Raw genomic sequence first — 72,089 nt, 5'->3', positions numbered from 1 at the left:
TATTTTCATAAATAAAAATATAGAGGAAAAAAAAAGAAAGGACAAAAAGAAAATATATTAATGGATTAAATTTTCTAGCAAATAGTATATAAAGAATATGTTAAATCTCTAGTCAGGGTGGAGTGACTTAGAGGAGCGATGATCCTTCACCATTTTTTTTAAATGTACCAAAATTATTATAAAAAAAATTATCTTCTTAAAATTTATATAAAAAAATATTATAAATTGATAAACAAAAATTATCACATTAATTTATTCTTAAAAAAATTATATATATATATATATATATATATGTAAAATTAATATATAATATGATAGAAAGATAAATAAAAAATATAAATAATAATAAATTGTTTATTATGTTAAAATATTTATAAATGTGTTAAACAAAATTTGACCTCTTCAAGTAAATCTTTTAACTTCGCCCCGTCTCGAGCTATGCATATCTAATTGAGGTATTCTCTATATTATTGAATAATGTTGCATTCTATCTTTTCTCAATATATATATATATAGAGAGAGAGGAGGGATCATTAATATTTATTCCAGGAATAAGTTTACTTAAACTTACTCTATTTAATAGTTTATGTTCTACATCAAATTTTAATGATCTAACAATTCAATTTAAAGTTCTTAATGCATATATCAAATCTACAAAATTTTAAAAAATTTGAAATTATTTGATACTTCATTTCATTAATTCAAATTGACGGATAACCATAAAATCCTTTTATACATTGATTTAAATTAATGAAATAAAGTATCAAATGATTTTCAAATTTTCTAAAAATTTGCAGATTTGATCTATGCATTAAGTACTTTAAATTGAACGGTTGGATCGTTGAAATTTGATGTAGAACATGAGTTATTGAACGGAGTAAGTCTAGATAGACTTACTCTTAGAATAAAAGGATCTTTCCTCATATATATATATATATATATATATATATATATATATATATATATATATATAAAGAGTGTTATAATAATAATGGTGTAACTTTTATTAAGTATTAAACTATTCAATAATTTTATATTAAATATAAATTTTATAAATTCAACCGTTAGATTATAAGTTCTTTACTCTTAGATTTTATATACAAAATTTTATATTAATCTAAGATGATTTGATATTTCATTCTTATAAAACAAAATTAACGTAATATATTCATTTCAAAATATAATAAAATATAAACATTTTTATTACCTTCAAGTTGTTGTTCAATTTTAACAAAATTTGATATAAACATATAAAGTGGTATGAACTTTTAATCTAACGGTTAGATTTACAAAATTCACATTTAATATAAAGTTATTGAGCGATATAATACTTAGTAAAAGTTACACCAGTATTATTATAACTCTTCTCTCTTTATATATATATATATATATATATATATATATATATATATATATATATATATATATATATATATATATATATATATATATATATATATATATATATATATACCAAACATGCATGACAAAATAATTTGGATCATACGATCCTCGAGTAAAAAGCATTGGGCTATACTTACTTGGAGTTTGAAGTTAAATAAACAGAATGTAAAATAGTGCAATTATGGGACTAAAACGTAAAGCACAAACGCGAGTGTTGTTAGTAACATTTACTAGTGCCATGTTATCCACCATTTAACATGTTATTTTTTTTTAATTAAAGAATTTAAGATTTAGGGTAACTAAAATAATTATTTTTAAAGTGTACAGTTGAGGTAAATTTATTTAATTAATAAAGCAGACTATTTAACCTACTTTGAGTCATATGTTATGATGAGTTGGGTCAAAAAGATTCGAATTGAATTCAATTTTTAAAATTGATGTTCTTTAGAGTGACTTGTTTCTTTAAATTATTTTTTTATTTTTCTCCAATATTGAAAATGGATAATTATTTTTATTAAAATAATTTTATAATAAAAAATGATTATTGTATATAATTATAAAGCAATCACATCTACCATTTTTATAAAATCACGTAATCAACTAGGTATAAAATTATTATATATTATATTCTTGTTCAAAATTTGAGAGACTATACTAAAAGTGGATTATAACACTACACTATTTATTGGAATACTTAGTCAATTACAAGCTACCTTCAAATTCTTATAAAATAAATAATCAGCTTAGCTTAATAATAATATAAATATATAAAATAATACTAATAATAAAATTAATTATATAAAAATTATAAAATCAACTTACTTCATACACGTTATGGTGTTTGTGGGCTTACTTTTTCTCTTCTAAATAAATATGGATCTTGTACTTATTGTAATTGACTCACATTTGAATGAATACCACTCTTAACCTATTTTTCACTCTTATATTTTTCAAAAAAATATATATATATATATATGTATATATATATATATATATATATGTATATATACCCAAACTTAATTAATTAATATACATATTTATAAAGTAATGATAACAATAGAATTATTTGCACGTACAAAATTTATAAAATCTATTTAATTTGTACAAATTAAATGGTGTTGGTGTGTTTCTTTTTTTTCTCTCCAAATAAACATGAATCTTATACTTGTGACAATCTTACATTTGAATGAACATCATTCTTTATATACTTCTCATTCTTAAACTTTTAATTTTCTCTTTTTTATTTGTCAACAAGTAAGAGACAATTCATAATTCGATAAATTAACCCAATTAATCCAGATTTATTTATGATACAAACAAAATAAACTAAAAGCGCCTGCATTTAATTTAAACATTTAAAAATTAAAATCTAAAGCCTGTCAATTATCAGACAAATTTGGATTAATCCAAGCTATTTTGTCAACTCAAAATATATTGAAGGTGGAGTTAAAGTTTAGGATTGGTGCTGTTTTTCCACCACATATACCCAATGTAACAGGAGGGACAAGAATAAACTTTTGGCGAGAAAATTAAACTATTTTTGTAGTTGCTATTCACTGTTCTCATGCATACAGGCTGTCTTCATAAAAATATTTAATTTAATATAATGATGAGAAACTAACAAAAGAAAAAGTGGGGATGGTACTGTATTGTCATCTAGTGTTAGTTTATATGTGTAATCCTTTTCATTTTCCAAACTTTTTCATGCCATGTAATTGTAAAGTATAACCTTGTGCGCATGCGGATCTACCCACCAAAGCCCAACGGTAGAGAACAAGCCAAATGCCACACCATGTTTTAATTTAATGAAATTTTAAATAACCCAACAACTAATTCATATCATAAGAAATATTTTGAGTGATTAAGACAAATTATATTGCACAAAAAAAAGAGACAAACATTATATTAGGTTTGGTTTTATGTCATTCAGAACTTTTAAACCGCTTTAAACTTGGCTATAAAATTAATTTTAAGCTTCTTTGTCGTAATAATAACTATTACTATTCCTTCGATTCTTAATTGTTATTCATAAGAGTTTATACCATGTTTCTTTACAAAAGCTGTTATAGCTAAACAATGTAACTTGTGTTTCTTTAATTGGAACTACTTGTGCGATATGTATTGTAAAAATTTTAATTTTTACATCAATTAAAAATAAAATAATTAAATAACATATAAATAAGATAATTAAATAATATATAAATAAGAGATAATTCTTATTTTATAAGTTGGTTTACATGATTGAATTAAACTCTAAAATATACTCTAAAACACTTATCATTAATACATATATCAAGTTCAATAATATTATACATGAAAAAATGTATTAAGAAAAAAATTATTTATTTTAAATCATTAAAAATAGTTACTCACCATTAATTTATATCAAATTCAATAATCTTAAATGTAAGAAGGTATATAAAAAAAAAAAACTAAACTTACACATGAATATATATATATATATATATATATATATATATATATATATATATATATATATATATATATATATATATATATACTTCTAGAAGTTTTCCTTTCCAAAGCGATAAGTTATGCAATGTATATCATAAAATTGTACAGAGATCTTTATCTAACTTAACAGCGGAAAATGGAGTTGCACATTGGTGAAGAAAATGCATTTCTTTCCAACGATTTCTTTTTTTATTTTTTATTTTTATTTTTAGAATCTGTATCTGCATCTAATTAATCGTTGGAAAAGAAATATATATATATATATATATATATATATATATATATATTAAAAATAAGTTTACTTAAATTTATTATATTTAATAATTAATATTTTTATATTAAGTTTTAATGATCTAATTATTAAATTTAATATTTTTAATACATCAATTAAATTTATGAATTTTTAAAAAATTTAAAAATTATTTTATATTTCATTTTATTAATTTATTATCATATAAAATAATTTATAATTATTCATCAATTTAAATATAATTATCTTTGTCTATTAAAAGAAATTGATATTTGCATATATAAAAAATAAAGAGTGAGAGAATGAAAGACAGAGCAAGAGATTAAATAGTGTGGGGCAAGTGGATAATTGAAAGATGGATGGATCATGGGAGAAGACTCGGAGCTACCGGTTGACTATTTTCTCATACTAATCAACATAAGAGAAAAGTCAAATGCCTTTTAAATTTCTCCATCAATAATTCAATGTGCGTGCTCTCTTGTTTTCTACACTGCTTTAATTTACAAATATACTTAAATATACTTTTAACATCTAAATTTTAGGTTTATTTTTAGTTTCTCAAATTTAAGTTAACTTTTTATACTCTTATTATTTAACAAAAAAAAAATTGGTTTAGTACTAGAGAATCACCCTTATAGCATCACTAACTTCGATAAATTAGGTTTGTTGTACACTATTAGTTAAATTTAGTGTAATATGTTTTCTAAGAGATACTACTAACTCTAGTAAATAAATTTTGCATGACAAATATAGTAAATGGTGAATTATTTTATTGATTCATTAAAAAAATTTGATATGGGAAAAAGACAAAAATATTAATTTTTAAATTTTTAAAAAAATAAATTTACTTCATATTTAAAATATTAAAATTCAATAAAAAAAATTAAATACAAATAATTAATGTATTGAATCTAAGGTTGAATTGATCAGATAGTGTCTGAATTTTTAATTTTTGATAAAAATAATCTTTGACCAAATTTTATTTATACCTTTCAACTGAATTATATTAGTTATGATAAAATCTTAACACACTTGTGTAAAAGAAATATATATATAAAAAAATCTATTTAAGCTAATTTTAATGACATGTAAGTAAGAATTCATGTACCAAGTTAACCACTGGCAGTATAAAATGTTTTCTTTAGCGGCTGAAAATAATGAATTAATTAGTTTTTTTTTTCTTAAAAAAATGTACGTAGCTGGTGTGAATATTTATTGCTGCTAAGTTTTTCGAACTTCCCATGTCACCTCCTCCCGTTATTTCTGAACTGTGTATGCATGCTCACGTGAAGGCTAAGACCACGCCCAAATTATACTCAATACTTATATATATAATTAATTCCATCACTATGTAATAATTATTTCAAAAAAAATAAAATACCACATTGTTAAAAAAAATTATGTATCGTATCGTATTACAATGATAAATATAACGATAAACTTAATTTTGATTTATGTAAAAACTTAAAAAATTCTCCTATCATCCCAATACACCTTATTAATTATATGTTAGCAACTAATAATAATTAACCTGCAAGATAATATGAAAATAAAATGCTACTTATTTAACCATACATATGATTAAATATATGTGTGTGCCAAAGAAGAACATATCGAAATAATATAGTTCTTTGTTCGGTGGCTGTGTTGTGATTGTGAATAAACGTGCATATGAACTAGTGGCTCGTGAATTAATGATCGAGTTTCGGGTGTACATTCTCTTTTGCTTTAATACTAATGGAAAGATGCATATATTGGGTTTTCTGAATCTGTGGAATAATATTGTACATTTGTCTATGCATGCACTCTGCAAAATACAAAGGGAAAAAAGAAAGTGAATCTGCTATCATCCTTATCTCTGCTCAATTCTCCTCTTACGTGGCTTTCATTGTCACATATATTTCAACAGCATGCATTTAACGATGTCAGCAAGAGCTCAGAGCAGCCTCCATCGTGTCTTCACACTAGTCTCCTCTGCATGTGGGAAGGTGAGAGAGAGAGAGAGAGAATATGAACCAAATAAATAAATAAAAACAACCACAAAATGACATCTAATATAACATCAAAGCCTATCTCAATAATTAGTATAAACCTATTACATGTCATTCGTTATCATGTTATTATCAAATTATCTATTGATGTTTAATTCTATGAATTAAACTTAATGAATATTTAGGGTTACATTTCTTCATGTGTAACCGTTAGGAGCTCACTTGTAATCGTCAGATATTATTGGTGGACGTATATAAGAGATTCTACGATAATTAATATTAACTTAATTATTCAAAGTCAAACGATCAATGATAAGATCAATCGAAGAATTTCCTCCTCATGCTCTTGAGTTTGTTAATATATAGCATCATGTGACGTTCAAGTAATTTATACCAACAGAGACACAATTTAAAAAAATTATTAAAAAAAAAAAAAAACCAGTTCTTACGCACTGAATTCAAATTATTTTGCTTAAACTTCCAAGTATTGCCATAAGTTAAGAGTTGACATATTGGGTTAGTTTGTTATTTTAATGTTGAGATTATCATGCCTATGATTAGACGCAAAACTAAAATTTTGGAATTCCTAATTACTCTTGGTTTGTGATTCTATATATTAATTTGAGATTGACACGTAGTGGGTGATCAACTCCTCCACATGCATGTATCATGTGCTGCATGCAAACGTGTCAAAAATCCATCTGTAATACATATGTTTTCAAAATCTATGTGGGGGACATGCTATAACTGCTTGACATAATATGATTATGTTATAAGGTTTTTCTGATAATTAATTCTCCAAATAACAGTCAACGAATCAACAAATGAAAGATTAATTTTAAGTACAAAATATAAAACTTAATATATTAAAAACTAAAAAAAAATTAAAATCCTTTTTTTCAAGAATTTCCTCATAGCATATAAATAGTTAAATACTAAAATATCGTTTAAGTGCAATCTAAAAAGGGGAAATCTTGAAATAGGAACTAGTTTAATTACAGTCTTTGTAATGATATTTTTCAAAAAGCTATATATTTTGATTTATAGCTACGCTACGACTTCTTCACATCACTCCCCGTATATATTTATTTAATAAAACTAAGTCAAAATTATTTAATGGGATGCATAAGTTGGGTTCACTTATGGTCTAAATAATTTTTTTTTCTTTAAATGTTGCAGACTAGGCCAAAATGCGCCTTAAGAGCAAGCACGAGACATGTGATGGGAAAGACAAAAAAAATATCATTAATTATCTACATATATGGAATTTATATATATATATTATGAGTTTAATTCTGTTCAATATGCAAATATAAAATATTTAACATAAAAATTTATTCCATCATTTTTAAAACTATTGTCCCGTAATGCTGATAAAGAGAAAAAGTCCAAATAAAAAAAGCTATAATTTTATATAATCATATCTGCCTGTCTGAATTAGTTCGATTGTCATCAAAATTTATAAATTTTATTAAAATAGTTTCCTACGTTTACTGTTTTTCCTATATTTCATTATTATAATGAGATCCTTAATTTCTTGAAGATTCAAATATGTTACACCCTTTTTTCAATTTTCATTTTTAATTGAATAATGATAACTCAGGGGGAAACAACTCATTTTAATTTTTAATTATTACTTTTAAATCGGAATAACGAGTAATAAAAACAAAAAATTATCACAAGATACTTGCACGCAAAAATAAAATAAAATAAATTATTATCTTTTTATAATTCATTATTTTCCTTTCTTGCTTGCAAGGAGACATTAGTTCCTTTCATTATCATTAACTTCCTCTCAAAGGAAGTGATTAATGAACAAAGCAAAATAAGGGCTTTTACCATCCTAGCATGCCACGACAATGTATATTCAACGTTTGAAATGCAATATAAAACGTGGAAATATCTTAATTACTTGACGATTGAATCTTTTAGGATAATTAATTAATTCATATTATAGTAAAAGAATAAATTATCAAGGGACTCATCTAATCCTTATTACTCTCGTTCTTCTCTTGAAACGTGATTGTAGCATTAAAAAAAAGTACTAAATAATATACTAAAGAAAATAGAAATTTATTACTATTTTTTAAAAGATTACATATATATCTTTATCAAAGACAAATCTATTTGAATCATGTAACACTATTATGAATAACAAAATTCTTTTTTCAGTATATAAAATTGTATTTTTAAGATTCAAACTTGAAATTTATAGCTAAATTAGAATAATTTGGTATTAATTGAGAATTTTGATAGTATAAAGATTTATGATTTGGGGACCATTAGAGTTGAAGACTTTTTTTTCAACATCCTCTCCATTTTGAATGCATGGACAAGTTAGTTTAAGTTGGGTGGCAGCCTCATAAATGTAAAGACTCAACTTACACCATCAAACCTACTCACTCACACATAGTTGAAATGTCCAAACAATACATTTTCCAATTCCCAGAAAATTCTATATCTTTTGTATGAATTTGTCATCAACTGTCCTCGTTGACCCGAACCTCAGACTAACCACGACACAGAAATGGACCTTGCTGTTTGTGTCCCAAATCGAGATGCTCCCTCTACTTTAGTGTCAGCAAGAAAGTTTAGGCAAAAAGTTTATTAAGGGTAGTCAAAAATAAAAAAGAAAAATTGGCAAGATCGGGAATTGTCCTAAACAATTGCATTATTAAAGAAATTAACAGAATCCACTTAGTACGGAAATGGAAGTAACACAAAAAAGGTTTGCCACTTCTTCACTTTTGGCTTTTGTCATGCCTAAGGGTCGCTTGTGTGGTCATATTTATCTATGTAATTAATTAACTAATCAAATAAGAACCTTTTGTTTTTCTTTTTCTCCAATTCCATGATACATGTACGGTCAACTAAACTCTAACTCTTATGTTATATGTATCCGTATGCACTCTTGTGACACGTGCTCTCTCTTTCTCTCTCAGAGTGATAGAATTAAATTAAACCAAAAACTTGTATGAGCTGGAGGGAGATTCCGTGTGTGGGAATCGAGCTGTAATTGAAAGCCTCCCTTCTTTTTTCCCTCCTTCCAACCCTCTTCCTATTTTTCATCTACCATTTAACAGCCTATAAATACCTCAAATCTTCAACTTCTTTTCTCACACACCCTCTTGTTCTTCTTCTTCTTTGTTATCATCCTTCACCTATTACAAGCCACTTCATCCACACTATAACACAAACATGGAACTAAGCACCATGTTTTGCTTGTGTGCTTCTTTTCTCTTCATTGTCCTCTTCAGAACACTCATCAAATCCAAACGCCGTGGTGACTTGCCACTCCCTCCTGGCTCCATGGGTTGGCCTTACATAGGAGAAACCTTTCAAATGTACTCTCAAGACCCAAATGTCTTCTTCACCTCAAAAATTAAAAGGTTCAAAATTTATCAATGACAATTCCTCATGCCATGAAAACTCTCTCACTTTCTTCAACCAATTCATGGACAAATTTCACTTACAAGCTTCAATTTTTTGTTATCTAGGTATGGCTCCATGTTCAAGTCCCACATTCTAGGTTGTCCCTGCGTGATGATTTCCAGCCCTGAGGCTGCCAAGTTTGTGCTCAACAAAGCTCAACTCTTCAAGCCAACATTCCCAGCAAGCAAAGAGAGGATGTTGGGAAAACAAGCCATTTTCTTTCACCAAGGAGAGTACCATGCTAACTTGAGAAGGCTCGTTCTTCGCACCTTCATGCCAGAGGCCATAAGAAACATCGTACCCGACATTGAATCCATTGCCCAAGCTTGCCTCAAATCATGGGAGGGTCGTTTGATCACCACTTTCCTTGAAATGAAAACGGTGAGCCCCTAAAACAGAGCACAAAACAGAGCAAAACAGAGTAAAACAGAGCTCCTCTGTTAGAAGAAAAAAAAAACTACCCATTTCTAATTCCTAGTCAATTAATGAAATTTTAAAAAAATTTTAATAAATAAATAATGGGAGTTTTGGGTTTTCAATTCTGGGTCTGTGCAGTTCACTTTCAACGTTGCTCTGCTTTCGATTTTCGGGAAAGAGGAAATTCTGTACAGAGAGGCTCTGAAACGGTGCTACTACACTCTGGAGCAAGGGTACAATTCAATGCCGATTAACGTGCCGGGAACGCTGTTCCACAAGGCGATGAAGGCAAGAAAGGAGCTTGCGCAGATCGTGGCCCAAATAATCTCTAGCAGGAGGCAGAGGAAGCAAGATTACAAGGACTTGTTGGGTTCGTTCATGGGTGAGAAAGCAGGGCTCACCGACGAGCAGATAGCAGATAATGTAATTGGAGTCATATTTGCAGCTCGTGACACCACGGCCAGTGTGCTGACGTGGATAGTCAAGTACCTTGGCGAAAACCCTAGTGTCCTAGAAGCTGTTACTGTAAGTGTCTGGGTCCTACCACGTTTTATTTTTGTCAATTCCTGAGGGCACAGAAAAAATGACAGTATGTTTAAATACAAATTTATAAAAAAAATTTGAGAATTTTTCTACCATAAGTAAATACTTTGACATATAGAAATTTTTTAAGTTTGTATCCGAGCATACATGAAGTGGTTTGGTTTCTAAGACTTAATTTTGGAACTTCACAGGAAGAACAAGAGTGCATATTGAAGAGCAAGGAAGAAAGTGGAGAAGATAAGGGTCTTAATTGGGAGGATGCCAAAAAGATGCCAATAACTTCAAGGGTTATTCAGGAGACTCTCAGAGTGGCTTCAATTTTGTCTTTTACCTTCAGAGAGGCAATAGAGGATGTTGAATATCAAGGTCAATAACCAAATCTGATATGATACCTTTTTCATTTAATTTTTAAGCCAAGATCTCCTTTCCTTTTCCCACTCAGGCTCACAGATTCTATGTTGGTAATTGTTTTTGTTTAGGGTATCTTATACCAAAAGGGTGGAAAGTGCTCCCTCTCTTTAGGAACATACACCACAGCCCTGAAAATTTCAAGGAGCCAGAAAAGTTTGATCCCTCAAGATTTGAGGTAATTATTGTGTGCTGAAACCATGGTTTTGCTGCTATTCAGTCATGTTTGATACCAAGTCAAGACCTTAACAGATTCTGTTTAATTATTTGTCATGCCAGGCTGCTCCAAAGCCCAATACTTTCATGCCATTTGGCAGTGGGACCCACGCTTGTCCTGGAAATGAATTAGCCAAGTTGGAGATTTTGGTCCTCCTACATCATCTGACCACAAAGTACAGGTTGGTAAACTTAATAATCCCCAGTAACAGTCTCTCATATTGCTAACTTTTTTTAGCCCTATGCTTTGAATGGAGACATATTCCAATCCAAATTAAGAGGTTTAGAATGTTTCTAAAGTGTTGTTTCTATTTTTTCTGGTGCAGGTGGTCTGTTATGGGTGCAAAAAATGGGATTCAATATGGTCCTTTTGCTCTTCCCCAAAATGGCTTACCCATCACATTATATCCCAAGAAGTAGATATATCATCACTCAAACAAATCACACATCCAATCCAATTAATTATCCAACCCTGGTTTTATAGTAGCTTTCTAAATATGGAAAGAATGACTTCAACTCTAAGCTCTCAAAATTGGTTTCCACATTCTCCCAAGATAATGATAAATACCAACAGAACCATATTGCAATTGGATAACCAAACAAGGGAGATCATCAATCAACTCTTCCTTTCTTTTTGGCCAAGAGAAACCCAAAGGGGTAGTCTTGACAAATAGCAGCATACAAACAGGGATGTCAAGTGTATATAGGAGGTTTCATAGCCAAGAGCAGATAGTATTTAAGTTCTTTTCATTTTCTTCACTTTTTCTTATTTTTAATTATTCCTTCCAATATGAGGAAAAGTCCTCAAAAGATTGTATTGATAAATTCAACTAATTAGTTCTGTATCCATAAGAATGCCGCAAGGCCAAAATAAAGGGAAATATTGCTACCGATATGAGTTAATCCAATGCATAAATATAAAATACCCTTCATAATCTTTTGTTTGTAAAGAATAATAGGGAGAAAATAACAGTGGAAAAATGAAAAAATATAATGAGGGAATGCCAATGAATCACGGCACCATAAAACGAAAAAAGAATACGTGCGTCCCATTTTGCAAGCATGCATTCAATTATTCAAATCTTGAATAACACGGATTTCTTTCATGTATGGCATTTCAATCAAAGTCAGGTCCCCTATGATCCTAACACATGTCGTTTTAAGCATGTAATGTAACCATTATCCACTTCGTAAGTCGTTTTTCTTCAATAAAATTCAAAAGGGTTGATTCAAGTATCTACTATTAATATTACTTGCAGAAATATCCATACTCAGAATAACAATATAGAAATGTGTTTTCTTATTACTTTGCTTCAAATTCTGATTCTGATTTTGATATTTAACGTGTACGCCGGTGGTTTCCAGAGATGAAACTAACCTTGAAGTTGCTAATTGTCTATAATTGTAACAAGACAAACAAGGCTTTATGGCTTCAGAACTGATGCAGTTAGTGTTTCCAAAGTTGGTGACGAGTCATGAGCATGTCATAGTTATCTAATCTCACACTGCTCTTGGAGAAATATCTAAAATGTGGGAAAGCTAATACAAATGCTGTTTCCAACCATAACACATGTATTGATTTTAGTGACATTATTATTATTATTATTATTACATGGGTGTTTGATAAGATTATTTGGTAAAATAACAATGGTAGGTTGTGTGGGCCTTTGTTGAACTTGCACAGCTGAGTTGTTAATGAATGGTTTGAAAATCAAGAATCGCGAGTTTCTGTATGATCAAACCACGGCACTGCAAGAAAGACACTTGCTCATCTTATAATATACCTTGATTCAATGTCATGACTATATGGCAATCAGTGACAGAATCCCAATATTTCTGAGACACCACCAATCACACAATATAAAACTCATTTTTAGAACATCATGTAAAATATCTTTCAACTGAAAAATAGAAATACTCCCTAAAAAAATAGAAATTAATTTAAATGCACTTGCTTTATGACCCAATTATAAATGTTTATTGGGATACAAATTAAATCTCACATTATTAAAATAAAAAAAAAATTATAAAATACTTACATATTTTATTAAAAAAAAATTATTAATCCATCAACATAATTCACACAATATCTTAAAACTGACAATAAGAATTAATCTATGTTTATAGAATATAACTTTTATTGATCAAAAATAAAATTATAAAAATAAAATTCGGACAATATGTTATAATTATAGAGATGTGTATATAAATAATCAATAAAATAATATTTTCTCTTCTTGATAAATATATCGCTCAAAAATAAATATGATAATATAATCTTAATAATACTTGTATATAATAAAATTATTAATCTTTATAATAATTATTTTTGAATTCATATTTTTGACATTTTTAATATGCCGGTGGTATAAGGTTTCTGCATTAAGAGTGTATAAATATTAAATCTCTACTCTAATACTAATTATAAAAGGACTTGTAAATTTAGATGGTATTTGACCAGTTTTTTCCTTCAAAATTCATAATTATTTTAAATTTAAAAATTAAAAATAAGTTATAATTTAAAGTTAAAATTATTTGATAATTAAAGTTACTTTTAATTTGAATATTTAAAAAGTACTAGCAACATGCTTATTTTAATGCACATTTTTTAATTATTAATTAAAATATAAAAAAAAACTATCAAATAAAGAGAGATTTATTAAATAGAGCAGAAACCCACCAAATTTTATGATTTTTAATAAATATTGAGTAATCCAAAGATCAGTTTTCAAGACAGTTTTTCTAAAAATTTAATAGGTTAGTGTTTTCTCAGATCCTGATATCTAAAATAAAATAAAAATAAAAGGAAAGGGAGAAATAAAACCTAACAGTTTCTAAAATTAACTCTTTTCAAGAAAAACCTTTCTTTTTAAAATTTTCTTCTTTAAAAGATAACTATTTTATAATTCATTTAATTTAATTTCTCTTTTAAAAAGAAAAAAAATCTAAAAATAAGTTAGAGAAAACTCAAATCAGACCAACCACTTCAGCTGGTAAAAGTAAAACAGTCAGGTAAAATTGACTTTAATAAGTAAATGGATCAAATCAGTTTTGTTCAGAAAACGATGTTTTAATTTGACTTCATCGATTTTTGTGAACAATAATGACTCAACCCAGTCGACAGAAATTAGTTTGGTAGTGCATTTAAAACAAATAAAACTAATATATTAATATACTCTTAATTATTTTTAGGGATATATTAATGTTATCATTTACTAACATACATCGTCTCAGCAAAACAAATTAAATGGGGGGTATATATAACAAAATTAATGACTGAGGTGCTTTTGTGTATGTATGTATTATACACTATAATGGCTCTCTAGTTCAACCATTGATTCGATTATGTGACTGAGTCGAGTAAAATAACACAGAATTACATTAAGTTCATAATTGTTATATATGTAATTAGATGACAAACGACAAATTTTAAATAAGAAAATAATCAAAATATACTACTCCACAGCAAAGGTTGTGACACCAACATGTTTCGGTATAATTAAGTTGAAGAATCTTAAGATTTTTTAAACATGTGATGTTGAATTCAATTTCAAAATTTGTGTATATGAAACAAGTTTGTTGATGGAAAAAGTCTAGTTTCAATGCATTAATTTCGCAAATAAAGCTACCTAACAAATAAAAAAAAATGATTGCAAAATACGTAGTCAATGAGACAGTTTTTAGAAAAAGCAGAAGAAGAAAAAAACTTAATAAGTTACGTAGTAAATAAAGGTATAGTATCTATATGCATAAAAAAGAAAGCATTAAAAAGTTGAATATTATTTACACGTTAGGTGGCTGGAAAAAAAACTGATCAATGAGGTGAAAAATAAGCAAGAGCCAAAACAAAGAATAGCTTCAAATGTTGTTAGAACTATGTTTTATTTTTGTTGAGAATGAAAAATGACATGTAAAATAATCCATAATATACAGTCCATATATATATATATATTATTTGTATGAAATATCTACTCAATTTTATTGATAATTATTATCTGATTATTTTTAGGAGAATCTCTCTTTTTAATTATATTTTTTATATAAGATTCAAATATCAAACTTTATTTAAAGAGATCTAATTTAATATCACAAAAATTAAATATACCTCTAATAACTTTAAGTTTTAATAGTAGCAAAACAAAAATAGAAAATAAACTAGGGCATATAATCCCCATGCTTTATAGTCGGATCATAGTCTCAAGTAAATTTTTCTTTATATTGGAGAAGAAGACAATGTAAGACACTAATTTTCTCAATGCGAGATTTTTAAATGAGGTTTAGAAAAAAGTTTATTTTAACTTTTTAAGATAAACTATAACATATGTTTGAGCTTCTTTTTTTTCTTATTAAGATGACTTTTTTTTTTTTAGAGTTAATCATCTATACACCGCCAGTATAAAGTTTTTTTTACACTAACAGTCAATCAGAGCTATTAATAGTACTTTTTTTATTTTAATTTAATTAAATGAGCTGATGAAAAAATACTGTTAACGGCTCTGATCGATTATCAGTGTAAAAAACTTTACACTGATCGTATATCTCTTTTTTTTATCCATCCAAGTTTCAATAAAAATTCTGTACATTTTATTTTAAATTTCTTACTGCTAAACTGACTCTATTGATTATTAAAATATAGATTGATTCTGATTTACGTAAAAATATGTTAATTTCAATTTTTTTAATAACGTTAATAACATCTCAATCGAATAAGTATAGCACATGATGCTGTCTTATTATATTGTTCGAGGTAAAAAAAGATAACCATAAAAATTGTATCCATTACCATTTCTGTTCTTCAAAAATCTCTTTCTTTATTTATATTTCATTTCTAGTTATCTGGGGGAAAAATCGAATGTCATATGACTTTTATTTTTCTTTTAAGGATAAATATATATTTGTTTTTGTGCAATATTAGTTCAAATTTGACTTTTGGAAATCCTATATTTATTTTCTTCTCACTATTGGAAAGACACGCATATTGCTGCTTATCTGTTTTTTTTTTTTTTTTTGAAAAATGTTAAATTTATTTTTTAATATTATTATTTTAAATAATTTAATATGATTAATTTGATATAAATTTTGAAAAAGATTAATGGATAATTTGAAAAACAGTTAAAAACTAAAGTGTAAATTGAATGAGGTATTTTCTTTTATTAATTTTTTTATTCATCAAAATTGAATTTGGTATCAAAGGTTTATGGTTTACAACAACAAAGACATTTTAATTAATTAGTTGATTTAGACTTCATTGCTCCTTTATAATCAAGAATTAACTAGTAAAAGGATTGAAACTTAAAAAAAATATTTATCAACAAAATCTTATAGTTTAAAATATAAAATTTATAAAGCGATTGAAGTTGAGCAAAAAATTAACTCGGGCGAGTTATTAAACTAACTCGTTCCTGGTTTATATTTTTAATCTTCAGTTTTGCTCCTAACAAAATATATCATATTTTAATTGAACAGTCTGTCAAAAACTCTTCTTTTTAGTTTTTCTTTCAAGCTTGTCGATTGAGAATAATAAGTTCCAAACAATGCAAAAGATTTATAAATTAAAATGTGTCATTTTAACTTGTATTGGAGTAAGATATATTAATTTTCCTTTCGAAATTAATAAATTGTTCCATTTTTCCTTTATTTTTTTGTTATACAACAGATTTTAAAAATCCTCAGCATAAAGTTTAATTTTACAGTTTCCTCGACAAAGATCAAAGTCAAATCCTTGATGTTAAAGAAGACAATGAAAATAATAAAATAGTAAATCGTAAATAAAATATTTTTAAAAGAAAATAAAACATAAAAACCACGTTGCAACAGAATTTAACAGATTAACGAATAAAACATCAAACCCGTCAGATTTCGGAATCTTCCACGAATTCACTTTTGACTGCGCCTCTATTCTTGTAAATTAAGTAGATCTTTTTCATCCCTACTGTCTGCAGAAAACAAAAAAACAAGAGATGATAAAGAAAAATGATCGAGAGAAAATAATTTTCTTTTAGAGAGGATGAAGAGGAATGTAGAGAAAAATTGTTGGAGGGAATTTTTTTATCTATAAAAATCAAACTCAATGCTAAAGAGTTACAACAATTCAAACACATTATCTAACAACCTAGCTAAATTTTTATTTTATTGATAGTTGGAGAGAATCTAAGTTGGTATTCTTGAATTATTTTACTTCATTCTTAAACTATTTATTGGTCTCTTTATTTCTCACTCTCTCCTTTAGTTGATATCTCCATCTTATCCAATTGTTTATTGAAAGTGTAGATTTTCAGTAAGTATAGAGATTATAAAACACAAAGAAAGAAATCAAAGTTTCATTTTAACCTTTAACAAAAAGGTACGTTCTTTACAATATTCACCCATTTTTTCACATTGTCTCAACCAAACCAGAATTCCAATAAAAGTGCTTTGATCTCTAACTATGAAGTACACCACCACTTCTTGAGAGCTCAACACCCTAAGTGTATGTTTGGAAATGGATTTCAAGTAACAAATCATGTTTCATAATTGGCATGAAAAATTGGATCACAAATGCATGATCAAAAACATGCACTTGTTTGGTTTACACTTGAAAAATTAAAAAGTAACTTTTCATAAAAAAGATAAATAAAAAAAAACTATTTCTTATTTTAATGCAGTGAAAAGTGTGAACTCTCATTTGCAAAAGTGTTAGAATCATAGTTGCAAAAGTGTTTTTTAAAAATTCAATGCACAAATGAAAAAGGAAAAAAAACGTTACTTGAAGTAAAAGGACTTTTAAGCTTTCTCAACTAAAATCCAAACATGAACTCACTCATCCTATTGAAACACATCATCATTCACATTCATGTATCAAAATTATGTTTTAGCATGAATGTAATGGATCCACACAACTAACTCACAAACAAAATGATAAAGAGGAGAAAGAGAAACGATTAGCTATTGTTTTATACCAGGAATTCACATACAAATATTTTTGCATTGATATGATATTATTCATTTTAAACTTAAATCCTTATAGATTTATTTTTTTTCATCATTCAAAAAGTTTTATACCAATAAAAATATTTATGTGTATATTAACTAATGTTATTTCTCTTGTTTTAAAGATATAAAACTTTGATGGTATCTCAACTACAAATTCACAAAGTGATCGAATGCCAATCATTTGTCCTTTTCAATAGGTAATCATAATCTTTTCAAGGACTGAACAAGAGGTTGCGCATTATGACTTTGCCATGAGCTTCAAGATCTTAGCCAAAATTGCTGACTCACAGCTATGCACCCCTCATAACAATAGCCCAAGTGTCCAACATGTGTTTTTTCATTTTGTTGTGAATTTAATTAAAAGATGTCGATAGATATGCCCTAGGTACATTTCAAATCTATGACAGCTATACAAAAATGATTCTATATATACTTTGTCCAAATCTTAGTTCTGTGCCATATCTGGGATGGATATGTATAGCAGTATGTATTTAGTTATTTAGTATATAGTTTCAAACCATAGCCAATGTATCAATATTTTCTTCTTTTTAATTTTGTGGATTGAATGATTTCAAGTATCTAACTGTTGTTAGAGACCATAGTTCTTATAGTTTAGGTAAGACACTGTAGGAAGCCAATTCTAAAAGTAAACAAGTTCCGCGTTAAGGAAAAATTCAAGAATGGAGGTTGAAGATTTTTATCAATTATGTATGTACTTGTCTTTGATTTTAGAAGTTGTCAGATTTTATGTATTAACTAGCTAGTAAGACTTTTTTAGAAAAAGAAAAAGTCAAATGAAATTAAGGAAACTACTACTTTACCCCATTGTCCTTTTTTAACTTAGGTTAGGTTCAATTGTGGTGGAACTGTAAAACAAATTTGTTTCATTACAAATATTAGAAAATCATAGACATAACATAAACCTAAATACTAAAAAAATATGTTAGTTGAAACTTGGAAGAACAAATAGCACGAGGCTCAAGAGGGAAAGGACGAAAATAAGTTACGCAACATATATCTACAAGTTTGAACGCAGAACATTGAGAATGCTAACACTCTTGGCTTTGAACTGAAGTGAAAGTCCGTATCCACCACATGGGGCAAGCTTATTGGATTAAGAAGTCCTTGTTACCAAGTTCAAGTTGTTTGAAATTTCAATTATTTGAATATAAGCGAATAAGTTAAGGTTGAAGAGTCTTACATGATTAAGATTCACTAATAATAATGTTTCTAAATTAATTCTATAGTAGAAGTGTCCACTCTGTGACCAGTTCTAGACACAATTGCTCTGAAATTTCTATGTGAATAGCCAAGAAGCATGCCCAAGTATGAGGTTGAAGTTAGTGATTACAAATTACAACCGTCTCGAAATTAATTTTATCAATTACTTGGAGAATGCTACATATTCACTGTTAAATGACTTACCCGTTTGAAATAAAATTGTTTCAAACAACAGCGTGACAATTAAATCGACATATTTTTTGTAATCTAGTTTTTTGAATGTGAACCTAAACCAGGGGTGTAAATTAGAAAATTTGTATCTTATCTTGGATAAAACAAACTAGCATATACAATGGGATGAAATGATATCCAAGAGAGAAATCTTTATCCTCATTTTGTTTTTGTTGTTGTCGTCTTCTTAAAAGCTCTTTGCTCCTCTGGCTCTGGATTACAACAATGACAAGAGGTATAAGGAAAAGGTTAAAAAAAGCATATATAGATGAAAACGTTGCAAAGATGGTCCTAAGCTATGTGGTGGTGGACTCTGAAATGAGTAGTGGGTCGTTCGTACTCTGTACTGAGGCAATAATGCTAATATGACGTGGTGTAACCGCAACAGTAATATTTGCAAATTCGCATGCAGTTTGGCGCACGAGAACCAAAAGCGGTGGGAGAAACAAGGGACGCATATACTATTTAGGTTTCCACTTCAGTTATTTCATAATGTACTTCTTTTTGTGTTAGGTTCCTTTCACCACGGAGCTATTTTTCTAGTTATAGAAAACATTGGTAAAGAAAAATCGTAACCTTAGGTTCCCATTATACGCCGTTGATGTTGAATGAGTGACATGTGCATGTCGAGAGCACAAATATCTAGCTAGCAATGTTGTTCAAGAATTATTGATTAGAATTTTGGTGACATGCTCGACTCAGGATTGTCAATATAACCAGCATCAACATCTACATCAGCATGTTGGCAATGTATGGAAAAGTAGGTGTAGGATAACATATATTTGTATGGTGGTCGATGTATAAGAAAAAGCAACGAGGTACAACGTTTTTTTTTTGTGTTTCTAATGTTAGGAATCCATCATATATCAGAATTGGGACGTTCACATGATACCAGTGCCACATAAGTAGAGGTTTACAATTACAATACTCAAGTAATTTGGGCTGCATTTTAAACCACAGAAAGTGTTGGAGAAATGAGAGTGATCCTATGCAGAGGTAGGTAGTCCTTTGTTAAGATTGCCTAGTGAGTATCGAAATTTGTAACACAATGAAAGCATGGAAATGTCCACGGGAGGATTAACTTTGTAACAACAAGAAAGCGTGCTAGACAGGGTTATATTATATACATCATGGATGAAGTCACCACTTTTTGCCCCGTAATCTAAATCCATGCATCATAGAGGAAGTTTAAGAAGATGTTCACTTTCTCAACAGTATCTGATGCGGCAGACAAGACTTGCTTGTCTTCCTTAAGGAGTCACAATCGAGTGCGAATCATGTGATTATTTCTCTCTTTAACTAATGAAGAGAAAAAAGTTCAGCTATTCCCAACCTACATGTTTGAGCTGTGTTATCAAAATTTTCGATAAACAGATTTCTAATTTTATTTAATATTACATTCAAGTATTTAAAGATATTTTGAAATATTTCATAGATTATGTTCATTAAAAAAAAAAAGTTGGGTGAAGATTTGATATTCTCCCTACCTTTCACTTCCCCCCAAAAAAAAAAAAACAAAGTCATTTATCAACACATGCAAAAGGCACAAAGTGTTAGTTAATAAATTGAACAAACATTTATGTGGTCATTACCATCGCGTCATCATTTCATATGGTCGCTGATGTTTTGAAGTTCCAGAATGCCTGATAGTTGTTATAATTTGGATAAACTTCTATATAAAGAATTAAATATCTAAAAGATAAAATGAATTAAGCTCTTCTTTTTAAGTCAAAATCAACTTATATATTTCAGTTTTATAAAAGCTTTTAAAGAAGTTAAATAAAATAACTTCTATAAAAATTATGTGTAAAATTAATTTTAACAAAAAAATTCAATTTTTTTACCATCTCATTTTATTCTTCATCAAGTACTTATGGACAGGATAACATAAACAATACCCAACGGGACAAGAGGCAAACGCAACAAACTAAGGGTGTGTTTGGATATCCCTTTCAAAGCATGGGAATGTGTGTTTTTACTTTCCAATGCATGAAATCTAAAAGCAACAAGGTTATATTACTTTGAAGTAAAAGGGGTTGAGTTGAACTCAATTTTTATCCAAACACACTAAATAGGTGAAGCAAACATCCTTATTACTCTAAAAATTATCACAAATATAGATGTCATTCACATCAACAAACTAATATTATTAACCGCAATATCAAACCTCTCATTGTTGAAAAACCATCTTATTGACATGGAAAACTGCACATAAATGTTTAAAAAAAAAAAAAAATACAACTTTGGTACAACAAAGATGACCAGGAACCTCCTACGTGTAAATAAGGATATGACCGTGCATGCAAGGAAACTCGTGCATTCTATAGCTACAAAAGCTATTCTGCAATGAGTTCAACCTTTTACCTGGTTCTGCCACCATTCCTGGACGTTGAATCATCCGTTCTAAGAGGCTGCAATTATCCATGCCTGATATTAACTTGTATAATTCACTTGTCCGAATAAATCAGACAGCAAACTGTTTCAGGCAACCCGACAAAGCAGCAAGTCGCTAAGCAATCTATCTTCAAGCATCATGATCTTAAATTGGCATGGTACACAGATTAGCCAAGCAAGTCCCTGAACAAGTTAGGATTCTGACTTGAGGGGTTCACACCCATCTGCCTCACTAGTGCATCCTTCTGCAAAGAGTCTTTAGCATTTGAACCCTTACTAGATTGGGGCAAAGGCGTCACAGTTGTGTTTCCACTATTAGCTTTCACAGCTGCATTTGACAATTCAGATAAAAGATTTACATTATTCCCACTCACAGGTATAGAGTTGCCGCCACTGGCAGTAGTCTCCGCATAGAATGTCATAATATCAGGGGCGTTTGTAGCAGCACCTACATTATGATCTGTTGCAGAATTAATGCTTGAGTCAAGAAGCCCTTCCAATTGCTGGAATGGGTCCACAGGGGGAGGAGCTGTAGTGACAGCTGGTTCGCCCAAGTCAAGCAAATCAGGAGGAGGTGGTTGATGAATTGTTTTTTCCATGGCTGCTTCATTGGGTACAGTAGCACTTGCATTAGATTTTGGAACCTTGTGACTAGTAGATGATCTTTTCTCAGGTTTAGTTGAACCACCAAACAATGAAGCAGCAAGCTTCTGCTTTTCCGGAGAAATCTCAACAGGTGTCTTTCTTGAATCATAACTATCACGTACTTTTGAATTGACAGCTGTAGTACCATTCTTTGGTTTTTGGGAAGAAAAATTTAAGGCAGGGGCAGATGATGCTGCAGATGAATACGTTGAATTACCCCATTTCTTCTGAACGCCATCAAGTTGTAGCTTAAGCTCTGATGTTGATCCCACTGATGAAATATGGTGGATCTCCCTGGAAGACGATGCCTCAGGTACTGGATTAATGACTGCTGAAGATGCAAATGAATCTGGAGTAACTTTTGGTTGCATTGGAGGCTTTGGAATTTCATATGCCTCAAATCTTAGACCATGCTGCAAGGATTCCTGATGATCTTGACTTCTGAAATTGTTCATATTACCCATTCCAGTGCGCACATCCTCAGGAATATAGGGTTGAGCACCCTTCTCTAGAGACTGCTGAACATACCCATTGAGGAAAGAAAGATTTTTATCAACCTGCGTAATAGATTCAGTATGTCAATACTCATGCAGCAGAAAAACATGCATTATTCCCAAGCACAACACTTGCTAGTTGCTATCATTTAGCAAAATGAATTTGTAAACTAGAAACGAAATTGCTATGCAGTGCATATACATCAAAAACAAAATAGCTGAAAATTTTTGTTTTTGACACAAACTAATCAAGAGAATAACCAACAATCATAAACAAACCAGGATAAAGATCCGGAAAGAACAGAAGCTCAAATCTCAATTTTTGCTAAAAAGAAAACAACATTGCATTTTTTCTTGTGAACAAGATAAATGTCACCAAGCAAAGCAATGATAAAGCAGCCATGAGAAATTTGCATACAATGTATTCCAATCCCAACAACCTTCATGCATTTTGTTCCCCACAATATATGGTATACAAAAAATCCAAACTGATCCGATATTAGATTATGAAAACCAATTTTAGAAAAGAAAAAAAAAATCAATTCACTTTGCAAAGACATTTGTTTAACCGATTCAATTTTATGAAGTGGATTGACCTGATTCAGTTTTTTGAAAAAACCAAATCATATATGCGTATAAAGTGAATAATCCAACTGCACCAAACTGTTCCAAATTAAAAAAAAAAATCCAATTCATTTTTTTCAAAAATAGAACCAACCCTCTTTATAAAAATGGTTCAATTAATTGGTCTGTTTTTATAAAATGAATCAATTCGGTTTGTATTTTTCAAAAATCCGATCCATGAACTGCCCTAACAAAAATATTTTGGATAATCAAGTAGCATTTCAATTTCATATCAGTTATTATGCAAACACAAGGCAGAGCTAACCACAATATCATCCTTCCCCATTAAAAAGAAAGAATAACACATCAAATTAGGAGACTTAAAAATACTAGATGAACTCCTTTAATACTTACAGTGAAAAAAAAAAATATAATGTTATTGCAAAGCTGTTTTTCCTAAAATTGAAGTCTTGTAGTTATTGTGTTGTTTTCATTAAACACCTCTTGATGTCAGAGGTCCACTACTTACTTTGGTTATGTTGTGTATATGGGTTGGAGTACCCCTTGTATTCCTCTTATTTAATTCAATTTTGCTTAGCAAAAAAAAAAACAAAAATCAGGGGCTTATCAAATAACTCAAATTTCAAATCAGATGTTAAATATGCTATCTATCTATCTATGTAAATTAGGATCTGTCTATAGACATTGATTAATTGCAACAGAAATATATAAGAGCACAGTGAAAATGACCAAGACATTATAAAATGAGAACAATTCAGACACTGTTCCAGAAACTAAGTGTTGAGTTGTAGAAAGTTACATTTTATAAACTTGATTTGATTTTATTATGGTGTTTGCAGAGGGGAAGTATTTAATTAATGAATTAAGAATAAACTAGGCATTTCAAGTCACAAAGGAAACCATGGCACCTATCAATCATATAATATCCATAAAATTGTTGGAGTTGTTGCAGTAACTGAAAAACAGGACGTAGAAGAAAGCAAGAAAATCTTATCAAAAAACACCACACTAATGGATGCTGAAATTTGGTTCATTTAAAAGGCTTTCCTTGACAAGTTTTGTCTCATGCACTAAACACAAAATAAAAAGTGTGCAAATTTGGTTCATTTAAAAGGTTTTCCTTGATCACTTCTGTTTATTGCATTAAAGACCAAAAAGTGTGCAAATAACCTCAATATCTTCACAACTTGCATCTCTTGGCATTATTGTTTCAACAGCTTGTGCATCCAAACCTATAAGGACTTGCAATTCATAAGCACGTTGCTGCAAATCTGTAGAGTGGGATGCCAATAATTCTTCAATCAAATATTGACACTGCAAGTAGACAAGAAAGAGTTACTACTCGTACCAATAAAGGCATCAATCAAATTTAGCATAAACTTGTGGTAAACTATAACAAGATTTTATTTTTATGGAAATCCTACCCTTATGCAAAAAGGCTTTTGAAATTAATCTATCAATTACTAATTTACAATAGTGAAAATGGTAATATTAAATGCTGACTCAATAATCCTATTTATATTAATAATTTGATCAAGTACTAGTGTATCATTACAACTATAAGTTTGAGCACACTAATACAATAAGACAACTAACTCTAATTAAATAAGTTAATACAATAAAATTAGGAAATAACTCCTACTATTGCTTTCTTAATTAGATGGTTAATTGATTCCACAATGCACTCGACATATTACAAAATAATTCAAAAAAGTATTCTAAAATATTTTCAAGATAGTCTGTCTGATATATTCTAACATTTTTTATCAGAGTCATCAGTTGAGCCTGAGAATCTAACACTGGCTACTTCATAGAATCAGAGAATCATGTGCTTGGAATTCATATATAACTAAAGAAAATATTTAAAGGTAATTTATACCAAAAATAAAAAAATTATGATCTAATGTTCATATTCCTCAATGTCAACTTTATTATGCAAGATTATCAATCCAAAAAAATTACAAATCAAAGAAAACAAAATTTTATGGGTCAAAATAGATATGTGAATGACACCAACATCATTCATGCAATTGACAATACCATTTGTACAATTGGAAAACACCTGAGAAAGACTTCTAGAAGACTATCGTATTGGGGTGAAATTCTTTTGTATGACAAAGATGGGGGCATACATAGCATACAATATATGGGATGGTCTTCATATGGCCTTTAAAATTCAATCATTCATTACTATGACAAAGTACGTGAGGCAGAAAAGATTCATATTTTTGACCTAAGGTCTGAAGCATATACCTCAGGTAGGATATCCACTTTCCTCCGAGCTACCACTTCAAATGCATAAATTTTCATCAATGCTGAAATTGCATAAGCCTTCACAAAAGCAATAAATTAGTTCCAATATTAAATTGTGCAATAAGACAGACTAAGATTAGAGCAAGACATAGGATGCATATACAATAGAACTAATGATAAAAAAATAAAATAAATAAAAATAAAAAATAGCTGAATGATATTGTGAAGTTTACAAAGAAAACTTATCACAAAAGCAATAAACAAGTTCCAATATTAAATTGTGCAAGCAGAAAGATTGAAATTAGAGCAAGACATAGGCTGGATACATTAGAACTAATGATAAAAAAAAATAGCCGAATGATATAATGAAGTTTATGCAGAAAACTTATCACCATCAACATATAAACTACATAGTCTATTACTAATGCTAGAAACATAACAATAAAACACATAGCATATTATTAAAAATACTTGTCATGTAACTGAGCACGCCCATGGCAAAAATTATTGCATGCTCGCCTAAATCATTCAATCAGGATTCAGGAATGTAATGTAATGTAATGGAACATAAGACCTGTATATCCATGTATTTCTCACATTAAATTATTAAGCTAAACAACACACTACTTATTAACACAAGCAATGCATAGATTTGGAACAGAAGCATTTAAAGTATCAAGAAGTGAAGTGAAGTACTTTATTGAGCATTGTCATAAATGGCTATAGCAGAAAATGGCAGAAAGCCAATAATCTGCTATATCATATAGCAAATAGCATTGTGGACAAATAGAAGAAGTCACATAACAGTTGAAATGTATGATATATATAGATACCAAATTTTATGTGAATGGGGGAGTGGGACACTGAGACTAAGTGGGGAAAAAATTACATGCAGTCTCACATCAATTTCTCAAAACAGAGACACCCACAACAAATGCTGCAATTGCAACACCTGTAGAAACCACAAAAGCCATTTTTGTGGAAGATACAAAGGAATGAAATAGCAATTGTGGATTTGAGGGATTATGCAATGCAATAGTGCTATCACACCGCTATAGCCACTATTTAACAACAATGTTATTGAGACTGTGAATTAGTTGGAAGAGAGAGAGGATTTAGGGTAGAAGTAGAGCAAAGAAAAGAGAAAAAGTATAACAACCCTCATGTAATTTGAGGAACTTCTTAATAAAACAAGGATGCATTTTCTAAATAGAAAGGAAAGTTACATAATAAAGCTTCAAACATAATCATGCCTAATTTCAAATCAATAACACATTACTGTGATACACTGATACTGATGTCAGTATAAAAGCAATCATAAAATACTACAAAACATAGTTTTCCCTAAATAATGTGTTTTAACTTTTTCCCCTTTCCTTATCAGGGAAGTGTTGGTTTCCAATAAATACCTTAACATTTTCATCATTAGAATATGCCTCTGCAATGTCACATAACTTCCCGCTGATATAGGAAGCAGAATACTTTCCATCTGCTGTTCCATATTCCCCCAGAACCCAACAGATGACCTGCAATCAGTACTTAAAGTTATTCTAACAAACAGAATTAATTTCTTCGCAATGTAAAAGGCATAGAGAATTCCAAAGCATAAGTGGGACAGAAAGTACTTGAAGAAACACAGATGGAAGCTTTGGCTCTCCAATAATTTGCAAATATGACTCGACCTACATGAAACAGCTTCCATTCAGGAACATATTTATGCACATGTTCACTTTCATGGTGGACATATCAAACAAACCAGCACAATTATCGAAATAACATACAGCAGATGATCTCAACTGAGTATCTGCAGCATCATCGTCCTCTCCAAATCCTTCAGCAATCAACCGCGTCAAATTATGTGCCACCTTAACATTAACAAGATCTCCAGCATGCTCAAAAACTTTATTCATGGTCTGCATAATTAAAATACCAGATACTATTATGTATCAATGAATATATGTGAAAATTAAATAAAAATGTAAAATCAATAATAATGAGCAACTATTTCAATTACCTGTATAAACCAATGATTACTTGGTGCAAATTGCTCTGCAAGTTCCACACATCGAGATGCTATATAGGTTTTATAATGGTCATCACTTATGCTAATCATGTAATCAATCATTCGGTCAACAATCACTTCCACATTGGAGGACTTAGTCATTTTGTATAACAGTTCAAAAGTTTTTCGCTTCAGGCTATCATCAGGGTCCTGGCATCACATACGTTGAATTTTAATCAGAATTCCAAATTCAAGCATGATCATAAGAAACTGTGCACAGAAATACAACTATGTGAAGAAATGGGAACATTGTGATGTTACATGATAGACGTAATCAGGGTATTCATGCACAATTGTATGGACAATATTACGCCCTGTTACCAACAAAATCTTAAGCTTACAAAATTGAATAGCTCATCAATATGGTTCATTACAACTTCCAAGGACCAATGGTAATAAATTACTGATTCTCAAGAATCAGTTCTAATTGCAAGTTTACATAAACTGACAACAAAATCTGATTGGTTTCATATATAACTGGGTAAGGACAGGCGAGTAAACATTTAGTGGACCCATTTAACAGATTGTATGTGATATACCATTGCACAAACCAGCATTGAACTTGGAAAAATATCAACAGCTCTACATTAATGAAAGTAAAGATTTAGACTTGTTCGAAGAAGAAACTTTAATTAAAACTGAATCCTGAAACCAGACTTTGTAATACATGTTACTGTCTCTATAACAACTGGTGCAAGAATCACAATAGCCTTATGGTTTAATTAAGTTTCTTTATGCACTGACAAACATTATTTCATTCTCTTGCCATAATGCATGTCGCCTCTTCTCAAAGAATTTCTACAACATGGCATTCAACCAAGGTGAATGGTCTACAATACCAGCACGAAAACAACATAGATTCGACAACACTGATCATCATTTGGTTTGCACTTGCAGACTGAATATGAAAATATGAAGTGAAACAAGCATCGAATGATCTACACCAAAGCTAAATGGTTTCAACTTTATCAAAATTTACAACACATTCATCTTTATGATGAATATCCCTCTTCCTCACCTCTAAGCAGTCAATGACGGCCAATTGGTGCTGTTCTGCAATATGTGGACTCAACTTTATCAACCGACCAAGGGCATCAATGCCCATGTACTTCAGATTATGACTGTCACTCTGCCCACATAACAACAACAACAAACAAACAAACATGCATCAAACAATAGCCAAATCCACAAAAAGCATGTTTGGATTCACATCAGTGGAAGCAACAATTAGTTGCTTTAGCATCAATTTTGATTTGATTCTTGCTAAAACGTGGATCATGAATGCGGAACCAAACATGCACTAACACAACTCGAAACACATTTCACCAAAAAAAACAAACCTTCAAAAACTTTGCAATCACATCCGCAGCAGCCTCTAATAACTTAGGGTTAGGAAATATAGAAGCAACACAGCATATACACTCATAGAGAACAGCGTTCCCTATGTTGCTCACGGAATCACCCCTCTTAATAATATCGCCAAGCACAGTGTACATGTGTCCACTAGCCTGCTTGTCGCCACTTCCCAACAATGCAAGAATTTTCAGCAACTTAATCTGCACATGCAAACACAACAAGTACAGGCAAAATGAACGAGCAACAGTAGAAAAGGCAAAAACACGTTGAATAGAAAACTAACCTGAATGAACGGTGCAGGCATTTGGTGATAATCGTAAGTCTTCGGCAACCTCCGTTCCGCGACCTGTTTCAGAATGCTGACGAAGCTAACGACGAGGTCCTTGTAGGAGTCGGCGTCATCGGAAACGAGATCAAAGAGAGGACACAAGGAAGCGCCCATCACTCCGGGATCGTTATCGGAGAGGCGTTTACGGAAATTGGACAACAGATGCGAAACGGAGGACGGAGACTTCTGGTAGAACCGGTGCAGCGCCATAACGGCCTTTTTCCGAACGGCGTCCTTGGCGTGGCTGAGAAGCTCGACGACGCGGGGGAGCACGGCGGGGATGGTCTCCTCGTTGATGAGCCTGCAGACGGCGTTGAGCGCGGCGCAAACGACGAGGTAGTTATCCGAGGCGAGGTCCTTCTGGATTGTGTTGACGATGAGGATGATGAGGTCGTGGTTGTCGCTGAGGAAGAGCGTGACGGCGAGGTAGCCGGTGCGCTTGAGGAGGAGCGCGTCGTGGTGCGTCATCTTGACGGCGTGGATGTAGCCGAAGGAGGCGTCGTGGCCGAGCATCTCGACGTAGAGGAGGCGGATGATGTACTCCTTCATCTTGCGCTTGGGGATGTCGGCGTCGTTGATGCGGCGCTTTAGGGTTTCGATCTCGCGGAGCACGATTCGGTCCTCCTCGGCCTTGGATCGGGCCTCGCCGATGGACTTTATGAGATCCAGAAACTCCTTGGATTGGCCTTGGGAGCCCATTGCTAGCTCCCTGCCAAAGCTCTTCAACTGCTCCACCTTGGATGCGAAGGAATGCCAATTATACAAGAGAGAGAGAGAGTGAGTGAGTGAGCGGAGGCAACACACGGCGTCGTTACCAGGCTCCGGGTGTCGGAGATGGAGAGACTGATCTGCACACTCTTGTCCGTTTCTGTCAATATTACACTGCGGGCCCCCACCGGTTAAACTGCCTCGGATCGGGTCGGGTCGGGTCGGGTGGGTCGGCTCATATCAACCAACCTTCCCTTCTACGACTTGTACTCATTCGCGCCACTCATCTTTTGATTCACATTTATATTGAACAGTTTTTAGATTTATCGTTAATTTTTTTCAAATAAAAAATATAATTAATAATTTAAATTATGACATCAGGTTATTTTATTTTATACTAAATGCTACCGAATTGACGATAAAATTTACTTATAGATACTAATGAAGTAATAATTCTGCGACAACAAAATTTCCGGCTTTTGTTCATTCTAAATCGGGATTTTTTTTGTGGGAAAAAAAATTGACTGGAGTAACAAAAGTAATAATAATTCACTTCCTATGGTGCCATTGAACAGGGTAAAAAATAAAAATGCACGGGTTTCACGAGGGATAGAACAAGCCAACGAATAGAGAATGAATGGACCACCCACTCCTATAAAACGACGAGTTTATAATAATTTACTAAAGAGTGGTTTAAAAATATCAATTAAGAACTTAATATATAAAGAAATATTATAAAAATATAATATAAATATATCAATAATTAGTATTATTAAATATTATACGTGTTTTTATATAAAAAAATATTTTAAAAAAAGTCACATGTTACCTAAGCGTCCACACTTGTTAAATAATAATTTATAAATTCTTTTAATCAGCATGTTTTTTAAAGATAAAATTACGGCAGCATAGGTTAAATAAGATAAAATATATTATTTTATCTTATTTTAATATGTTCAAAATTTTCGTATTATTTAAGAATTAAGATTAAGAATGATTTATAAAAATATCATTTATACTTAATTTATTGATAGTCCAATTGTTGTGTATATATATATATATATATATATATATATGAGTAAATTTTTTTTTAAGTATCATATTATTTACACTTAGTAAACTTTAAATAAGGTTTTTTCTTTTAAATCCTATCTATTTTCGTCAAGCAAACAAGAGGTGTTGGGATCGTACTCATGAGAATGGGTCTCGTGGATTTATTGTAGTGTGAATCCACCTATTTGTCCCCCTCACATGTGATTATGAGATTTGAAAATAATTTTATTTTTAGTTATATTAAATCATTTTATTTAAATAAGGTTTATCCATTCAATTCCTATCTATTTTCATCATCCTTATTCGTTGTTGATAAGATTTTTTAACATAAAATATTTTGTACTTACTGTAGTGTTAATCCACCAAATTGTCCCTTATGTGTGCAATTATGGAATTTGAAGAATAATGTTTATTTTAGTAACATTCAATTATTTTATTTTTTTTATTTAAATGAGACTTATCCAAAATACAATAGTACTAGTTCTAAAATGATAAAATGGGTTTCTTATCCTTAAAAGTAGTGTGGTTGATTGTAATATCATAGTGGTAAGAATGTTAAGTTCTTTGAGGATAACCTCCCTTTGAAGTCTAGTACTAGTTCTAATCAACTTTCACCTCTAGAAACTTATAGTGAACTTGTGTTTGAGGACTTAAGGACAAGTAAGAGACAAAGGGAAAAAAATCTTTAGGGCGATTTTTATACTTATCTAGTTGAGGATGTTCCTATAAATTTCTCATAAACTATTAGTTCTTCAAATGCAAATTTTGGAGAAAAAAAGCTATTTGCATTGAAATTAATTACATTTAAAAAAATATACATGGACTTTAATGGTCCTACCTAAAGGAGCAAAATTAATGGCCTGAAAGTGGTTCTTTAAGAAAAAGTATAACCTTGATGGGTCAATAGAGAAATACAAGGCTAGTGATACATCAAATGAATGTAAAAATCCCTTTTTGAATAATGATCTAAAGGAGGAAAATTATATGACTCAACCTGAATGGTGTATAGTTCCTAATCAAAAGAATAAAGTGTGCAAACTCTTAAAACCATTGCATGGTTTAAAACAAGCACCAAAACAATGACATGAAAAATTTGATCAAGTATCACTTGGTGATGGGTTTACTTTTAGTAACACTGATAAATGTGTGTATACCAAGTTTGTGAATGATAATTGTGCTATCATATGCTTATAAGTAGATGACATGCTTATTTTTTATACTTGTAATGATATAGTTTTCAAAACTAAACATTTTATTGCATTTAAGTTTGATATGAAAGATATGGGTGAGGTAAGCATAATTTTGGGAGTTAAAGTTGTAAGGAGGGGTAATAATATTTTACTATCCCAAGGGCATTATGTTGAAAAACTTCTTAAGAAATTTAATTATTATGATTGTAAGTTTGTGATTTACCCTTTACAACGTTAACTCCAAACTAAAGAAGAAAAAAAGAAGTTTCTTTTACTTAATCTTGGTATGACCAAATTATAGGGAGCTCGTTGCAATTGATGATTTTTTCTAGACCTGATATTACATATGCAATAGGTAAACTAAGCAAATATATCCATAGTCTCAATCAAGACCATTGGGAAGCACTAGCGAGACTAATGAGATACTTGAGAGTTACCATGGATTATGTTATATTTCCTACTATGCTAGAAATGTATAATGATGCTAATTGGATCTTTGTTTTAGATGAGACAAAATCCATTAGTAACTACGTGTTTACACTTGGGGGTGGTGTGGTTGGATGGAGATTAGTCAAACAATTTGTTATTACTAGATTAAATATGGAGTTAAAGTTTGTAGTTTTAAAGATGACTAGTATTGAGGTTGTGGTTGAGAAACTTTTTTTTTGCAAACATTCCTTTAGGAATGAAAGCAATCTCAAGAGTGTCAATACATTGTGACAATCAATCAACAATAGCTATAACTAAGAATAAAACATACAATAGAAAAATTAGACATATACAACTAAGGCATAATATGACAAAACAACTACTGAAGGATGAAACAATTTTCATCAGTTATGTGAAGTCAGGAAAAAACTTAGTAGATCTTTTATCAAAACTCATATGAAGAAAAATGATTTTTGAAAAATCAAGAGAAATGGGAATCAAACCAATTGAAAACAAACAAATGATGGTAACCCACATTTGTGACTAGAGATCCCATGAATGAGGTTGATATTTATTTTAAAGCCTTAGTCCCTTCATGTGATGTGAGAAAGTGCTAAAATTGCATTAATAGAAGACAAGTTTTATAGTTAAGCTTAAAATGTGAAAGCTTGACGCATTATAAAACTTTTAATGATTTTCGTAGTTTTTGAGTGATATATGATTTACAACAAATACTTGATAAAATGACCTATATGAATATCAAATAAGGCCACTTGCACGAGATATTGACAAAACCTCTAAAACACCTATAAAAATTAAATTGACAAATATTCATTTGTAAATGAATGATAACTAATTTAAAATCAATTATTTATAAAATGTATTGATTTTAAACAACATATTTTAGAATGAAATTATTTTAATATAATCTCTTAAATTTATGGAACCTAGGATATGTAATAATATAAATACTACACGTTTCCATAAATTTTTTAAACTATATTACTATTTTATTTATTTTAATTAAGGATTATCATTCAACAGTATAAATAAATCCAAGTATACGCATATATAAGTTTAATATTAAGATTGTTAAATATATATTTTTTATAATAAGAATGTTAAACACAGTCTTAGAAAAATGTTACTAAAAATTTAAGATGTTACAATTATATATATATATATATATATATATATATATATATATATATATAGATAGAGATAGATAAATAAATAGAAAGACATTAAACTACTTTGGACACTGGATATCTTGATCTACCTTAATTATCTAAAAGCAATTCAATTATTTATTAGCGGTTGATTGTAATGCAAACTAACATTTTATCAAGTTTTTTTCTTCTTATTTATTTCACCAAGTAGATCATTTGGTATAAAATGATTTAGGATTTAGGGTTTAGGGTTTTGAGTTCAAATCCTGTATATATAATTATATTAAATAATTTAAATAATAGTTTTATTATTTATAGTAATATTACTTTATTCGAACATGATTAATTTTGATAAAAGATACATGAAAAAGAAATAAATTCAAATATAAGCATTAAAGCATTTTAACAAATCATACACATCCTAGTTAACTTAATTGTATATATTTGGTGAAAGCTTATATTTGAAGGAGAATGTGAGAGAAGGAAAGCCCGCTTATTATCGTTTAGCAAATACTTGGTATGTTTTCTTTGTCCGTTTTAGTGAGTGTTTGCGATCCATAATACTTTGGCGCTCGCTCAACTTTTCACAAACGCAACACCCGCGCGACGCAACGCAACGAAAGAGACAACCATTTAAGCGTGCCTTCGATCGATCGAGCGAGAGAGAAACCCTAATGCTAGAAGCCTAACCTAACACCTCCCAAAATCTCCCTTCATTTTTCCCTCCATCGTTGTCTTCTTCTCTTCCAGAGTGATCGCGAACCTGTTTCCGCTTCGATTTCGAGCCACCGCTTCCACGCCACATGGCGAGTGAATTCGGCGCCAACGCTCCTTCATCTCCTTCGTTCAATTCCGCGGAATCATATATTGGCTCCTTCATAAGCTTGATTTCCAAGTTCGAGATTCGCTACGAGGGCGTTCTCTATATCCTTAACCTTGACGATTCCACCATCGGCTTGAAGAACGGTACGTACGTTTACCGTTAACGTAACGTCCACTTCCGTTAAATGTGCATTCAAATCACCTTATATTTCGTTTTACGATTATCGATCATGCCGCGGTGCTTTGGATGAGAAATGTTTGAATGATGGTTTGATTATAGCAAGTTAACGTCTCTTTGATGATTCAATATTAGCTTTGGTATTTGAAGTGGAAAAGAATAAATTGTTTGAGCGTTCGTGGTGCTTCTATTTGCTAGAAATGAAATGTTCAAGCGAAGATATTAATAAATAGAATGCTTTTTTTTACTGGAAGTTTTAGCCAGGAGGAATGTCATCGAGTATGTTTGGGCCGATAATAGAAATCGAACCCAATATAATACGTAATCTGCTGCTCCAGACTATTGCTGTTTTGTTGCCTTGCGAGAATTTGCTGACAAATACGGCTGTCGCGGCCACAATTGTGGTTGTGAACACCAAAATAAAAAACCTTGATGTTGCAGCTGGAATTGCAGTTGCTAACCTTTTTTAAAATCTTGGTACTGATTTTATGCCTAAAATGCTGTTGATGGATGGAGATTGCAGAATTAATAGGCTGATGATGACATGATTTTTCCTTCTTTTTTATGCATAATGTTGGACTGGGAGCTACTCTCATTATTCTATTTCCTAGGGCAATGAGTAATGTAGAACACAATCATGTTAACTCATAGTTATGTCTTTCGATAATTTTGCATTAGTCTGATATTATAACATTTTAGACCGATGATATTCATCAATTTGTTATCTAGACTCTACACCTTTTGCGGGGGTACGCTTGAATTTCCACCTCTATGTGTATTTTGTAAACCTGGAAAGACAGGGACCTTACCTATGTTGATTTCTTTACATTATGGAAAACATGGTTTCTTGTCCTGATAAACTAAAAACATTACCCCTTCCATATCTCTGTTTCCACTTATGTTTATTAATTTTTTTTCCATCATAAAAAAAATGCCACTCTCTCTGGTCTTTTATATAAGAAAGTAGAAACAAATGAGTACACTTTTTTTGTCCTAATTATAAGAAACAAGTACCTACTTTAAGATGTATTAATTATTAATTTTTTTTATACTCTCATGTAAGTGGATGCATCATTGCAAAATAAAAAAATGGAAATGAAAGAAAAGTGTGGGGATGAATATAAATAATAAAAAGATATTGGAACATAATTTTGGAAGAGATGATGGGGGCACGAGTTCATTTTGGCCACAATACTAAAAAATGGAATCCTAAAATGTCACCTTATGTATATGCAAACGTAAGGGTATTCATATTGATACAATAACAATATAAATTACACTCATTGGTGGAAAAATTATCTCTTGAATTAGGTTTAGTGCCATTTAATGCTATCACAATTTAAACCAATCTATTCAAAGGGTATTTTTGGAATAAATTTAATTATACGACATTAATGAAAACTAACCATCTTAACTGTTAACTACTTTTATTGGTTTTGATTAATTAGTTATTTGTTTCTTATATAATGGACCAAAGGGAATCATGCTAAAAGATGCTTGCAACAATGCCTTATGGAAAGTTGGGCATTTGTATATATCAGCAGCATTTTTTAAATGAAGTAAATATCATAGTTTGTAACTCTAAGATGAGTTTATTATGTGGCAATCCTAGTGTAGTCCCATTCTCCTGAAAGTTGTAATTGTTCAATGTGAAAGTTTCTTTATAACATGGAAATCCTTGTGATATGAGATTGCAGTTAGATCCTATGGAACAGAGGGGAGAAGAAAAGATGGTCCACAAGTTCCTCCAAGTGAAAAGGTTTATGAATACATTCTTTTTCGAGGAAATGACATTAAGGTAATTGTAGCAATGCTATTTAATTGATATATAATCTTTTACTATTAAGCAAACTAATCATGTGGTTGTACAATTTTGATTATTGTTGTGTAGTATCTAACCTCACCTAGTGTAATAAAGCTTGTTTATGTTATTGTATTCATGGTTGTCAATCTTGAGTTACAACTCATAATAACTATCGAGTTTACGAGATTGGTCTGTTCCACCTATACAACTCAGAAGCTCGTTTTTGAGTAATCTCGAGCAATCTCATCTCCTTTGGTGCTAAAAGCAAAAAATTAGTCTTTTCTTAGTTTTTTATTTGTTGTCATTTTAAGAAATTGTCTTGTGTGAAATTCTTCATGATTTGCTACTAAACATTGCTACTTTAATATTGTCATTTGCTATTTTACTTTAATATGAAATTGAAATGTTGAGTTATTATGCTATAAGTATTATAACATTTTTTTTATATTAAGTAAACTCTTACGAGTTTACTGGGCCTCAATGTGATTATGTAAACTCTCGAGATTGATAACCTTGATTGTATTGCTATTTTATATCTTAGTTTCAAGGTTCTAGTATATAAGTATATGTGATTTTAGAGAATAAAAAGATCTTTATTTTGGTACATTAATTGGAATTACATGATGAGATTATATAGACAGAGATGATTAGAAAAAATCATAATCACCTTGATTACAAAATAAATGTAAAGATAAGATAAGGAGAAGAAAATAAAGGAGAATCAAATCAGATTTGAATAATTTGATATTGATCTCATCTAACTAAATCTCCTATAATAAAATGATATTGCTTGGGAGCAACAGGATCAACTTCTTTTATCTTGGTTACAATTGTGGATGTCGTGCAAAATGTTATTTTGCGTAATTAGTTGCAAATTTGCTTGGCAACCATGGGATAAAATCCACACCTTTCACTCGCATACGAATGTGAAAGTGCGACAACTTCGAATGTATCTTCAAAGTGCTATGCTAGAGAATTGCACCATTTTTGAGTACCTTTTCCACATTCAGTTGCTTGTCGATGCTCTCACAGCCATTGGAAACACTATTTCCTCTCATGAACAAATTGATGTGATTATTGAAGGACTTCTAGAAGATTATGGATCTTCAATCTCTCTTATCAGTAGTAAGGTTGAATCTTTGGTGATTGATGAAGTTGAGACGCCTCTTCTTGCACATGAAGCGCGGATTAAAAAGTTCAAGAAGTCTGGAATTTCATTGAATCTTGTTGAAATTCCTAAATTGCAAGTTTCTTTGCAGCTAGAGGCGAATGTAGCTATAGTGACTCTGACCGACACTTCTCAACAAGGTTACAAACTTACAATAATTCATCCAATTCGACTGGGGAGGTGAATTTCTACCTTTTACCACTTATCTATCTCAAATTGGTATCATTGGTTGATTTGTCCTCATACTCATCACCAAAATGGTGTAGTTGAACACAAACATAGTCACACAGTGGGCCTTGGGCTTACTCTTCTTGCTTAGGCTTCATTACCCCTTAACTTTTAGGATCTGGGCTTGCTACTGGTGTTTATCTAATTAATAGATGCCCTATACCCTCACTTGATTTTGCTATACCTTATCACAAGCTGTTTGGATAATTTCTAGATTACAACTTTCTTTAAATTTTTGGCAGGGTTTGTTTCCCTTTTCTTCGTACCTATAAGAATTAAGGTCAGATTTAATTGATTTGGGTCGAATTTGATCCAATTAAGAAGAAAAAAACCAAGCCAACTTAAATGGTCTGGTTTGAAGCATTAGTTTTATCGAATTGACCCAACTAACAAACACCCCTGCCAACTTTGGGGTAATAAGGTTGATTCTTAAAAAAGGAGACATCCATGGTGTGGTAAATTTTTCTGGTTTGGGAGAATAACATTTGTACCCTTTTGGTGAGGAGAGTAGTTGAGGAAGATACATTTGATGAATTTCAAGTCAAGTTTGTTGTGATGAGGGCTTAGGTTGTGGACATAGGCTGAACATCCAAATATTTTCAAAGGAATGGTTGGAAGGTTAGACTAGTGGTGTGTAAGGTTTGGAAAGTGGAGAGAGGGGTGTTAAAGTTGAGGATTCGAGAAGGCATCATGTTCATGAGGTAAGTTGTGGAGAGGACAACTTCTTCGCAATGTTGGTTTGGTACATTTGTTGCTAACTTGAGAGTATCTACACATCATATTAGGCTTGATGCCTTGATGGTACATTTGATACATCTGTCTATTCTTTCTCTCGGCGACCCCATTCTCTTGAGGAGTATCTACACATGAACTTTGGTGTATGATTTCATGTTTCTGAATGTAGGAATTTAGTGTCGTGTAATAGTACTTTCTTCCATTGTCACTCATAAGCACCTTAATTCTGCTTTGAAATTGTGTTTCCACTAGTATGAAATAACTCAAATATTCTTCCAACCTCTGATTTCTCCTATATTAGGAAAACCTTGGTGACCTGTGTGTGATCGTCAATGAAGGTTACAAATCATCTTGACCTAGTGACATTGCTGACTGGTGATGGTCCCCATACATCACTATAAATTAGGAAGAAAGCTTGAGAGAGTTTATAGGATTGAGGTGGATAAGAGCTGATAGTATGTTTGGACCATTGGCAAACTTCACATTGATACAACTTCTGATTTTTGTTGAACAATGTGGGAAACAATTTTTCCAAGTACATAAAATTTGAATGGCCTAGTCAATAGTGCCATAACATCACATGATTTTCACTAGTTGGAGGAACTAATGCACAAGAGTTGGCCTTAGGTTTTGTTTCTAACTCTTCAACTTGGAGGAGGTAGAGTACAACACACTCCTTAGCATTGCCAATTGTCTTCCCTAACTCCAAAATCTGAAATTCACATAGGTTAGGGAAAAATTTAGTGACTCACTTCAAATCTCTTGTCGGTTTGCTAATGGACAACACATTCGAGTCTAGTTTAGGCACATAAAGGATTGAATTCAAGGTAATGCTTTGTAAGATAACAACTGAACCTTTACCTATGACCTTAGATAGAGTACCATCAACTATCCAAATTGTGTAATTATTTGGGCATGGAGAATAGATTTTAAACACAGTTAAGTCTCTAGTCATGTGATCTGAGGCTCTTGAGCCAATGATCCATGGCTTTGGTTTTCCCTTGCTAGTATTTAAAGCATGCCAGAAATTAACTTTTTGTGCCACTACAACTATGCTACCTTTGCTGTCCCAACTTTAGGTTTGTTTCACCTTTGAAAGCCTATCATGATTGATCCAACAAGTGTCCTTAGTGTGACCTAGTTTCTTATAGTAATTGCCCATTTTTCTTTTGAAATGGATAAGGCTGGTTACCCCTTGCTGCCATTGTTGGGTTGATTTTTCTTTTAATTGGTCACACCCATTGAGTGTTGTTATGGCAATTCAATTTGTGGCCAGTGATAGAGAGAGCAAACACTTTGACCAAACTGGTGGTCAAACCTTCTGGCTTTTTCTCTCTCATGGTTGGCAGCTCTAGGTTAGGGATGGTTTAGATTGTGCTATGATATCATGCGGAAATATGTTGTATCTTTCTCTACTTGGGAAAAGACTCAGAAGAGGTACAAATAGTATACAATGCGATAAAATATGTGACTAATCTAGTCATGAAAATCAGGGAAATTATTCTCCCTATAAATGCCGTATCTAAATAAGGAAAAAATATGAAATAAAAACTGATCCTATTTACATTAAGTTCTATAGTTGCTGTACAAATCAGAATTGAATCAGAATCACATATTCTGATTGAAATGTGCTGAACTCCAACAATTAGTTAGGAGGGGGTGTGGTTGATGGATATTTGAAAGTTTGTTGGAGAAATTATTATGAAATTATACAGTGAAAGCTAGCTGACTGAGGGTTTGATCAATTGATTGATTGAATCTCTGTTTTGAGTTATGCTAGTCGTATAAATTCTACCTCAATGGATGGAGATTAAGTTCTATATGGAGTGTTGTTTCTCTCTTTTAAGTTTTGCTCGACATATAATTTCCACCACAACTAATAAAAAATAATTTCTATATGGAGTGACATTTTGATAACTTAAGAATGAACAAATCTAATCTGATAGTCTGGAATAAATAAGAGTAAAACCAAATGGAATGGACTCCACAAAAGAGTAATCCAAAGCTGTTGACTTATTTTGTCTTTTGATATTGTAATTGTAGGGTGTATTTGTATACGTGAGTCTCTATCAATAGCAATAGAACAATCATATTGTCATAAAAACTTGTCCCATATGCATGCCAACTATGCTTATCTAAGGTGTGCATGTTCTTATGAATTTCACCATTTCAGAATTTGCAGGTCAAGTCACCCTCAACATCTGCTAAACCAGAAGAGAAGAATTTTAGGGATCCAGCTATTATTCAGGTACCTGTGTTGAAGGACAGCACAAACAGAAAATTGTATTTTGAACATATCTACTTACGAGTGACTTTGCTATTTCTTATAAGTTATTTTTCTTTTTTCCTTCCCAGTCACAATATTCTGGGGTGCTAAGTTCTCCGGTGGCCCCAGCTGGTGGTAGAAGCTTGACAGAATCAATTCAAAGGCAAGATTGCCCTGCTATATCCAGTAGAGCCTTTCCTGTTGGGTTGGCTTCTCATCAATCTGTAACTCAGCCGGCCCCTTCAAATTTATCTGCTGCTACTCAGGTTGCTAGTCATCCATCTTTTTCCACAGCAATGTATTGGCAAGGACACAGTGGGACATCTAGCAATAGTTCTCATTCTCTGCTAAAATCTAGTTCTCTTCAACCCCCATTGATGGCAACATCCTTAGCTGTGCAGAATAAGATGCCAAATGCAGAAACTCAGGTACCTGCACAAGGGGGATGGGCAGCTTTATCAGAGAGTGGTCTTCCTGTATCTTCTGTCACAGCTTCTAGTCTTGTAAATCTGACTCCTTCACCTCCTCTTTCCTCTTTAAAATTGTTTGATTCTCCTGATTTTTTACCCCTTTTGTCTACCAAGACGCCTATGCCATATTCTGCATCCATGACTTTTGATGGATCAAACATGCCTCAGTTTTCTTCACCTCTCCAAGACATAAATTCTATTACTCAACTATCTGGAAACATTTGTCCTGACCCAAGGCCAATCCATCCTCGACATTCTGTCGATCATTCTGCTTCGTCATTTGTTGATTCTACTTCAGGTCCCTTGCCAACTGCACTGCCTTTGTTTACCCCAGATGAACTTGCACATGTTAGAGAACAATTATTTACTTACGCAAGTGATTTTAATTTTAATCAGAAGGATATGGGTTCTCTGTCTCTAACATCCTCTGGTTCCTCTGCATTAATGCCTTCTCCAGCATCTCAGGCACCACTACTTCCACTACCAACTGTGGTGCAAAAGGTTAGAAAATTTACTCATGCTCTTTTTGGTGGTGGTGCAGGTTGGGTAGGGTAGGACAGGATATTTTTGTATGTCTTATTATTGGTCTGTTTTTGAAACCACAATTGCATGCAAATTGTTGTATACAATGAGTTTCTTAGTGCTGACTGGAGTATAAAGAATAGTTTAAATTTATCAGAAATGGCTCAATGTTACATGCTTTTCTGTCATTTGTAATTTTAATTTTGTTTGGACTTTGGATTGAATTGAAGATCTTATGGGATGTGGACGGGAGCTGTAATAGATAAGGATATTCTTACCATTAAACCTGCAATTCTGCATTCGAGGGATGGAAAAGAAAAGAAGGAAATTTCAGAGACTTAAAATTTCATGTCTTGCTCATAAACCAAATTAACAGACTACCATAATTTTGCTTACTAGGTTGTGCCTGTAAAATTTTGCAAAACTTCATTGTTCTCTCACTTCTTTGGTCACTTGTTAACAACTTAACATGAAATTTGCGCAAAATCATCAATTGCACTTTTCTCAATTTGTAAAATTTAAGCAGGAGTCTGTTTGTTTCATGAAGGTTACTTCCTAGAATGTATAGAAGAATATTTCTTGTTTTCATAGTCGCATCTGGAGTGGAAGCTACATTTTTTTTTTCTTTTTTCAAAATTAGGCATAAAAATAGGTATTTAATTCAATTTTTTTGGGGGTTGCATGCATCGTAGTCTTATGGGTTTTTGCATGTGCTAATTAATTATCAGGGCAAACAACACTGCTAGCTTTTGCAAGTGCCAATTCATTTCATCAATTTGGATAGATTTTCATTACCTGTATAACTTAAAAAAAGACATGCATGATGCTCCTACCATTGAGGGTCAAATGTATATAGCCTCTTACCTTGTGAGCAGAGAAGCAGTTTCCACAACTAGAAGCATGTGATTACCAGATCTAGCAAACTGTGGCAAATAACTAATCTATTTAAATATCATAATAATTATTACAGGGGAAAATATTTAAATTTAGTACTACTATATATAATTAATTATAAAATGAGGGCAAGCCTTAGCACAACCATAAGGTTGTGGTCTTGTGAGCTGGAGATCACAGGTTAAAGCTGCATATATTCACCTCTCCAAACCCCACTAAACTCATGTATTGGCTCCCTTTTTCTATTTATTTATATATATTTATTTACATATGTGTAAATATTATAGTATTAGTGTGTTGATTTTTGCAGCCTCAATACACAGCTCCACAATTCACTGAAGAATTTGATTTTGAGGCCATGAATGAAAAGTTCAAAAAGGATGAAGTATGGGGTTCTCTTGGAAAGGCAACAATAAATATAGAGGGAGTGCAGCAGGATAATGCTTTTCTCAGTTCTGGTGACAGAGAATGTCATGGAATGATACAAAACCCTAAGGTAGGACTCAATGTTTTCATTTGATAAGAATTTCCTTCTTTTTTGAAAGGGAAAGAGTAAAAACAAAGTTGTGTAGCATGTGATTTTTGGCACTGTAAAGCAAATTTTGTTTGAACTTCAATAAATCTTATATTCTTGCCTTTCCTTGCAGTCTGCATACAAGAAAGATGACTTCTTTGACACAATTTCTTGTAACTCTTTGACTCGTGGATCAAGGAATGGACAGAATCGTTTCTCAGAGAGAATGAAAGTGGATACTGAGGTCTGCAAACACATTAAGAACTGAAATTGCTGGGTATAAAATTATCCTTAAACTACAATGTAATATTAATGTATAGTTTATTTGTTTCCTTTTCAGACATTTGGAAATTTCCAGCAGAGGCCTAATTTTAGTCACGGTGGTTATGGTGCTGGACGGGGTGTGAATTTCAGGGGCTCATATAATTGGGGAAGGGGTTATAGCTACAATGGAAGAGGGCGTGGACCAAACTTTCCTTTCTAGTGCTATCCAGATTTCTGTTTACCTCATGTTTCCAAAGCTCCCCACCAATTTTGCCTATGTTTGTTGTGTGATCTTTGGCTTTATGTCAATGATGTTAACATGCTTTTGGAACTTTCATGCCTGGATGCTGGAATGTCAAACTTACAAGTGACTGCCATGTTCATGTATATTTTTGGACTCATGAGCTGGTGTTTGACGTTTCAAGTAATTACTGTTCATTATTCTATATAGCAATCAGTAGCTAGAGGAACTCCCTACTCTTATAATGGACCAATTTTCTCTTCCCCCACCCTCTCCTATTAAAAAGATGGCATCTTTTGAGACGTACATAGCCGTTGCTCAGCATTCCTAGTGACCTTAGTAGAGGATAAAAATTCATACTGTATGGATTTATGCTTATGATAACTTTTAAATGCTGACAATTTTTTTTTTCTACAATACAATATATATCCCATGGTAATGTTGCTTTTTTAATAATTTGGGAATCGAATTAAGACGTTTTCTGAACATCTATTTTTCTAGCTTATTGTACCAGGACCATATTTGTATGTGCCTCTTTTTGATATCTAAGGAATTCTTTTACGCCATTGATTTTATCATAGGTTATATTTTGGGTAAATGATTTTCTAGCTTATTTTTACATCTCCCAATCACCTGCGAGAGTGTTGGTGTTGATGATGAAAAGGAGGGGGACAAATAGAGGTGATTGAGAGAATTTGAGATGTTTGTGGAAATGAGAATGTGTCTACCCTAGTCTTACTTTGAAAGACAGATGGTCAGGTTTCTTTGTTACAATAAGTCAAGCCAGCGTTTGCGACAAGGTTGGCTAGATTTTCTATTAAATCACTTTGATTGAGAAAAGGCATCAGAGTACACGTGTCTTGCTTGATCTTCAGTCTTCTTAATTTGAAAAACTGTATGGACTTGTTCGATGCGGTGCAACCCAAAGTCTGTCCTGTCACGGATTTTTCACATTTTATTGTTCTACTCTCAGCATATTAAATTTAATTGCTATATAATCAATCAACATTCTCTATAACATCTTATACTAAACGAACAGGAGAATGCTAATCTTCTCTTTATTCCATAAAGCTTTCAGCCTTTCACTTAGTGTCAGGATTGTGATTTTTTAAACTGGTAGACGTTAGGCTATGATCATTGATCCATTGCGTTTGTGGAGGATTGTTGATTAATTTTTTGTTCTTTTATTCTCCGAGTTCAAAAGTCAAGACGTTTACTATTAAATTCAGGTTCTTGATATTTGTGCAATTGCTGTGCGACGGTACTCAGTTACTAAACCCTGTGTAACGGCAGAATCGAAATATGATTGAAAATAATTGTGCGTCGTAGAAAAAAGAGAGTAGCGGAACTACGTTAAAACTTGGAATATAATTGTGTACATATATTCCTCCGAAATTATGAATATTAGTTTAATATTTTAATTCATGGGGAAAACCCTAACAACTATTTTTAGGGTTTAATTGTGAATGTGATCTCATTATTAATAATTGAATTTTGTTCTTGAAATGCTGTCTATGGCCAGGCATCCTTCGGGAAAGTAGTATGATATGGTCTGCCCGTTACGAGAATAATTTTGTTTTGGGGTGGGGATTATCATTCTTTGCGTGGCCTGCGACTCGCATAATTGTTTTAAAATAAATGAAACGATGTCTACAAGTGAGCTGTTGAAAACTATAAGTACCGAATAAAAAATACAAAACAATTATTAATTATGCGAGTGGGATCCAAAATGAGTTCCTATGAGGCAGTCACTACCATGGAGATAATGTGTATGTGTACAAAAGAAATGTCTCTTTCGTATCGTGTAAGTCGAAAAAATAGTTATTCCTCGGTACATTTAACAAACAATTTAATGAATGTTGGTTGCTTCCGGCACCTTCCTTTACTTCTAAAGACTAGTATTCCTTTGGAAGCCTCTTGTTGGTCTGAGATTGTATGCCTTGGACCTTTCCCTCTTCAACTTGTGAGGCTTCTTTCTAAGAGTAATTGACGGTCCTCAATTCATTTTATAGCTTCTTGGTTTGCACCAAAACTCTGACTCTGCATGGTTTCCATGTATACATAAATTCTTTAATCTCAAGTGTCACCCCGTTTGTGCGTGTACTTTCTGACCCTGTTCTGCTTGATTGGTCTTCATTGTTAACAAAGCTGCACCAATTAACGAACCCACTGTAACTAGGATCAATATGGCTGAACCAGTGTATGCCCCTCCTTTGACAAGGTAGCACTCACCATTCAACCACCCTTCCCCATAGGGCTGCTTTCTGCTCATGCTTGTGGTAGCAATTAATAAAATAACTACAATTGCAAAGCCAATCCTGCCAAGCATGACCAATATCAATTTTAGACTTGTAAGTTTCAAAGGCAAAATTATAATCTTCTTTGATCAGTGGTAATTACAATCATAGCAACAAAATTCGACCGCAGAACTTTATGTATACTATCCCAATCTCTAGTGGTTCAGGCAAAATTATAATCCTAACATTATTATGTTTCTTTTAAGGAAAAATGGTTCTGGGTTTTTGGAGGACAGACCAATTAAAGAATTTGAGACAGACCAGCTGTCCATGTTAATTTCACATTCCACCCCTACTTTTCTATATATGCATTTTCTATCCTAAAAATGATTCAACTAGTGGCCAATAATGGCAAACCACATGGCACACAGTTTCTGAAAATGATGTAGTCTTTATTTTATCGTCAAAATCAATACAAACCTGAAGAAAGAAAATTTGGTTTTACAACTAGATTGGATGGTGGTGTGTCCACTTTCTATAAAGAATCAAACTTGTTTTTAGAGCAAATATGTCAATTCCAACAGGTAAATGATGACAATGTAGAAGCCAATAATTAAGCATGCAAACTGGTTCGTTTCCTTAATCTGTGATTGTTGAATGCGATGTTCTAACAACTAACAACAGATATGCAAAGGATTGTTAACCTACCAAGAGATCAAAAGTAGAATTCTTGCAACGACAGGTATCTTATACTGCGCGTTTCTTTTCCCTCCTGAACAACAATTCTTGAATAGTATAGAATTCCCAATGCTTTGGGCCAAAACCAAACTAACCAAAGATGCAATACCCAATCCAAATGCTGGACTTGATGGTAAATGACATAGTTTCCCATTCCATCTGAGATCCTCCTTCTACAAAACAAACAAAGCATCAGAATTCATAACCATTTTCATAAAAAGCAAAAACTCCTTAAGTGTAGACTAGTAACACATTATGCACCTTGTTCCTCTTAATCTCGGAGACCACACACAAGGTGAAGGAAACTAAGCCAAGAGAGAGGGAGATGGTGATGAAGAGGATCAATGTGAATTTGTATTTAGGAGGAGTTTCCATGGTGGGGTTGTTGTTTCTGTGAAGACACCAAAGAAGAGAGAATAAGGAATAACTCTCGGAAGCTACTCAAATAGAAAGATGATTTGGTGGTGCCTTGAAGGTGTTGTCCATCCCCCTCTTCTTTCAGTTCCTTCCTTTGTGGTTGTTGAGACTTCCTTCCCAATATGTCTATCATTGTTTTGAAGGAGATACCATTCCTAACTGCATATATCCTGAATTGGGAAAAATCAGCTACAACTTTTCAATTTGTTTTGTAGCTGGTCAACCGCTTGCTGAAATGGTTAGAGATAGACACCAACAATAAGGCCAAATCGGTGACAAAAATTGCTCAATATTTATAAGTATGTAACATATAACATATAACATATAAACAACAATTATCTGTCTAGAATGGTCAATTTTTCACAATGATGAGGACTAATAACGAAGTTTCCTAGTTTTCTCTACTTTATATCTATATAAATAAGTATATATAACTGCCCTCGAAATTAAGTACTATTACTTGCAACTTTTATAGGTAGGCTTCTCTTCTCTTCAATCGGTTTATGCGGTGAAGGTTCTCTTTTTATGCCCCTTCTCATGGCAAAAGAAAAGTCCATATTCCCACGTTTAAACCCAAGTGACAGATAGAAGTTTCTTATCTCTGAGGTGTTGGGTAGGGCCACATTGACTGAATTGCAAAACTAATTAAAGTTAAAATCAATTGTTACCTTTGTAATTGTAATTAGCATTGATTACCCTCTTTCTTTGACGTTTCCTCAAAGATTCATACTTTTAAAGGCTAAGATTCGGTCCCTGTGAAGACATGTGGGCTTGGGTGAGAAAGAATAATAATCAATCAACTGTGTCTTAATATTCCTCTTCACATCGTGAATTCCATTTCAATTTGACTTGGGTTTGTTTAATTGTTGAAACCCTATTCCCAATTCAAAGTGCGTGTGGATTCGCAGAGTTAAAAATTGTAGCTTTCTTCGCTTTTGAGGCTTGCATTTAAATATTAAACAAACCTTGCAAATGGGTGCTGAAAGAATATTAATTTATGGCTTTTTTCCTTTCATGTTAATCTGGGTCACGCTGTGCTTTTCTTCTCCCTGCACCTTCCCACAAAGAAAGAAAACAAACTAATAATGTTTTCTTGTTCGATGACGATTGCAGGGGTGTCAAGTTATCAAATGGTACCACTTCCATTCTAATTTGTGAGAGCCTTATCAGATTTCAATGATAATGGCCCTTCACCAATCTCCAATATTATCACTCACCAAAAACAGATAGGCATACCTTTTTCCTGAGTGCTCCCCAGTTAGGATTGCTTACCTTGTTTATTGTAAATTTGAAGGTAAAAAAAAAAAAAAAGGTTCCACGTTGCAATTTGCAACTGGTTGGTAATTAACGACCTTTTTTATTTTCTTTTATTTTTGCAGAAGTACTGATGTTGAAGATTATAAATTGGCACTTTAGAGTGTCTTTAGGACTTTAACTTTTTATAAGTAAAACTATTGAGGTTTTGGGGGTTTAGCTGTTACAACATGAGAAGAATATCTTATCCTAGTTAGCTGCTTATATCACTTCACATGAACATTTGTTTAGGAACTTTGCCTTGTTTGATGTTGAGTGCTTTCAGTGCTACCATATCCACTTTTTAATAAGGTGTCTGACTCGATGACAATGTTTTGGGAACTGTGGTCCAAGGAATAATCTCAGATTAACTTGAAAGACAATTGGAGAATCAGGCTTCTTATAAACCAAATGACAATGTTATGCAAATACAACATTAGTACCAAGTACTCTAACTAGGTAGGAATATTGTTATGCAATACAAGTTAAATGTTGAGGTAATGGCTGCTTTCTTTTGTTTTAATTCCCTCATCTCCACAAAAGGAAAAGTGGTTCTGTTATTTTCTAGAAGAGACGCTATTCTGAATTTGTGATGTAGTCACCTTAAGATGAGAACAAGAGCTTGACTATCATGCCTCTACTTTTTCTGGCTGTTGGTTTTTTGCTGTAACAATTCTGGGTTGCTTTTAGGTCTGACTGATTCATACATGAAAAAAGTACTGATCTAAAGGATCTTTCCTGGATCTTGAGGAATGTAGGATAATTTTTTTTTTTGGAAAAATGATTATATATCTTGTAGCTTTCTGCCAGTGTCTAGATTATGAGTTCTTCTTGCATACTCCTGACGTATTACCCTTCACAGCCTAAATTTCACTTTGAAGTTATGATGGCAAAGACTCAATTTCTGTGACACTGGGTCATATTTTCACTTGCACATAGTATTGCTTCGAGAGTTTATAAATTTCATCCAGATTAAAGTGGGCAATCTTGGGAGGGATATGCTTTCTTTGTACATAGATGAAAAGTTGATTCCGTGTTTTCAACAAGCTTAAACAAAGGAAAAAGGCTTTGCTATAAATATATGATATATGGAAAAGGTTGTAATTAGTGTCAGTCTCAGAAAATTCCTGATTCTCCTTTTGTGTATGTTAAATTTTCATCTGATACGGAGGAGTCAAAAATATATTCAGTATTATGTGAGGACATGCAGAGAGGAAGTGCTAGCTTTACTCCAGGTGACTGTTGAAGCCTTATCGGTTTCAACTAGAATTCAGCTACGGCCATGGAAAATTCTGGAACATTGTTATTCGAGTTATAGAACCGCTCTCTTAAAAGGATTTGACTCTTCTAAAATGTGGAATGTAATTTACAGAATAAAATACAGTAATAACCATTGCTTTTCTCACAAGATATAAAAACAGAGGTTGTTAAAATTTCAACCATTGCTTTTCTCACCGAACAATTATTTCATTTCAACAAGGTTTTCTGTCCAATGCTATGAATATTCAGTATCATTGGAGCTACAAAAGCAGCACAAGATTTTTTTTTCTTTTCATTGTCTCATTTGCTTCTTTTCCTTCTAAGAACTTCAACAACAGACTGTGCTGTGCAATAAGCAATAGCTTGAACAGTAACCATTGGATTCACCCCCAAAGCTGTGGGGAAAACACTTGCATCTGCCACATAAAGGCCCTCCACTTCCCAGGTCTCTCCTGTTTGATTCACCACTGATTGCTTGGCATTACAACCCATCCTGCAACTCCCCATCTGATGTGCTGAACACAATGGTGTTGAAAGATCTCTCAATGGCCTTGAACTTTCCTCCTTAACAAATTTCTCAAATTCATTATAGCTCACTTGCTTCACATTTAAGGTCCTTCCCTTATTATGATGTGTCCCTATTTCTTCAGCTCCAGCTGCTGCCAGAATTCTCAGCACCTTCTCAATTCCCTTCTTTAAACTCTCTTCATCTGCATTTGCCATCTGATAACTGATTCGGTTTGGCGATTCCACTGTCCCTGATCCTTGGTCCCTTGCCAGCGCAAATATATGAGCTGTTCTAGGAAACTTCCGCATTCTATCTCTTATATCAGTTCCGGAAGTCCATGGCGTGACAACTGAGAACATACCAGGATGCAATGCAGGTGTTTGGATCACAGCACCATATCCAGATTGTTCAAACTCTGCAACAACAGTAGACATTGCTGTCATTATCCCTCCTTCATAGCTCTTCTTATATGCCTCTGGCCACACCTCGGATGCACTACCTGTTCAAATACAAATAAAGTTTCACATTATTAGAACAAAAGAAGGAACACGAGTTTATAAACACATATAAAGTCTCTATTAGTATGAGACGTTTTGGATAATAACCAAAAATAAATTTATGAGTTTACATCCAAAATAGACAGAATCATACTAATGTAGAGACGTGTGTGAATTTCAGTATACAAAAAAAACCATGTTCCTCTTAACAAATATCCCTACAAAACACAAACATACAAAACAACCTATCAGCATCTACCTGCATTTGGGAAGTAGCCCCAAGCCATTGTCACTGGATGAAGATGCAAGTGCCTCCCTATGTTCTTATTCCTTAAGCCACTTCTTTTGAGCAATGCTGGAGTACTAAGTGTTCCACATGCTACAATTGTGACCTTGGACTCCACCACACAAATGTCTCTACTTCCTTTATGTTGAAACTCAAAAGCCACTCCACATGCAATCTTTCTATCCCTCCCTTCCTTTTTCTTGTGCAAAACTTTAATTGCCTCACACCCTGGAAGAATTGCTCCATTGCCAGATTTCACCAACTCCACCAACCATGTCTCTGATGTACCCTTCTTCCTCCCATCCTTACACCCCATGCAACACCAGCCACAGTAGTGATCTGATGGAGAATTCCTAGGAATGTTGCTAACAGGATACCCCATTTCCTCACACCCTCTCCTCAAAATTGCATTGTTGAATCCTTCATCTTCAATCTCAGATTGAACCTTCATCTTCTCACACACAGCATCCAAGGCTTCTCTATACAACTTACTCTCAAATAACTCTAGACCGTGTTTGTCACACCACTCCTTGCACACATGCTGAGGGGTCTTGATGCATGCAGACCAGTTGATTGCTGACCCTCCACCAACAGTGGACCCTGAGAGAATGAACATACCCATGTCATCACTCGCAACCATGCCACCATTGAGGTACATTTGTTCCATGGTTGGTCCTTCAAGGAGGGAAAGATTGTTCCTAGCGGAATATCCTCCTTTCTCCAACACCAACACTTTGTAACCAGCCTTTGCTAGAACACCAGCTATGACACCACCTCCTGAGCCAGAACCAACTACCACTGCATCACATTGTATCACCATAGAAGGAGATGACAAGTTTGGAACAGCTTTGTGCTTTCTTCGATTGACAGAGACAGGGAATCCGAATCGTCTTAGGGCATCTGCAGTGATGTCTCGTGGGTAATTCAGAAGGACTAGACCCTTGTAAAGGGGTCCTATCACCTCTGCAGCATGTTCATCTTCCTTGTCCTCTTGTTCTGCTTTAGATGTTCCATGCAAAAAGTGGTAATTCAACTGAGCTTTGAATTCTGGGTCGGGTCCACAGTATCCAATTGCTTTCCATGAAACGTTGTCTTCTGATTCATCTATCTGAAATTATGTGTCATGTCATGATGAGTACAAGGTTCAAGCAACCACAAAATTATGTACATTTTAATACCACTTCTAAATGTCATCTTCAACAACAGTGGTAATATGTTTAACGTTTCTAAACGTGTCTGTTAAAGTCTCTCTCTAGTATGTATGATTCGATTTCTTTTAGCAAGTTCTGGGTTTGAATTTTTGTAGAGGGGAAAAAATTTAATTAGAAAAAGGGAATCTCCTAAAAGTCAGATTTTTTAAAAAACTAATAAATAAGTTATCTCAATAACATAATTATAAAAAAAAAAATCTTTTCTCTTGAAAATAATAAGGGGTTTTCATAGTATACTCCTTATCGAGACTAAAAAAAATACTTAAATTTATACATATTAAAAAATTAGTTAAGTTCCTTTAATCTTATTAATTTCATAAAAAAATAAACTTTACTTTCTAAACTACCCTTAATAATATTGATTGAAAATAATAATCACATTTAATTTAATAAGTATTTTTGAAATGATAGTATTAAATAGAATCAAGTTAATTAGAATTTACTTAAATTAAAAATTTAGGTTTTTTTTTTATTTATATATAAACCTAATGCGAGTATTATAAATAATTTGAAAGGATCATATTTTATTTTTGCATTCGAATCTCACATGGTCAAGACACAGGCATTCATCAATGTTGGTATTTGGACTACTGAACAGACTGGTTTGATAAATTTTGGGCCAAGCCGGTGATCTTTTATATGTCTTTGTTAACAAAAGTAGGTGAAAAGATATATTCCTTAACAAAAAGCAGATGATAAACACACCTCCATTCTCGTATAAACACATCCTCTTTATTAAAAAAAATATATAAAATGTCTAAATTATCCTTTTTAAAAAAAAATGAAATTCCTAAATTTACACCTCCCTTTCCCGCACCTCCTTCCCTGCACCAGAATGGCACCAGAACGGGCCGTTCTGCAAGAAGAACGGCCCGTTCTGATTGCAGTACGTCCCGTTCTGCAATCAGTACAGGCCGTTCTGCTTGCAGTACGGGCCGTACTGAAAGGAGTATAGCAGAACGGGCCATTTTGGGGCCGTTCTGTTGCAGTACAGGCCACCGCGTCACTTTTAAAATATCTATCTTATGACTGATTTTAAAACTCCGATTTTAAAAGTCATTTTTGTACTAGTGTGTCTTTCCATAGAATAAGTAAGAGTCTTTCTCTTACAAGACCACCTGCTGACATTGCGCACCCCTCTTCTTTCTCTTTCTGGCACTCCTCTTCTTTTTTTCCCCGCACCTCGCACGCCCCTCTTCTTTCTCTTTCTGACACTCCTCTTCTTCTTCTTCTTATTGTTACGAAAAGTTCTTTTCCGGAGTTATATAAAAATGTTCCAGAAAATACTTTTCATAATATTAAATTCTTATTCCGGAAAGTATTTTCCGGAAATGTTTTGTTACATAATTTCGGAAAGTACTTTCCATAATATTAAAATTACTATTACAGAAAGTTCTTTCCGGAATTATATGAACAATAATTTTACTATTCCAGAAAGTACTTTCCGGAATGCTAATGACTGTAAAAGTACTTTCCGGAATGCTAATAACTGTAAAAGAACCTTTCTTATGCTGGTTATGGTGGGGCTAGTCCTTTTTTTCTATTCAGAATGACTGTAAAAGTATATTGCTTAATGACATTGAGCGGAAAGAGACTTTGGAAAGAAGAGGGTGTGTGGAGTGTGGGATGCAGGGAAAGGAGGTGCGGGGAAGGGAGGTGTAAATTTAGGAATTTCATTTTTTTTAAAAGGGTACTTTAAACATTATATATATATTTTTTAAAAAAGGGGTGTGTTTATACGAGAGTGGAAGTGTGTTTATCATTTGACTAACAAAAAAAGAAACCCTAGCCCAATTTTGTAGTTACTGGTTTTGCTCAAAGAATCAAAAGCCTTTTCGGCTCTATCGTAGCAGAAACACCAGGTCTCACGCTCAGACAAGCAACAGCCTGTCACCAAATTGCACAATTCCTGAACTGTAGAATTTCCCCATGAATTTATGTGGATCACTTCCTATTCAAAAATTTCTGCTGTTTTCTCAACTACTCATCCCACCTCAGTCCTCATATTATTTGTCTTAAATATTAATCACACAAATTATTATGATAATATAAATACTTTTGATTAAAATATCTTAATAAATAGAATTAGAATATAATTATCAGTCCATTTAAGTATTTAGGTGAGGCGCTAATAGATGAAGATATTATTTTAAAAAGTTTAATATGCATGTAATGGTGGTGTAAATTTTTTTTACTGTGAATTAATTACACGTGGGACTATGTGAATTTATTAAGAAAACAACGTGTCTGGCCTATCCTACTTTAGGTGGGTGGAGAAGAGTGACCCGTTTGCAACCTCTACCTACCTACGTACGTTGATGCAATTGTATCCTTGGGAGTTGGGACACAGTGACACAAGGGCACTTCAGCAACTCTGGAACCTTTCTCTCCCAGTATGGTTCACTTTTTCATCCACTTCCAAGAACTCTGCTACTTGAGTTTCCTACTATGACCCGACACTAAATCGCATAAATACACCTGTTGTTGTTGTTCTATTTCCACCTCTCCAGAGTTTTATGTCACCATTATTACTATTCTTTTTGGGGGTTGGAAATATAGTCACTAGTCTACTTAAATATGGCAATTTTTATTTTTCTTATTAAAAAAGTTTAGCACAACCTTATATAAAGTTAAAATCAATTACTAAATTCTTCGAAAATATTTAGTAAGGTTACATATCGTCTACTTCATTCCGGTATAATTTAGCATGGAAAGATATAAAATACAAAAAAAGTTACATATGATCTCAAATCCTAATTAGTAGAAATAAAGAAACTTAACTAATTGTCACCCTAAAAAAATTAGGGTAATTTAAGACAATGAGAAAATCTCTCACTTAATCTAGCTATCATCAGTGTAATAATTTTAAAAAAAATGTTTAAATATATTTTTAGTCTCTCAAATTTAAAAAGAATTTACCTTTAATTTGTTAAATTTAAAATTGATATTTTTAGTTCATGTAATTCAAAATATTTTATTTTAATCTTTATATTCAAATTTTATTAAGAAATCTGGATAATACTATTGCATAAAAATCTATTTATTAGTGTTTATGTTAGTAAAAATGTCACATTAAATATAATTAATACTACATAATTATCTCAATCTGTCAATTTCAATATGTTATTAGTAATTTGAAAGATTAAAACAAAAACTTTGAAAGTTTACAAAGACTAAAAATAACAACTTTAAGTTTGAAGAATAAAAAATAAATTTACTTTAAATTTAAAAGATTAAAGACATATAAGAAGAAGAAAAAATCCAACCAAGATAAACTTTTCTACCCTTCTTTAATCAAATTCTTATAACAAAACCCAATGATTTTCACTTATTATATTAACTTAAAGATTAAGTAAACAAATTTATCATTTACAATAATATGTAATTGAATAACACAACATAATTTTTTTTTTTACAAAGTTAGTGTATAAAAATCAAATTCTAAACTATGTACCCAAAAGGAAAAAATCTTAATTAACCCAAGCATAACCTAAGTCGTGAGAAATGCTAGATGGTTGGTTACTTACTTTACTATTTATTTATTTAATTATGTATGCACGTGGATTCGTGTATGTTGCCTAACATCAGCTAGTAATGGAATTTTAAGAAAATGCAGAAGTCAAAAAAAACATATTTCAGAGGTCGAATAATTAAATGCTGCGATGAGTTGTTTTAGAAAAATATATTATGAAAATATTTCATCAATCAAGATAACAAAAACTATATTAATTTGAAGTTTTTAAACGAGTGAACTAGAATTTAATAATCGAAAATGAATATGCATATCATTTTGAATAAACAGCTTTTCTATTATAGTTCTGTGACAAATTTCTTCAGATAGCTTAAATTTTTAAAAGTAAATATCTCAAGATTCTTATAATTAATAAGGATATTACAATGTTTAAAACTCCATTAATTTGTAGGGTAGCATTGCCATTGGTTTTTAAAGAAAACTGGACAAACGAAAGAAAGTCTAACCCGTGATTCGGTGGAGAATCTGTCACATGCAATTTGGTGCACAAGAACACTTTGATGTAACACAACGCTCTTTGGAAATGAATAGATTGATAGGATCTTCACCTCACCAATTACATGCAATGGCTTATCACTTAATTAATTTCAAGTTTCAACCACTCCTACTTTTAACTTGCACCCGTAGGCAAACATTTACGATTATGTGCCACACAAAGTCAACCCCAAACTTTAATGTTAGCTCTCATGCAATTCAATTAAAGGTATTTTATTGTTATATTCTTAAAATAAAAGAAAAAAAATAAAAGTTTATAAAATACACACATATATTATTAATAATATGTATTTTAAATGATGATTAAAAGCAAAATTATGAAAGCTTAAATTTAAAGTTGACAATGTCTTATTATTATGAAGATGTGTGTAAGATCTCCTTTTGATAAATATATATCCTCAAAAACAAAATATTATAAAATAACCTTACACTTTTAACTAAATTCTTTAAATGTTTGTCATAAGATTATTATTTTTAATAAAATCATAATAATTATATTATTTATTAATCACAATAGTAAACTTTTATAAATATATGAGAATAAGGCGTGGGAAAATATATATAACATGATATACTTTTTTTTTTTTTAACGAATAAGAAATAATTCCATGAACAATTTTGAAGTTTTATCAAAGTTCTCAAAGGTAAATATAAGTCTGAAAAGATAACATGGAAAAAGAAGTAACGAGAGGAAGTTATAAAGGTTGGCGACACCAATACCATGTATCATAGTATTGGAATATGCCAGGGTAGACATATAGTAAAATGGTCCAAACATTTGATCTGTCGCCACCATTATATATATATATATATATATATATATTTGTATATTTGTACCTATGCAGAAGGATTCGGAGGATGAAATGAGACATCTCTCCAAAATAATGTTATTATATATAGGTTTAAATTTCATTTATTTATTAAGAGTGTAGTAAATATAATTTTCTTTGTTAGGATTATCTATAAGAAAATTGATTTGTATTGACAGATAGAGTCTATTTAAATATAAATTTAAAAGTGATTTTGAGAATTTTTTTTAATGAAAAATATTTTTTATTTTTAATAAAGAAACTCTAAAAAATGTTTCTAACTTGTATTTAAATAAATTCATAAATTATCACTAAAAGCTAAAAATTTGTTAAAATATATCTATTTTACACTTACTCACAGATGATTTATCTATCCGTTATGTGAGTTATATACCGAGTTTGTAAAATTTACGTATAATAAATAATTGTAAGTATAAGTATTTGAGTTTTATTTATAATTAGTATTTATAAGTAGAAGTAATTTATGGTTTTCACTATATTATTTGAGAAAGAACAATTAATTTGTTGTTTGAGAAACCTAGCAAATTTTCGTTAAAAAAATGCTTTATATGTTAATAAAAGCATTTTGTAAAGACTTAACTATTAGAACCCCACCAATTAATATACATTGTTTTTTAAAATTACTTAACTAGTGTAGTTTATTTTTATTTTTTATAAAAAATACTAATATAAAGGTAAGTATGACTTGTTTGCGTATAATAAAATCGTACATAGGAAGTGTGACTAAAGTCTTAGTAATAAAAGTTTCAAAACTTAAAAGCATGCAAGTATGCCATAAAGATACAGTAAATTAAGTGCCGCCCATTTATATATATGGACCCAAATTGATAAAAAAAAATAAAAAAAATTAATTGGACTAGCAATAATTCATATATCAGAAAAATGGAAATAAGAAGCAATGCAAATCAACCAAAAGCACTTTGTTTAAAATAGAAACGAGGGCAAAAAATATTAATAAAAGCATTGTCTGGTCCAAATTGGTAGAGTTTGAAATATGAGGTAGAGGTTGTTAATTATTAATACCTGAGTGAAGAAGATAAGGAGAGTGAGAAGTTTGATGGTCCTGAAGAGCATTCTAAAGTGAGGAATGTAACTAAGAGACCAGGATCGCATAATCTCTTGGCGTTTGTCCATAGGCAAGTGAGGATATGTATGGATGAAGGGAAACTTGGTTGAGAGACAGGCCATGCCACAGAAAATAAATGTTCCAAACCACGTAGACAACAGCCACAACACCAACTTCATTAACCCTGTCAAGGGGTGTTTCAGTTTCTCACTTATCATACCCCCAATCTGCACCACATCACAAACCAACCAAAACATATAAAACTAAACATTTATTAATATATGAAACTGTATTCCATGCAACCAAAACTATACAAAACATTTATATTTTCTCACTTAGCCACCCAATTACTCAAAGCAACTAAACATACACTTGGAAGAATTTTAATTTTATACCTATAGATTAAATCTCTGTCCTTCTTTTGCTGAGAAATTTTATATATATTTACATATTTCACAATTAATGGGACAATATTGAATTTAACTAGTATGTTTGGATAATACTCGATAATCAATTCTACCATCTAAAATCATAATGATATCATGAAAAAAATAGAAACAATTATATATATTTATTGTTTTGTCTTTACTGTAAAAAAAATAATTGATTATTTATCATCACGAAGTTAATCCAAAAACACACAAAATTTCATTTCTTGAGTATCAAGGTTGTTATCTGCCGTTCCAAATTATGACTCAAATAACACATAATTAACACATAAAAAAGTGACTCACAGAGAAAATAAAAGTTCATACTCAATCAGTTGAATATTAAACAGTTTATAAGAAATTATATGCATAAAATTGGAGAAGTATAGTGTAAATTTACATAACAATTTTGCAGTATATAATTCTCCATTTTTTGAGTTCATGAGGGTGTCTTTAATTATATAAATAAATAAATAAATAAACAAGAAGAGAGAAAATAGGGCTTTAGGATATATGATATAGAAAACTCAAATGAAAAAAATAAATAAAAGAGAATTTGTATGTGGCTATAGGAAGCTATCCGTACACGTTGAGGTGTTCCTGCCATGGAAGCTGAAGTTTGATAAAACTTGGTGACAGATTCATCAGATGTATCAACAAATTTGTCAACAGAAGGTAAGATAGTGTCACAGAGAGCAGATAGGGATTTCATTTGCCTTGGAGAGAGAGAGTTTGTGAGAGGGTGTAATTTCTTCTCTCTCTCTCCACCGCTTAGAAGAAATTTGTGTGTGTCAATAGTAATACTGCCAAGCTCAATCACAGTGTGATCTTTTGCTCCATCCACTCCCAACCCTAACCTAAAGCTACCCTTTCTAGAGCTTCCACTTCTTCCCACAGTTATGTTCTCCATGCTTGCTTTCTCTTGTTGCAAAATATTCATTACATGTATCACACTGTGCTTCAAAACCTTTGGTGTTTATATAATAGCCATCCCCAACCGTTTTTTAAAGGGAAAAAGAAACCCACGGAATAGGAAAACAGCTAGAGAGTTCAAGAAGGTATATTTGAAAATTTGCTTGGATAACTTCAAACAATTCTTCTAATCGAGTTTTTTTTTTAATCTTTTTATATTTTTATAATTTAGTCTTTGAAATTAGATATTTGTAAAATTTGATAAAAATATATTTTACATTTTCATATTCAAATAATTATCTTAGATTATTATTTCATGCTATAATCTATGTTTACTAAATTTTAATCCATATTTATTAATTTTTAATATTTTATATTTCTTATGATAATTAAGAAAATTAAAAAAAAATTATGAGTAAATTAAAATTTGATACACGTGAAAGATAACACATAAAATACTAATATGATTTTGTATGTATGAACGTATAAAAATAGTAATAAACAAATTTCTAATCCTAAAAACTAAATTACAAAAATCTAAAAAGATTAAAGACTAAATTACAATTTTTCTAATTTTGGAATTTGATCTAAAATTTTATAATTTAAATGATATATTAAATTTTTAATTAAAAATAACATATTTTATTACTTAAACAAATAATCAGTTGGTTAACAAATTTCAAAAAGATATACTATACTTTTCATTCAACTTACCACTATATTATCATTTATTATACAATATTATATAAATAAATAGCTTTAGAAACAAAAAGTGCTATATCTCCTAATTAAAAGAATCAAAATAAGACAATTTTTTAAGAAATTAAAACAACTTAAATTTTTTTAGAAATATCAAGACTATATTTTATCTTTTATGAATATAATACATATAAAAGAAGTATTAATAAAAATAAAAAGACTTTAAAATCATATCATATTTTTCATATTCAAATATAAAAAAATTATTATTTTAATTTATTTTTTAAATAATACAAAATTATAATACAAATTATATATATATATATATATATATATATATATATATATATATATATTCTCTTAATTATGAGTCATAAACAATTATTCCTTCAAAGCAAATCAACTTGTAAGATAACGATTGAAAATTAAATATATACATTATAAAGCTTAAAATCTTAATTTATCACACAAAATATAAGAGCATATGTAACATTTGTTATTTAGTTCTCTTATCTTTATTATTATTATGATCGATGTCTAATAAATAAGGGTGGAAATAAGTTAGATAAAATTTTGAATATATAAGTCAAACTTGTTCTATAAAACTAAAGTTTGAGTTTGACCTATTATCTATTATATTTTGTTTGGTATATTTGGTTTAATATTTTTAAAATTTGACATGATTTATTAGCTTATTTAAAGTTTATTTTGCAATTAATCTATTTAAAAATTTATTTTACACTAATAATGTTGAATAGGTTAATAAATTTAAGTTTAAATAAGTCAACAATTATATTTTTAAATACATGCATGTGCAAATTTTTATCTAATTTGCGTGATAATTTTTTTTATTTGTATGATAAAAAATAGTATTATGATTAAAATTTAGAGTTTAAAATAAAAATAAAAAAACTAATTGAGAGACAACTCATGCATGACTAATGTCCACTCATACATATGGTATAATGAAGAACATAATTTTATTAAAAAAAAACTTTTTAAATATTTCATATATCACATTTGAAGTATTCTAAATAATCAAATATAAAGATGAAGGGAAAAAAAATAGGGAAGGATGTAGCTACTAGAGTTTTGTTTTTTATACCCTGATTTTGAAAGAACAAAAAATATAAAACGTTTAGGTGTAGTAAAAATGTAAAAATTATTGATAATTTGAATTTTCATATTACAAATTTATTTATTCAATTATTTTGTTAATAATGTTATATATATATATATATATTATTTATTATTATATCATAGATAAATAGATTAATCTATTAGGAGGATTAACAAAATTTTTTAATTTCTTTTTAAATAAATATACTTTTTTTAAAAGTTTAAACTTAAAATTTTTATTAAATATGTCAGGTCAAACTTTAAACAAATTATGTTATAAACATTTATTTAAAGTCTAGCCTATTTTCATCCTTACTATAATTAAGAATACATGATTATAGTCTTTACATAAAGCATCAATGCTAAATTTTTTCTCTTGACATAAGATGTACTTTTTATTAAATCATTGTCTTTGCACTCTTTTATTATTTTCAAATTCTCAATTAATTAAATATTAACTAATTACTTCTTCAAATGATTGTCTCTACACTCTCTTATCTTTGTATATAATTCTTTCAACTCTTATATACTCAAGTCCAAGGCAAAAGTATCCAATAAGAATCAGAGTGGTCATCGTGCTCACTCCAATCACAATTGTACTTAATTTTTAAGCTTTTGCTTCGTAAAGAGGAGCACAATCATGTTTGTTTTAATCTCACTTTTTGCATTGAAAAAATGAGCTTGGTTGTAACTAATAACTTAAGAATGTCCATGATAACAACGCATAACCGTGCTCATCGTAAATGTATTGTCCTTTAGACTTGACATTTTAATGACTACACTTCATGACACCACATTTGATAACATTTCACTCACTTCTCATTGATTAAAACCTTCATAGGTCAGAACTTAGGACTCTTCATGAATAGTCTTTTTGGATATGCTCAACTACTTTTTGGATTCAAAATCTCTCCAATATCTTACAATTAAAGCCTACAAAATTGAAGGAAAACCTGTTAACCACACTTTATTCTACACTCAAGATTGATAGAACTCATTCCCCTTTGTTAGGGAAAGAACTCTTGCAAGCAAGATGCAATAGGGTTACTATCTTCTTGAGGTCTTAGTTCTTCTACAAGCAATTCTAACAACAACAAAATTTCAAGATGCCAATCAGAAAACAAGAGTATTAGTGAGACATAATAAACTCTTTCAATTAAAAAAACAAGAGTATTAACTAACTAGGAAAGTTAGTTAGTTTAATCAGTAACAGTGGATTTGCTAATGATACGTAATATTTCTACAAAATCACTCCTAAAATTATTAGACAGATCACCTCACTCTTCTACATAATTTTCTTCACCTATTTAAATAATACGTGCAAGTCACGTTCTTCCAATCCTCACAAGAGAGAATAAATTTATCTTATTAATATATTAAAGTACGCGCGTATAAGAGTGAATGAAAATTGAAAATACTAATAAGTTATAACTTAATTATAACATTCTCTTTATTTATTTTTTCAGATAAAATTAAATATTTGCTCTGCCAATTAAAAGAATAGGTCTACGTATTTAAATAAGATTTTTAACATCAAATTTCACTTAATAAAATTCGGGTCATGTACTGTTGATCAGTGTTATTAAGTACACTAATTAAAATATTGATAAGAAATACTGATTAAAATTAAATGCACCTTATTAAACATTTTGTTATTTTAAACAATAAATGTTAAGAGGCTTTTAAATTTCAAATATAATGATTTTTAATTAAAAGTTTATATTTTTCATTTTCTTGACAAGTTCTTTAGTTACCTACACCCTGTTAGCATTTGCCACAGTATTAAAAAAATGAAATGCACGATGTCAACATTTTGAAAGACCAAAATAAGTTGGTGAGCTTTTATGTTCAATTATTGCTATATATTGAACAATATTCTTTAAGGGTGAGAGGGTAGGAACACGTGGTGGTGATGCTACCAAGCCAAAATTATAAATCTTTTTAATGAAAAATGAAAAGAAAAAGGATTTGAAATAAATGCAACTGATAACGGTATGTGTAATAACTCTCTCATCTGCCACCATTTAATTTTGGTTATTCAATTTTGATTACGTTTCTTATAAAGAAAGAAAATAATGTTGCCAAATTTAGTGAACATTTCCCGTGCTGTGGCTTTGGCGAATCCACTTCTGCTCCACACACTGCTTGCCACCAAGTTTGGTTCACCAGATAAAGATCAGCAGTATTTTTGGATAACTTTTGGGAACTTCTTTACTTAAAATATAACAAATATTTTTTAATAAAATTTTATTCTAAATTTATATCAAATACACGTTTATTATATTCATAATATTGTGATTGTCGTTATTTAAAAAATACTTACATATAGAAATCAAATATATATAATTTTTTTTATTAAATAAGTTATTTTTATAATGTGTAATAAGTATAAGAAGTTTAACTAATATTAGTCAATTTATCGTATTAGAATAATTTATCATTGGTCATAGAATAATTGAGTTGGTTTCATTTATCATATTATACATATAATTAGTATATGCTACTCCCTCCATTTTTTTTTCATAGTCATTTTGTCAGAGTTTGTTGTTTTTTTTTCATTGTCATATTACTAAAATCAATGGGTTATTAATTTTTTTCTTCCATTTTTACCCTTGATAATTAATACATATTTCCTGAACAATGTGTGTATTTATTTTTAATGTCTACCTAATTTTTCTCCAACTACTCATATAAAGTTAATATGCATTTATAAGAACAATATGTTTCTAACAAAATACTATAAAAAAATAGAAAAGGGACAACTATTTAATAGAGTAGTTCAACCGTCTAAAAAATGTATAAAAAAAAAAGAAGGTAAAATTGGAAAATAAATAATAAATATTTTTGAAAACTAAAATATCAATAATTTTCTTAAATTTCGTGCAAAACCTTAAATGACTATGAAAAAAAACGGAGGGAGTACTAATTATGAATGATACCCCGGTTGATATGCTTAACCCATCAATCTTTTTCATAATACATCTCTCCTCCGTCACTTATTTATGCCAACCAATGACTTATTTGAGTCTCAATTACTTTTTTCATGAATCGCATTCATGATCCAACCAATAACCAATTAAATTCAGTTTCAATTATATAAATATAAACTGGGTTCGATCCTCTTCATAATTTTTTTTTTGGGGTATTATACTCTTTCTCTTATAAATCAAAGTTAATCGAGCTGATAAGAATTATAGATATCTCAAAGACTTGGTTACGATCGAGCATTGTTTTTTTTTTTTTTTTAATCTGCAATCATTATTGTAAGCACTTGTAAAACCAGTAACAAAAGCCTTGTTTTGAAATAGGGTAATCTTCATTTCTCGATTTCTTTTTAAAAAAAACTATTTGGTATAAATAACTTTAAAAATATTTTTGAAATAATTATATATATAAGGGTTTATAATTTTATATTATAATGAAATCAATTTAGGCCACAAAAGAGTACTGACCCTAATTAACACTAATTCTTTTTGCTGGCTATACTATGCTGTCAAACATTTATCTTACACAATGCTAGTAGACATTTACTGCACATTCAATTGCAAATTAAAATCATGGAAAGTGGTGTTGCAAATTGATTAACCTAAACATGATTGGATAACTTGCTACAAATCATGACTATGATTATCAGGATTTGTCTTGTAATTAAATGTGATTTGATCGCAATTACTCGCACTAAAAGAAAATTGTTGTTTAGCACAAGTGAAACTCCAGACTAAATAGAGATACAACACTTAATTATTATTAGCGTCGTCTTTAGTTTTGATTTTGGGTTGTATGCTAAATAACTCAAAGCAAACATTTCCCGTACATTTTTATTTTTGGCACCGGAATTAATTTGCATCAACCAAATATAGATGTACTCTATGTTTATTTTATCATTTGGAAAAGCCAACGTCCGTTCAACTCAATCTACTCACACTCATACTTTTCCGTTTGAGTGCATGAGAATGTGTGTGGAAGAGTATTCAAATACACCCGTAGAAATCAAATCTAATGAGAAAGGTACACTAGTACAAAAGAGGTGTACTACGTCGGATATTTTGAGCTTTTTACGTCAGAAAACATACTGACGTAAAAGTGGGAGACATAAATTTTACGTCGAATTTGCAAAATTGACGTAAATTTACTCGGACATTACGACATCCTACGTAAAAAAATAGGAAAAAAAACAAAAAAAAAACATAGAAATGTCAGCAGAACGACCTGTTAAGAAAATACTTTTGTGAAAGAATGATTTATTTTCAAATGGAAGATGAAAAACCTTTCTCTGACCAAGTTCATGAATTTGAAAATATTATTTATGATATGAAAATGAAAGAAATTACTTTGCCTGACATAATGCTTGTTAGCTTATTAATTTCTAAAGTGCCTCCTTCTTGGTCTGAATTTGCAAGAAGCCTTAAACATAAACCCGATCATTTCACTATATCTGATTTATTGGTTACCTTGCGAATTGAAGATAAACATCGTATTTCACAAAAGGTTTCTAATAAAACCCCTTTTCAGGCTAAGGCTCATTTAGTGGAAAACGCTAATAAGCCTAAACAAAAATTTTTCAAAAAATCTGGTTTTTCCAATAATAATAAATTTTGTCAAAGCTCTCATTTCTCTAAAAATAAAAACAAAGCTTTTAATAACAACTACAAACCAAAGAGTAAAATTCAAGGAAATGAGTCCTTTTGCTTTGTTTGTGGAAGAAACAATCATTTTGCTAAAGATTGTTTTCATCGTCGTCATCAACCAAAACACATTACATCTGATCCCAAATCTTCGTCTCAGCCTCAAGCTAATGTTATTACCGCTAATGCTAGCTCAGATTCCCCATCTAACAGGTATCATGTCACTAGCCCAAAGTTAAATTTTATTTATAACTCAAATGATTGGTGGATTGACTCTGGAGCTAATGTTCATGTGTGTGCTGATAAAAAATTATTTTCTTCATATAAGGAATGTGGCACACGTACTGTAAGCATGGGGAGTGGGAGCCTAGTGCGCGTCATTGGTCTAGGCCGAGTAGAATTAGAATTATCTTCTGAAAATTGTCTTGTTTTAGATGAAGTTTTTCATGTTTCTGAAATTAGAAAAAATTTGATTAGTGTTGCTTTGTTAGTTCAACAAGGTTTTAAAGTTGTTTTTGAATCCAATAAAGTTGTAATTTCTCGACATGGTTCTTTTGTTGGGAAATGATATATTTGTGATGATTTATTTAAACTTAGTATCATGTCTTCCTTCATTAATAAAAATTCTAGCATTTCTTCATCTTCTATTTCAAATGTTGAATGTTGTGATATTTGGCATGATAGACTTGGACATGTTAACTTGAATTCTATTAAAAGAATGATGACACTTGATCTTATTCCTAAATCTTTTAATGAATTGAAACAAAAATGTGAAGTTTGTGTTCAAGCCAAACAACCTAGAAAATCTTTTCAAAATTCTGTCCAAAAGGAAACTTGTGTGTTTGTACTCATTCATAGTGATATATGTGATAGTAATGGTGTTATTACTCGTGGTGGAAAGAAATACTTTATTACCTTCATAGATGACTTCTCTAAATATTGCTATGTATACTTGATTATTCATAAAAGTGAGTTATTTGAAAAATTCAAGGTTTATAAAGCAGAAGTTGAAAATCAATTAGAAAGGAATATTAAAATTCTTCGTTCTGATAGAGGAGGGGAATATTCTTCTAATGAAATGGGTGAATTTTTTGAAACACATGGCATAATTCATGAAGTCACTGCTCCCTATGCTCCTCAATCTAATGGAATTGCTGAAAGAAAAAATCGTACTTTATTAGACATGATTAACGCTATGCTTATAAGTCCTGGTTTGCCTGATAATTTGTGGGGGGAAGCTTTGTTTACTGCATGTCACATTTTGAATATAATTCCTTATAAAAATTTCGATAAAACCCCTTATGAACTTTGGAAAAATAGAAAACCAAATTTGAAATATCTCAAAGTGTGGGGGTGTCTTGCAAAGGTGAATATTTTTATTAATAAGAAAAGAAAAATTGGTTCTAAGACGGTTGATTGTGTTTTTTTGGGATATTCTTTACATAGTACTACTTATAGATTTTTAGTTATTAAATCTGAAGTTTCTGAAATTTCTAATAATATAATTATGGAATCTAGAGATGCTATTTTCTTTGAAAATATTTTTCCTTTGAAGAATAAATTGTCTAAACCTGTTTATGATACTTCTAGCTCTGTTTTACCTTCTAGTAGTACTGTTAACAAGGATTTTGAACCTAGAATTAGTAAAAGAATTAGAAAAGCTAAAGATTTTGGTCCTGAATTTTATTCTTTTTTACTTGAAGATGATCCTAAAATTTATAGTGAAGCTATGAGATCTATTGATGCACCTTTTTGGAAAGAAGCTATTAATGATGAAATAGATTCTCTTAAAATCAATAAAACTTGGTTTTTGACTGACCTTCCTCCTGGTTGCAAGAGTATAGGTTGTAAATGGGTTTTTCGAAAAAAATTGAGAACAGATGGCTCCATAGATAAGTTTAAGGCAAGACTTGTTGTTATTGGTTATAAACAAGTAGAAGGTGTAGATTTCTTTGATACATACTCTCCTGTTTCTAAAGTTACTATTATTAGAGTTTTCATTGCACTTGCTTGTGTTTTTAATTTGGAAATTCATCAAATAGATGTAAAAACTACCTTCTTAAATGGTGACTTGGAAGAAGAAATTTACATGAATCAACCTGAAGGTTTTATAGAACCTGGAATGGAAAATAAAGTTTGCAAGCTTGTTAAATCCTTGTATGGTTTAAAACAGGCTCCCAAACAATGGCATGATAAATTTGATCAAGTTGTTTCTTCATATGGATTTCAGTTTAATAATAGTGATAAATGTGTTTATGTGAAACAATTTGATGATAATTCATGTGTTATTTTATGTCTCTATGTGGATGATATTTTAATCTTTTGTAGTAGTCTACATGTTATAAATGATGTGAAGTCTTTCTTGTCTAGTAACTTTGAAATGAAGGATCTTGGTCTTGTTGATGTTATTTTAGGCATTAAGTTGATTAAGAATCAAAATGGTATTGTTTTGACACAATCACATTATATTGAAAAAATATTTAAAAAGTTTAATTATTTGATGTGAAACCAGTTTCTACCCATTTGATCCTAGTATTAAATTGAAGAAAAATATTGGTGAAAGTGCCTCTCCTCTTAAATATTCTCAAATTATTGGTTCCTTGTTGCATTTGTCTAATTTATCAAGACCGGACATTGCATATGCTGTTGGTAGGTTAGGAAGATATACTCATAATCCTGATCATTCACATTGGCTTGCTCTAGAAAGGTTATTTAGATATCTCAAAGGAACTGTTAATTATGGCATTCACTATGCATGTTATCCTGCTGTTATTGAAGGTTTCTATGATGCAAATTGGATTTCTGACTCTGATGAAACTAAATCTACTAGTGGTTATGTCTTTACTTTAGCTGGAGGTGCAGTAGCTTGGAAATATGCAAAACAAACTATTATTTCTCGTTCTACTATGGAAGCTGAAATAATTGCCTTAGATACTGCTAGTAGTGAGGCTGAATTTCTTAAAAATTTACTATATGACTTGCCATTATTAAATAAACCTATACCTCCAATCTCAATGCATTGTGATAGTCAAGTTGCCATTGCTAAAGTTACTAGCAAAAACTTTAATGAAAAAAGAAGGCACTTGAGAATAAGACACAAATCTATCAGAAATTTGATAACTCATGGTGTTATTTCTCTTGATTTTATTAGGTCTGAAAATAATCTTGCGGATCTACTCACAAAAGGGTTGACGCGTCAACAAGTACTTGAATCGTCGAGGGGAATGGGACTAAAGTCCATCAACTAGTTGCAACAATGGACACCCGTCTCCACATAAATGGTGATCCCATAAATGGAGTTCAATGGGTAATAACGAAATTGTTTGTTAACTAACTACACCATTGTAAATTGAAAAATTATTGCATGTTCCATTCCTATGGCGAGGTGTACTCTAAAGTAAACTGTGATAGTAATAAGGTTGGGGTATTCAAATATTTATATTTATTGTGTTAAAATTAAAATACCTCTTAATAGACCCAATGACAATTATTGTAGGGGTGAGTGTCACAAACCACCCTTGGAAGGGTTCACCTAGTGAGTGTGGTGGCGGGGCCGCTACTGTGAGATATGGACAATCTCTAAATAACACTCACGAAACAAGATACATGCGCAAGGCCGTAATGCGCTCCACTGATTAGAACTCAAATGAACACCTTTATTATACGTGTTATGTTCTAAAGTTTGGTTAAAGGGATATGGCTCAAGACAATCATGTCTCCATATTCTTTCAAATGGAAGTTCATAGGCACTAGGTATAAGGCTTAAACCCGGAAGGTTCCTTGTACTGAAAATATAATATATCATGCTCCATTAAAATATTTAAGTTTATATATATATCATTTTTTTTTCATATTTAAATTTTAAATTAGTGGGGGATTGTTGAAAAATTATCTTATAATTTAAAATTTAATTTAAATATTTAGATTATAATTAATCTTTGTTTTATTCAATATTTGTAATTTGCAAATTAAAAAACCAAAAAACTGTTTTTGCCTTTTCTACTTTGACCAACAATTTTGATTAGTTAGCCAAAGTGTACCACGTACACTCACTGTTACCGAAAAGCTAGCTAATAGATAATGCACTTCCACACACAACGTACACTTTTTGGTTACCGGAAAAATTTGCAAAACGTGGGCACATCCTTTATCTAAAAATATATTGTGCTTATATAGAGTGACTCTGGTACGTGAAACGGAGCAGAAAAAAAAATACACGGCAAGTTCATTTTATCTCTCCCTCAATATTATTTCTACTAAAAATTATAATTTTGGAGCGGTGTTCTTTGGTTCGGAGATCTTTCACTGCACTCGAATAGTCTAACGTATTTTGGGAGAGGAGCGCACTTTAAGACTCTAAATTACCAGTGCAGTGGGGGTGTTTTCTCTCTAAGAATAACGCTCTGCGTGCTTCAACCCAGACTACTCTAAACTTCTTATCTAATAATTTTATTTACTCTTTGTGTTTAATTAGTTGCTACTGATTGCTCTGTTTTTAATTTTATAATATTCATTGTGTTGTTGATATTGGTTTTATTGAGAAAAATAAATATTTATTTTTCTTGGGCTCTATTAAATTTATTTTCTAACAGTCTCCACAATTTTTCCACGAGATGACAAACCAATATGGGCTCCTATAGTTCATGCTTCATGGTGAGCTAACACTCAAAGAGGCTTATTCCTTTTGCAAGCCATACAAACGATTTCTGGCTTAGGTGGCTACCATTTGTTTTGGTGCAATACCACCCTCTCAATCTTTTTTATATTGGAGGCTACTACATTGGAAGCTTCCAACTGATGAGTATCTTCATCTACGTGGAACCACTTTGGTTTCTATGTGCAACCTTTGTGGTGCTACAATTGAATCCTTTGAGCACATTTTTCTTTAGTGCCTTTTTGTCCTAAATATTTGCTCCTGGATGCAAGATGTATTTCAAGTGCCTTTTGATCTTTCATCTCCAGAGTCTTCTTATGGTTCTCCAGAAGTAGTGGAGTAGCCAAGTGAAGGATTTTCTTCCAACAACTTTGGTACATGTTATCAGGGTAGTTTGGTTTTATCGTAACAATCTTTGCTTCTAGAACAATTGTATCATCGTCACACAGGCCATTTCTATGGTAGTCTCTTCTACTAATGTTTCAAGCCTAGCCTCATTAAGTCATTCACGTGATTGGTTGGATAAATGCATCCTTCAAGGTAGAGCTGTCAAAGTGGGCCGGGACCCGTGGGCCAACCCGGCCCACCTTGAAAACGGGCCGGGCCGGGCCAAAAAAAATTGAAGTTTTATAGTAGGTGGGTATATTTCAACCCGGCCCATTTTGACCCGGCCCACCCGGGCTAAACCCGTGGTGGGCCGGGTGGCCCACCAACCCACCATTTTTTTTTTCAATAAAAATTTGAATATGATTTGTAGTTTATTTTGTATGATGATATATTGAAAATTTTTATTTTAAACTTATATCATGATTTGTATTTAATTTTGTATGATGAATTATGACTTATAACTATTAATGATGTTAATTTTATGACTATTATGTTAATTTATAATTAATTTAAAATTTTGAATTTTGTTAATAATTTTTTTTTAATTTTTGGTGGGCTGGTGG

The 72,089-nt window shown here is 31.2% G+C and overlaps 5 protein-coding genes across 8 annotated transcripts; 2 read left to right on the top strand and 3 right to left on the bottom strand.

The window, feature by feature from the left end:
* Nucleotides 1–9,224: 9,224 nt before the first annotated feature.
* Nucleotides 9,225–12,029, top strand: LOC109807873 (abscisic acid 8'-hydroxylase CYP707A2). Its single transcript, XM_020370563.2, has 7 exons — nt 9,225–9,509; nt 9,618–9,933; nt 10,108–10,494; nt 10,704–10,878; nt 10,992–11,098; nt 11,200–11,318; nt 11,463–12,029. The coding sequence occupies exons 1-7, from the start codon at nt 9,319–9,321 to the stop codon at nt 11,554–11,556; spliced, it is 1,389 nt and encodes a 462-aa protein (XP_020226152.1). The 5' UTR covers nt 9,225–9,318; the 3' UTR covers nt 11,557–12,029.
* A 9,657-nt stretch (nt 12,030–21,686) lies between these two features.
* LOC109806888 (AP-4 complex subunit epsilon) lies at nt 21,687–30,587 on the bottom strand. The gene is made up of 10 exons (XM_083066808.1): nt 29,633–30,587; nt 29,334–29,549; nt 29,012–29,122; nt 27,946–28,143; nt 27,713–27,844; nt 27,557–27,613; nt 27,341–27,457; nt 25,932–26,009; nt 24,849–24,992; nt 21,687–23,156 (listed from the first exon to the last, which is right to left on the bottom strand). The coding sequence occupies exons 1-10, from the start codon at nt 30,374–30,376 to the stop codon at nt 22,122–22,124; spliced, it is 2,832 nt and encodes a 943-aa protein (XP_082922934.1). The 5' UTR covers nt 30,377–30,587; the 3' UTR covers nt 21,687–22,121.
* A 4,113-nt stretch (nt 30,588–34,700) lies between these two features.
* Nucleotides 34,701–44,818, top strand: LOC109808630 (decapping 5-like protein). Of its 2 annotated transcripts, none has more exons than XM_083067091.1 (7): nt 34,701–35,192; nt 36,924–37,024; nt 41,344–41,409; nt 41,517–42,398; nt 43,624–43,809; nt 43,961–44,071; nt 44,168–44,818. In XM_083067091.1, the coding sequence occupies exons 1-7, from the start codon at nt 35,030–35,032 to the stop codon at nt 44,309–44,311; spliced, it is 1,653 nt and encodes a 550-aa protein (XP_082923217.1). In that variant the 5' UTR covers nt 34,701–35,029; the 3' UTR covers nt 44,312–44,818. The 2 variants fall into 2 exon arrangements, with proteins under 2 accessions (XP_082923217.1, XP_020227279.1); XM_020371690.2 differs by having other exon boundaries at nt 41,335–41,409.
* A 1,192-nt stretch (nt 44,819–46,010) lies between these two features.
* Nucleotides 46,011–48,543, bottom strand: LOC109808631 (protein MODIFYING WALL LIGNIN-2). 3 transcript variants are annotated; one of them, XM_083067093.1, is made up of 4 exons: nt 48,393–48,543; nt 47,569–47,954; nt 47,278–47,480; nt 46,011–46,650 (listed from the first exon to the last, which is right to left on the bottom strand). In XM_083067093.1, exons 2-4 carry the CDS (start codon nt 47,680–47,682, stop codon nt 46,416–46,418), a joined length of 552 nt encoding a protein of 183 aa, XP_082923219.1. In that variant the 5' UTR covers nt 47,683–47,954; nt 48,393–48,543; the 3' UTR covers nt 46,011–46,415. The 3 variants fall into 3 exon arrangements, with proteins under 3 accessions (XP_082923219.1, XP_029129328.1, XP_020227281.1); XM_029273495.2 differs by lacking the exon at nt 48,393–48,543 and adding an exon at nt 48,185–48,329; XM_020371692.3 differs by lacking the exon at nt 48,393–48,543 and having other exon boundaries at nt 47,569–48,161.
* Nucleotides 48,544–50,441: 1,898 nt separating this feature from the next.
* LOC109808666 (long-chain-alcohol oxidase FAO4A) lies at nt 50,442–60,149 on the bottom strand. The gene is made up of 4 exons (XM_020371751.3): nt 59,717–60,149; nt 58,660–58,929; nt 51,542–52,676; nt 50,442–51,284 (listed from the first exon to the last, which is right to left on the bottom strand). The coding sequence occupies exons 1-4, from the start codon at nt 60,068–60,070 to the stop codon at nt 50,578–50,580; spliced, it is 2,466 nt and encodes an 821-aa protein (XP_020227340.2). The 5' UTR covers nt 60,071–60,149; the 3' UTR covers nt 50,442–50,577.
* Nucleotides 60,150–72,089: the final 11,940 nt, after the last annotated feature.

The sequence above is a fragment of the Cajanus cajan genome, chromosome 11 (assembly GCF_000230855.2).
Source record: "Cajanus cajan strain Asha chromosome 11, NIPB_CcT2T_4, whole genome shotgun sequence".
NCBI classification, from domain to species: Eukaryota; Viridiplantae; Streptophyta; class Magnoliopsida; order Fabales; family Fabaceae; genus Cajanus; species Cajanus cajan.
The sequence above is the reverse complement of the archived record's forward strand: the minus strand, read 5'-3'. Positions and strand labels throughout refer to the sequence as shown.

Excerpts from the sequence above, each read along its gene's own strand:
- LOC109807873 (XM_020370563.2), top strand. The coding sequence starts at position 9,319 with ATGGAACTAAGCACCATGTTTTGCTTGTGTGCTTCTTTTCTCTTCATT. Across the intron at positions 9,934-10,107 it reads CTTTCCTTGAAATGAAAACG|TTCACTTTCAACGTTGCTCT; the intron begins GTGAGCCCCTAA and ends GGGTCTGTGCAG. Across the intron at positions 11,319-11,462 it reads CATCTGACCACAAAGTACAG|GTGGTCTGTTATGGGTGCAA; the intron begins GTTGGTAAACTT and ends TTTCTGGTGCAG.
- LOC109806888 (XM_083066808.1), bottom strand. The coding sequence starts at position 30,376 with ATGGGCTCCCAAGGCCAATCCAAGGAGTTTCTGGATCTCATAAAGTCC. Across the intron at positions 29,550-29,632 it reads TGCCTGCACCGTTCATTCAG|ATTAAGTTGCTGAAAATTCT; the intron begins GTTAGTTTTCTA and ends TTGCATGTGCAG. Across the intron at positions 24,993-25,931 it reads AAGTGGATATCCTACCTGAG|TGTCAATATTTGATTGAAGA; the intron begins GTATATGCTTCA and ends GTCTACTTGCAG.
- LOC109808630 (XM_020371690.2), top strand. The coding sequence starts at position 35,030 with ATGGCGAGTGAATTCGGCGCCAACGCTCCTTCATCTCCTTCGTTCAAT. Across the intron at positions 37,025-41,334 it reads TTCGAGGAAATGACATTAAG|AATTTGCAGGTCAAGTCACC; the intron begins GTAATTGTAGCA and ends TCACCATTTCAG. Across the intron at positions 44,072-44,167 it reads GAATGAAAGTGGATACTGAG|ACATTTGGAAATTTCCAGCA; the intron begins GTCTGCAAACAC and ends TTTCCTTTTCAG.
- LOC109808631 (XM_083067093.1), bottom strand. The coding sequence starts at position 47,682 with ATGGAAACTCCTCCTAAATACAAATTCACATTGATCCTCTTCATCACC. Across the intron at positions 47,481-47,568 it reads CCGAGATTAAGAGGAACAAG|AAGGAGGATCTCAGATGGAA; the intron begins GTGCATAATGTG and ends TTTGTTTTGTAG. Across the intron at positions 46,651-47,277 it reads ATTCTACTTTTGATCTCTTG|GATTGGCTTTGCAATTGTAG; the intron begins GTAGGTTAACAA and ends CATGCTTGGCAG.
- LOC109808666 (XM_020371751.3), bottom strand. The coding sequence starts at position 60,070 with ATGAATATTTTGCAACAAGAGAAAGCAAGCATGGAGAACATAACTGTG. Across the intron at positions 58,930-59,716 it reads TGGCAGGAACACCTCAACGT|ATTGGGGGTATGATAAGTGA; the intron begins GTACGGATAGCT and ends GATGTGGTGCAG. Across the intron at positions 52,677-58,659 it reads TCCTTATCTTCTTCACTCAG|ATAGATGAATCAGAAGACAA; the intron begins GTATTAATAATT and ends ACATAATTTCAG.